The 71,514-nt window shown below is 45.6% G+C and overlaps 3 protein-coding genes across 4 annotated transcripts in view; 2 read left to right on the top strand and 1 right to left on the bottom strand.

The window, feature by feature from the left end:
- The window catches only part of LYSMD3 (LysM domain containing 3), a 13,841-nt gene extending 4,887 nt beyond the window's left edge, over nt 1-8,954 (top strand). Inside the window, exons 2-3 of the mRNA XM_038765717.1 lie at nt 4,663-4,934; nt 5,565-8,954. Of these exons, the coding sequence (XP_038621645.1) occupies nt 4,671-4,934; nt 5,565-6,221 (921 nt within the window). The 5' untranslated portion in view covers nt 4,663-4,670 and the 3' untranslated portion in view covers nt 6,222-8,954. The remainder of the gene's footprint in view (nt 1-4,662; nt 4,935-5,564) is intronic.
- Nucleotides 8,955-16,970: 8,016 nt separating this feature from the next.
- POLR3G (RNA polymerase III subunit G) lies at nt 16,971-42,772 on the bottom strand. 2 transcript variants are annotated; one of them, XM_038765925.1, is made up of 8 exons: nt 42,711-42,772; nt 34,741-34,871; nt 32,763-32,889; nt 28,747-28,812; nt 27,830-27,880; nt 23,655-23,737; nt 20,629-20,766; nt 16,971-18,924 (listed from the first exon to the last, which is right to left on the bottom strand). In XM_038765925.1, exons 2-8 carry the CDS (start codon nt 34,855-34,857, stop codon nt 18,838-18,840), a joined length of 669 nt encoding a protein of 222 aa, XP_038621853.1. In that variant the 5' UTR covers nt 34,858-34,871; nt 42,711-42,772; the 3' UTR covers nt 16,971-18,837. The 2 variants fall into 2 exon arrangements, with proteins under 2 accessions (XP_038621853.1, XP_038621854.1); XM_038765926.1 differs by having other exon boundaries at nt 23,655-23,734.
- A 1,307-nt stretch (nt 42,773-44,079) lies between these two features.
- Nucleotides 44,080-61,334, top strand: MBLAC2 (metallo-beta-lactamase domain containing 2). Its single transcript, XM_038765940.1, has 2 exons — nt 44,080-44,620; nt 58,289-61,334. The coding sequence occupies exons 1-2, from the start codon at nt 44,149-44,151 to the stop codon at nt 58,672-58,674; spliced, it is 858 nt and encodes a 285-aa protein (XP_038621868.1). The 5' UTR covers nt 44,080-44,148; the 3' UTR covers nt 58,675-61,334.
- The last annotated feature ends 10,180 nt before the right edge of the window (nt 61,335-71,514 follow it).

Genomic DNA, 71,514 nt, shown 5'->3' with positions numbered 1-71,514 from the left:
AGCGTTTAGTACTGTGCTTACCGTCTAGTAACGTTGTTATCATCAGTGCATCAGTGGTGTTTATCGGGAGCTTACTATGTGCAGAGCATTCATTCATTTAATCTGTTTATTGGGCACTTACCGTGTGCAGAGCACTGTACGAAGCGCTTGGGAAAGTACAGTACAGCAATAGAGATAATTCCTGCCCTCAATGAGCTCACGAGCGCTTGGGAGAGGACAAGGCAGCAGAGAAGCAGCGTGGCTCAGTGGAAATCAGTCAATCAATCAATCGTATTTATTGAGCGCTTACTGTGTGCAGAGCACTGTACTAAGCGCTTGGGAAGTACAAGTTGGCCACATATAGAGACAGTCCCTACCCAACAGCGGGCTCACAGTCTAAAAGGGGGAGACAGAGAACAAAACCAAACATACTAACAAAATAAAATAAATAGAATAGATATGTACAAGTAAAATAAATAAATAAATAGAGTAATAAATATGTACAAACATATATACATATATACAGGTGCTGTGGGGAGGGGAAGGAGGTAAGATGGGGGGGATGGAGAGGGGGACGAGGGGGAGACACATAGTAAGCGCTTAACAAATGCTATCATCATTATTATTATTAAATGAGAGAGACCGAGAGAAAAGAGCACGGGCTTTGGAGTCCGAGGTCATGGGTTCGAATCCCGGCTCCGCCACATGTCTGCCGTGTGACCTTGGGCAAGTCACTTAACTTCTCTGAGCCTCAGTTCCCTCATCTGTAAAATGGGGATTAAGACTGTGAGCCCCACGTGGGACAACCTGATGGCTCTGTATCCCCCCAAGCACTTAGAACAGCGCTTAATAAATGCCAACATTATTATTATTATTCCCTGCCCATAAGGAGTTAACCGTGTGTTGTTCCCATCGGGTAGGTGGCCTTGCCCCAAGAGTCACTGAGCAGGAGCGTTAATCATCGAGGCAGGGAATTCCCAAGGCCGGGCTCCAACATTGTCAACCAGCCCCAGGTGATCTCATCCAAGCATATTATCCCTCTGGTGAGTTACTCGGGCCCTGGAGTCTCCCTCCTGTTGCCTCCTCCTCCCACCCCAGACCAGTAATTTGGGGGCTTCTCTGCCAGAGGGTGAGAAAGACAGGGGAGAGGTGAACTCCAGACCCCGCAGTGTCCCTCTTGGTCGTAGCTGGATCCGTATCTGGCGGAAAAGGAAGTTTGTAGTAGCGTGGGTGACTGTCGATCTCCCCTGGTATTCCCGTCCTTCCTTAACATTGCGGAGCATCCGTGTACCTACTTGTAGAAGACATTGTGACATTCAGGGGCTGCCCGGTAAACATAGCTGGTTTGGTTTTGTCATTGCTGACTAATTCACCCCAGTTTAGAGGGACGTAATTACCCAATGGAACACGGTGGAACAGACATAATTGAGACTGGAACACTACGTCTGAGCTGTTTAAACCATGAGACTAAAATACAATGCGTAAACTTTCTATAATGGCATTTATTAAGCGCTTACTACGTGCAATGCACTGTTCTAAGCGCTGGGGAGGTTACAAGGTGATCAGGTTGTCCCACGGGGGGCTCACAGTCTTCATCCCCATTTTCCAGATGAGGGAACTGAGGCCCAGAGAAGTTAAGCGGCTTGCCCAAAGTCACACAGCTGACAGTTGGCGGAGCCGGGATTTGAACCCACGACCTCTGACTCCAAAGCCCGGGCTCTTTCCACTGAGCCACGCTGCTTTTCTAAAGACCTGAATTCTTGTTATGGAGACAAGAATCCTGGAAGGTGGTGTTGGAAACATTTTTTTTTGTTGTTTTTTAGTCACATCCTTCTTTCCAGCTAGGTTTCCTGTCTGTCTCCTTTAGATAATAATGTCCAAAAATGCAGATTGTCAGCCCTTTACCTCTTGCACTCTCTCACGTGCTTGATACAGCATTCTGCACAGTAAGCACTCCATAAATGATGATTACAGCAAGGAGGGAATGAATCCCCCAGGTCCTCGAGGCTCCAGGCGGAGCCACCGTTGGTCCAAACTGTCATGCCCAGCTCTATACTTTGAATGTTGCTAAGTTGTGCCTCTTTCTGCCTGATCTGCCCCAGCAACCTGGCGGGCAGGCGTCTAATCACTGCCTTTGAACCACTTTTTGGAAGACTAAATGACTCTAGAAAACTAAAAAGAGCATAGAGGTATGTTCTCCACGCTCTTCTGATTTTTGTTATTTGTTACTTTCGGCTTTCTAGATACTGACCTACATTTCATTTAGTTCCTTGTTTTGAGGTGAGGCTATTATGAGTTGTTACACAAAACTGTGAAAAGGACCCTGCAAAGAAGTCCCATATTTTCAAGCCTCGATATTTAGTGAAACTGTATTAGAATTATTATTAGAATTTCATCTTGGGAGAATTAAGCATTCTGTAGATACCATCGAGTACGAGTTTACCGTTAAGAGAACGGTGATCCTCGGATAGGTCCATCACTGGTATTTGTTGAGCGCTGACTTTGTGCAGGCTGTAAGCTCCTTGTGGGCAGGGAACGTGTCTACCAAGCTCTTTTGTAGCTTAGAAGAAAGCTACGTACAGTACAGTTTAGAGGGGGAGGCAGACATTAAAGTAAATCGCAGGTGGGGGGAAAATGCAAACAGTTGATACAGAACTTAAGTTGTTTCAATCTGGAAGGGTCTACCATTATGAAGTTGGTTCTGCATCAAATTTCAAGATGTCTTAATCATTTCAAGTAGCCTAGTGGAACAGAAAAGAAGACTGAGTTGGATTCTAGACCCTAATCTGCCACTGGCCTGCTGTGCAATAGGCATATCACTTGACCTCTCTGGGCCTGTTTCCTCATCTGTAAAATAGATATTTGATCTGCCAACCTCTTCGGTTGTAAACCCCTTTCGAGAGAGATACACTGTCCGATCTGATTATCTTATCTATCCCAATAGTTAACAGAATGCTTGGCACATGCATGATTAATAAATACCATATTATTACGTTGGTATCCCTATACCTTGGATTGATTTTAAGAATTGAAATAAGGACTTGAATATACCTTGAAGAAGATGATCCCTTCCTGGTTTTTTCCCTAACCGTATTGCGCTCTTTTACTCATTTAGGGAGCGTCACTGGGACCCTTCCTCCCTCCCGCCCCCACAGACACTTTAGCTACAGCATCGTGCTGGAACTCAAGCAAGGGGATCCAGGGGTCTTCCTCTAAGGAAATTGTGTTTTCTGTCTTCAGCTCTGCTACCACCCTTACCGTCTTATTCTGTAGTCGAGCCAAGCATCTTCCCCAGTTAACCTGTGGAAGCAGCCGGGGAGCCCTCGCTGGACAATGGGGCCCTGGGGTCCAAGCCAGTAGAATGGGATGGAAACCCATCCTCCATTTGGCTCAACATTCACGCCTTCAAGGTCCTGCTCACCAGATGAGTTGTGTACGTGTTGTGTTGGACCGTCAGAGCTTACCTACACCCCTGTGACTTAGCTGCTGGAGAGCTGACAGTGTGAGTCGGGATGGCGCATGCTCCCAGAGCCAGTTTGGAACTAGAACTGGGAGCTGGAAGCCAGTTTGAGAGATGAAGGTTGGGGGGTTCGTATGGACCCACCATTTGTCGTCTGAGGGCTCGTGTTCTGCCCCGTAGTCGGTGCTCAATAAATACCATTGATTGATGGACTTTGAACCGTACTGCACCGAGGAAACCGGGGTTAGCTCTGCATGCCCGTCACCTCCCGTCTTCCCCTCCCCGGCCAGTGCCAAATCAGTCGTGCAGTCCTAATGGTATTTTGAGATATTTATTTTATTTTGTTAGTATGTTTGGTTTTGTTCTCTGTCTCCCCCTTTTAGACTGTGAGCCCACTGTTGGGTAGGGACTGTCTCTAGATGTTGCCAATTTGTACTTCCCAAGCGCTTAGTACGGTGCTCTGCACATAGTAAGCGCTCAATAAATACGATTGATGATGATGATATGCGAGGGAACTATTTTTGTGTGAAACGAATGCCCAGGAGAACTAGTTTTGTATTCTTATAATGTTCTCACGGGTTACTGTTCAGAGGAACTAGTTTTGTGGAGAACTGATGTGGGCTACCAAGAGGTGGGCTATTTTAGAGAAGCAGCATGGCCCATTGGAAAGAGGAAAAAACTAGGAGTTTGAGGACCCGAGTTCTAATTCCAGCTCTGCCACCTGTCTGCTGGGTGATCTTGGGTAAGTCACCTGACTTCTCTGTGCTTCAGTTTCCTCACCCGTAAACACAGGGATAAGGTGTCATTTTTCCCTCCGTCCTTAGACAGTGAGCCCCATGTGGGACAGGGACTGTGTCCAGTTGACTCTACCAGAGTACTCAGCACATAGTAAACACATCACAAATACCATTATTTAAGTGCAGAAAAATGAAGCTTATTGATATGTCTGGGAGGAGAGTAAACCCATTAGTTTGTGGTGTAAAACACTATGTCAAGAAAACTCGTACTTTTTTTCCTCCCTAAACACACTATGGTGGGGGAATCATTTTGTTGCCAACTTGATTATCAGAATATTGGCAGACGGTCTTCACTTCACCAAACGTGAGTACGGATGAAAGCAGTTAATGATTGTTCTTTAAAGTGGTTACAAGTTAGGCCAAACCACAGCTTTTAAGTTGTGACTTTTGTGAACGTGTCAGACCCCACTTTTCTGCCTTTTGTAGAGTTTAAGATGATGGCTGGGAGGAGTCAGAGCCGGAGTTTTCATGGCGCGGCAGTCCAGCCTGTGGGGAACAGCCACATGTATCCGTTCGGGAATAACGCGGACCCGGATATCTCAGAAGAAGATGGCGAGGTGTATGAGCTGCGACCGAGGGGAAGAGAGAAAAACCGGAGGAGTTCATCAAGGGATAGATGCGATGATATCGTATTATTAACAAAGGATATTCAGGAGGGAGACACTCTAATTGCAATAGCCCTTCAGTATTGCTGCTCAGTAAGTTTGCTTTTTATTTTCTCTCTAGCTAATGCATTATAAAAAATATCCGGATTTCACCACGCTCCCTTAATCTCAGTCTCTTAAATTGTAAATGATTTATGTGCAGCATTGACACTTGCCAAATTATGCTTGCAATCCAGGTTAGTGTGTCCATTGTAAATCCATAGGAGCAGGAAATTCAACTCTGAACTCCTGTATCCTTTCCTAAGAGTTAGTACTCAATTTTAAAAGTTTACTTATTAATGATGCTGAAGTAGTTTTTCTTGTGCCCAGGAGATACATACTGGCCCTCCTCAGAGCACAAACAATTTTGGGGATACAGTAAGGACTCCACTCAAATATGGAATTTAAGCCCAAAGTTTTTACTAGAAAATCCCAATAAATTCCACTATTTAGTTTTCTACAGTTCGATGCCTAGACTGAGGAGGAAAATGTCCTTTTTTGCTTACTCTGAAGCAGTGGAAACAGAACAGTATTAAGGGGGAAATTGTTCCAAGATAAGGGGTACATTTCTTTTTCAACTTTTCAGAAAGATCGCTTTAGAGTACTTTTGTGAAGTGTCGTGTCGTGTGTTTCTGTAGATCTGGCCTGTAGTTGGTCCCGTCACTGAAGTTTATTGTTTTTCAGGTAGCAGATATCAAAAGGGTGAACAATCTTATCAGCGATCAGGACTTTTTCGCTCTGCGGTCCGTCAAGATTCCGGTGAAGAAGTTCAGCGTGTTGACTGAAACGCACTACTCTCCCAAAGGACGGCCGCCTTTACACCCTGCAGCTGCCCCCGGGCCGCAGGACGCCGCGCCAGCGTCCGACCCTCCCTCTCCTAATGAGACTGCCGGCGGCTTTCTCCAAGAAGTCGACCGGGACATCGAACAGATAGTCCGGTGCACGGACACCAAGAAGGAGAACCTCAACGAAGTGGTGTCCGCCTTGGCCACCCAACAGGTGTGTTTCGAACCTGAAGGCAAAAGCGTCCGGCGGAAAGACCCCTATTACGGCGCAGACTGGGGGATAGGCTGGTGGACGGCGGTGGTGATAATGTTGATAGTGGGCATCGTCACGCCGGTTTTCTACCTGCTCTACTATGAGGTCTTGGTGAAAGTGGACGTTAGCCACCATTCAACAGTTGAATCTTCGCCGTCGCATTCGGGAGTCACCCCGCCATCGCCACAGAGAGAAGCGGGAAATGGACCCGCAGTGACCCGAGGGTCGCACGCTGGCCGGCCGGACCCTAAGCCCCCGGCTCGAAATGCCCAAGCCCCTGCTGCAAGCCAGCATGTAACGTAGCATTTGGTTGCGTGCATCTGGAGTGCAGCAAATTGGCCTGACACGTGCAACCGTTTTGTCACTCTAAGGACAGTATTTCTGTTTGTTAAGGATGCAGACGTTAATTTTTAGTCTCTTTGTTTGTTTGAGCCATTTACCCGTGGATCATATGTGAGGCTGGCTAGGTTTTCTGTTAATTGTAGTCCGTGGACAGATCGCCTAGCCGGCGTTTTGGCTAACAGTACTGTTTTGCCCCCCAAAAGGATTTAAATAGACATAGAAAGTTCTCAATTTGCACCCTTTTTCTTATTTAATGATAGCTGGCTTCTGTGAATCTTTATTTTCCTAAGTAGTTTTTTTTTTTAATTTAAGGCATTGACGTTCAGGTTATTAAATGGTAGTATTCGATGTACGCACCGAGAACAGCTCACTGATTACCGTGGAGAGCACTGAAATTCATTATCCTGGAATCTATTCTTTGTGATGGTTGGTTGATTTAAAAAAATGAACGTAGTTCTAGTCTAGAAGCGTTTGGTGATATTGCACTCTGATTAGGATCTGAAAATATCTAATTTTTTGAAATCACAATTGACATGTGTAACCTAATAGATTGGGGGAGAAAACTGAAATGTTTGCTAAGTCGCCCGTGAACGTCATATTTCGTGACAGAGGAGTTCTTTTACTAAAAGAAGTTGCTGTGGTGTAGAGGTTAGAGCCCTGGGTTGAGTTGGGAGGTGTGAAATCTTTGCAGCCCAGACAAGGTCGCAACTTTTATGCTTCAGTGTCTCCGACTGTAAAGCGATTCTTCTCGCTTCGGATCTGTAAGCGCTTCGAGGTTTTGAGCAGACAGGTGCTTCATCTATATAAGGTGCTATTGCACGGGAAATATTTTGCAACAGACCATGATAAATCGTCGTTGCACCACATGTGGTAACAAGCCTTAATGAAATGTGATGCCTCAATTAAATATTACTCAGTAGTGACGTGTTGATTTTATTTTTATTTTTTGAATCAGAAATATCCCTTTAGAGGGTCTTAGGTTTCCCAAGCGTTAAAAACTGACCCCTCCCCACCCCCCACCAGATTTCAGCCAGTGTTGGTTTTATTGTGTAGTATCGTGTGTTGCCCAAGATTGTTGACTAAGCGGAATCAGGTTAAACAGGGTGATTTGTGCTTGTATCAGCAGGCCGAATAGAGATCCAGAGGGTGGGGATCTCATTGGTCTTTATTGATTTTTTTTTTTTAAACCAAGGGACTCTCACACCCTTGGGTGAGTAAGCTTGAGGAGTGAGTAGTTGTAGAGAGTAGTCTGTTAGAGTAGTAGCGTGTCCTGGGAGTTGGTGAGCAGAGAGCTGTGCAAGACCTGCTTGGGTTGATGCTTCCTGTGATCAGGTCTGAGGAGCTTGCTTGCCTTTAAATGTTCCTAGACCAGCTGCAATCTGCCTCTGGGTTGCAGGCGGATGAAACGAAACGCCTTGATCTCTCCTTTTTGTGAGGAAACCGAAACAGAAGGGGTGCTGCAATAGGAGGTAGCTGTTGTGGAGTTTGGGGTTTGCTTTTTTAACGTGTCATTACGGTTGGTGTGTTTTAACGCAAGGTGTAAATCATCGACTCAGTCTGCACGTTATTTCCCACACGGTGGTAAAGCTTGGGGTTTGCTTTTTTAACGTGTCATTACGGTTGGTGTGTTTTAACGCGAGGTGTAAATCATCGACTCAGTCTGCACGTTATTTCCCACACGGTGGTAAAGCGAGTGGAGGATTTCAGCTCCACTCCGTCTGTAATGTGACAGGTGAGTAAACTTGCCCAGCAGAGATTAGATGATGTATTTTTAGGAACAAAACCAGCCCTTTCGTAAATGGAAGGGAGGGGAGGAAACTCCTATCCCTTGATGATCTTTGACAGGTTACCAGAAAGTGTTAATAGTTAATGTTTTGACTGATAAAAATCAGAGAAATGAGCAACTGTCCATTTAGTCTAGCTGAATGCCTGTGTAATTATAAATGGCACTTTCTAGTTTCTGAATCCTGACTGATGTTTGTGCTAAGGAGAGCTTGAAGAGAAGGCAATCTATTATTGAGCCTACTTCTAATGCCTAGATTTCCTTTTTAGCTCTGCTTTGTAGATCTGTACGGTATCTTTGGCAGAAACACTAAGGCGGCTGTCGAACGCATTGCTGCTGCAAACGCCCCAGGCAGAGTCTGAAAGACTTCAGTCCCCAGCTGGCCTCCCGGGCAGATCCCAGGTAGCAATTTTAGGCACTGGGAGAATCGAGCACAGTATTAAACTAGTCCTAAATTATGGAGTATTGACCTGCTGCAGAAGTTAGAGTTGTAAACTAGGAGGGGGAAATCATTTGATGAAGAAGGCTTGAGTCAGGCTCATCCTTAATTTGGTAGTTGGGCGGGGGGGGGTGGCAGTCATGTGAAGAAGTGGCTCTGCCGAAACATTTGTGAGATTCTAGAAGAAGCGATCATTGCTTTTTGCCAGTGGGAAGTGGTACCAGGAAATTAGAATCTGCGCAATCTCTGATAGGAAAGCTTTTCGACGTCCTCTTCATTTGGCCGTTTGAAACATACTTGAAAGGAAGGACAGTTTAGCCCTTTTTTGCAGAACTTGTTAGTTTCTGAGGAAGGTAAATTGAGCACAAATTTGAAGTGCTAGACATTTTTCATGTATGCCTTATATATCATCATCATCATCAATCGTATTTATTGAGCGCTTACTATGTGCAGAGCACTGTACTAAGCGCTTGGGAAGTACAAATTGGCAACATATAGAGACAGTCCCTACCCAACAGTGGGCTCACAGTCTAAAAGAGGGACCAAGCATTCTAATCTGGAAATGGAGCTTCCTTAACATAATTGTTTAAAGCACTGATAAAATGATAGTTAATAGTGGGTCCAAAATACTAAGAGAATTGGCGGTGATGAGGGGGCTTTTTTTTTTATCATTCTAATATACGCATACAGCCTAAACATTTTAGGTTGGACGGATTCTGGTTTGGAGACTTTGTTTTCTTAGATCAATTGTAAATTTAACACAGCAATGATAATATTTTTGGTGAAGAGCAAAGGAAAGAAAATGTATTTTTTTATGGTAAGATTATTTTCATTGAATTTTAGTCAGTGACCTCAAAGGTGATATGTGTGTGTGTGTGTGTGTGTGTGTGTGTGTGTGTGTGTGTGTGTGTGTGTGTTTTGGCGATCAACATTCTGATCCAAATAATCAGAAGTGTAATTATGTAGATTGTTTTTTTCCCATGTGAAAAGCAGTGCTACGTTTTGAGTCTTCATTTGTCACAGTGCAATAGCATGAAACGAAGTTCCCTTGGGGACCATTCTGTTCTTTCTGGTGTCTTTTTTTAAGTATGGTCTGACAGTGTCAGTACTTGCATGGACTGAACCACTATTTCGATGTTTGCTAAATTACTTTCAAAGGCGGATCTTTGTCGGATGAACTGAATTAGGGGGAAAAAAGTCAAAGCAAGGGTAGAGTGAAAATGTTTTGCAGGATTCGGCTGCACATAGAAAAGCAAATGTATAAATGGTGCACTATGGTGGGAATCGTGCTTAATGTTTGGAATTTCAACATAATGTTGCTCAGGAAATCAGTATTTCTCTTCCAAGTATGTGCATATTGCACCTTTAGATGATAAGTAGAAATAAGTAGTTAAATAAAATGCTTTATTTAAACATATTTTTATGCACACTAATGCTGTAAATGTTATTGTATAATGTATTTTCTATAAATTCAAAATGTATCTATTACAGAAAAGTTTGTCAGCGTGTACACCTTTAAAAAGAGAAGCTTTAAAGTTTTTGCTGCTTCAACTTTTCACATTTTAAGAGGTCTGAATGCAAAACATAATAAAGTTTCTATTTTATTATGTTGTCCGAACAACTGGTCTGTTCAGTTGAATACTTCCCAAATTGCCTTTGCTCCTTTTCATAACACCATATTTTGGTAAACACCATTGTTTTAGGAAGGTCTATTGAAGGAAACTTAAATTCTAGATGGATTGCTTGTTGTACACCACATAAGGCCAGGCCTTGCTTCATAAAAAGACTGTTTTCCCACCCAAACCCTGTCCTCTCCCTGACTTTCCCATCGCTGAAGACGGCACCACCATCCTTCCCCTCTCACAAGCCTGTAACCTTGCGTTATCCTTGACTCCTGTCTCATTCAACCCACATGTTCAATCCATCACCAAATTCTGTCAGTCTTCCTGTCACAGCATCACTAAAATCCGCCCTCTCCTCTCTATCCAAGCTGCTACCACGTTAATGCAATCACTCATCTTATTCTGCCTTGGATTACTGCATCAGCCTCCTTGCTGACCTCCCAACCTCCTGTCTCTCCACACTCCAGTCCAAACTTCACTGTGCCGCCTGGATCATCTTTCTACAAAATCGTTCACGTGTCACACCCCTCAGAAATCTCCAGTGTTGCCTATCCACCTCTGTAACAAACAATTCCATCACCTTGCCCCCTCTTACCTCACCTCGCTTGCCTCCTTCTACAACCCAGCAAGCATACCTCGCTCCTCTAGTGCTAACCTTCTCACTGTGCCCCGATCTCACCTGTCTTGCCCCCAACCACTGGCCCACGTCCTACCACTGGCCTGGAATGCCCTCCTTTCTCTAATTTGACAGACAATTACTCTCCCCCGTGTCCTCCCAAAGCCTTATTGAAGGCATATCTCCTCCAAGAGGCCTTCCCTAATTCCCACTTTTCCTCATCTCCCACTCCCTTGTCGCCCTGATTTGCTACCTTTGCTCTTCCCCCCAGTTCCCAGCCCCACACTTATGTACATATCTGTAATTTATTTGTATTGATGTCTGTCTCCCCCCCTCTGGACTGTGAGCACGTTGTGGGCAGGGAATGTCACTGTTTATTGTTGTTCTGTACTTTCCCAAGTGCTTAGTACAATGCTCTGCACATAGCCCTTAATAAATACGATTGAACGAATGACTTTCCAGGAGCCAAGTGACGAATCACAAATGGAAGCATGGTCACAGTATGCATATAGGCCTGATGGTCCCCCCTGCAACATTGGAAGTCACAGCTTTGGGTTCCAGAATGTACCAGCGATAAGAAGGGAATGAGACATAGAATAATAATTATGGTATTTAAGCACTTTCTCTTTGCCGGGCACTGTACTAAGCACTGGGGTAGTTAGAAGGCAATCGTGTTGGACATAATCCTTATAAATAATAATGATGGTATTTGTGAAGCACTGTGTGCCAAGCACTGTTCTAAGCACTACGGGAGATACAAGGTAATCAGGTTGCCCCATGTGGGGCCCACAGTCTTAATTCCTATTTTACAAATGGGCCAACTGAGGCCCAGAGAAGTTAAGTGACTTGCCCAAAGTCACACTGCTGACAAGTGACGGAGCCAGAATGAGAACCCATGACCTCTGACTCCCAAGCCTCAAGGGCTCTCCACTGAGCCACGCTGGAGCTCACAGTCTCAATCCCCATTTTACAGAGGAGAGAACTGAGGCCCAGAGAAGTGAAGGGACTGAGGCAGGAAACCTGAAGAGAGCAAGCAGTTGGGTGTTCAGCCTCTAGTTCTGTTTTAAAATCTTTCTCTGGCTCTTCCCCACCCCAGGGAAGCAGCAGTGGTATGTATGCTAATAAGTAACAACCGATACACAATTAGGGTCCAGACACTGGCCATGTGATTAGGCCCTAATGTCACTTGGCTGCATCTTCTGGTCTATTTTCTTCCACTGCCTTTGGATTTCCTATTGGTGCCCTTTCCTCTGAGCACTGGTTCCATTAGTTTTTGCTTGGTTTTTCTCGTGCATGTCTTTTCCATCCTCCCATCTTTGAGGGGTGTACCGGGGGGCTCCGCAGCAGCTTTGAGCTTTACCAGGTCAGGGGGTTCAGGGTGCGGGAGGATGGAGAAGGTCCTCAGGGAGGAGAGGCTTCCAGCGTGAAGCCCCACAGGAAAGAGATATTGTTCCCGGAGAAAGAAATCAAGGCAGCAGGGCCAGACTTTTAAAAATAGCATTAAGTTAAGCACTTACTGTGTTTCAGGTGCTATACTAAGAGCTAGAATAGATGTAAGCTAATCAAGTTGTCCCACACAGGGTTCACTGTCTCATTCAAGTTAAGTGACTTGTCCAAGGTCACACCGCAGGTAGGTGGCAGAGCTGTGATTAGAACCCAGGCCCACGCTCTATCCACTGGGCCACGCAGCTCCTCTTGGGGTGTGTTCTCTAAACTGCATAAAGAAATGAGCTCACTTTTCAAATTCAAACAGATGTGTGGGGGCTCCCTTCACTTAAATTATAGACGTGTCATGGACACCCATAGATGTTTTCAGTTGAGAGTATTTCATGGTCTGAAGTAGGGAAGTCAGCGGCTAAATCAAGAGCTCCCCAGAGGATACGGTTTCCTAGAAAACACCCTACCTGCTGATTTGTTTTCACAGCTAGAGCAGCTGTCCCTAAATTCTGCATTTGTGGTGTTAAACCTGAGGCTGAAAATGTTTCAAACGGGTATTTTTCTTTTTTTTTTCTCTGGATAGACATAGCCATTTCCCTCTCAGGGTCACACCTGGAGAGTTTCCAGTCCTCTACAAGTCTCGACTACAGGAAGGAGAGTCAAGCAGAGGCCTGTCCATTCCGCTGCTAGCTTGGGCAATGGCTAGCGAGTGGAAGGCAATTTGATGATGATGATGATGCTACAACTCAAAACTCACCATTGCTGGGCAGCAGCGGCACGGGAGAGAGTCGAGGGTAGACTCAAGTTTACTGCGTGGAAGGGGGCAACAGTAAACCACTTCCATATTTTTCCTAAGAAGACTCTGTGGATACACTACCGGAACAATTACAGAAGGAGGTGGGATGTTCTGGGAGAGATGTGTCCATGGCGTTGCTATGGATAGTTGACGACTCGACGGCAAAAGCCAAGACATAGCCACTGGCAACAATTAATGAAGTTTTGCCCTAGATATTTCTTACTGCAGCAGGACATGCCAGTTGGTGAACTTTTATATAGAGCAATAAATAGTCCTTCCTTCAAATCCACCAGATGAGAGCTTCAAAACCCTTCTGAACTCACCACCCCTCTAGGAGAATTTTTCCTATTAATTTTTCTTCTCCTCAGCTCATATTCTCTGTCGGCTCCTCCCGATACAGCATAAACCCTTTGAGGGCAGGGATCGTATCTCCTTACTTTACTCACTCAGGTGCTTCCTACAGTGCTCTGCACACAGTATAATAATAGCAATGATGGCACTTGTTAAGCGCTTACTATGTGCCAAGCATTGTTTTAAGCACTGGGGTAGATACAAGGTAATGACTTGGGGCTCAAAGTCTTAATCCCCATTTTACAGATGAGGGAACTGGCCCAGAGAAGTGAAGAGACTTAACCAAAGTCACACAGCTGACAAGCAGTGGAGCCGGGATTAGAACCCATGACCTCTGACTCTCAAGCCCGGGCTCTTTCCACTGAGCCACACTGCTTCCCATATGCATTCAGTACTACTGATCGATCCCTTAGGCAATTGTGCCAACTCTGCTCTCCCACCCATCTGTAGCACTTCTGAACATTATCAACATACACCCCGTACTCTTTAAGCGCTTACTCATCTAGATTTTTTTTTTAATGGTATTTGTTAAGCACTTACTATGTGACAGGCACTGTACTAAGCACTGGGGTAGATACAAGCTAATCAGGTTGGACAGTCCCTGTCCCACATGGGGCTCTGAGTCTTAATCCCCATTTTGCAAAGGAGGCAACAGGCACAGAGAAGTTAAATGACTTGCCCAAGGTCATAAACCAGACAACCCAAGCTTTGAACCCAGGTCCTTCTGACTCCCAAGTCTGTGCTCTGTCCATCAAGCCATTCTGCTTCTCTACACATCCATTTTCTTCCCTCTCAGTTATTCTGTGGGGCTTTTGCTATGGGTTGGAGACAACTTGACAGCATAAGACAAGTTATTCTGTGTCGGTCTTACCTGCTAGCCTGTAAAATTCAAACAGCGTGGCTCAATGGCAAGAGCCCCACCTTGGGAGTCAGAGGTCGTGGCTCTAATCCCTGCTCCGCCACTTGTCAGCTGTGTGACTTTGGGCAAGTCACTTTACTTCTCTGTGCCTCAGTTCCCTCATCTGTAAAATGGGGATGAAGACTGTGAGCCCCACATGGGACAACCTTGATTACCTCGTATCCCCCCCAGCACTTAGAACAGTGCTTGGCACATAGTAAGCGCTTAAGCGCTTGCCCCTTTCTTCCTCTCCCCCTCGTCCCCCTCTCCATCCCCCCCATCTTACCTCCTTCCCTTCCCCACAGCACCTGTATATGTGTATATGTTTGTACATATTTATTACTCTATTTATTTTACTTGTACATATCTATTCTATTTATTTTATTTTGTTAGTATGTTTGGTTTTGTCTCCCCCTTTTAGACTGTGAGCCCACTGTTGGGTAGGGACTGTCTCTATACGTTGCCAATTTGTACTTCCCAAGCGCTTAGTACAGTGCTCTGCACACAGTAAGCGCTCAATAAATACGATTGATGATAACGAATATCAACATTATTATTTCTTCTAATTCCTGGATTCTTCCAAGTGCTCAGTACACAGTGCTGTGCACACTTTAGGTGCTCAATAGATACTACGACTGATTAATTGAGAAGATGCTGCCCACATGCAGCATCTTTTTCAAGTTATTTTCTTGGGATCAGGTATTAGAGGAGGCTGTGGAGTTTCCATCCCTGGGGGGCCTTATAAAAACACAGTCCGCATACTTCGCTCCTCTAGTGCTAACCTTCTCTCTGTGCCCCGATCTCATCTGTCTCACCACTGACCCCCAGCCCACATCCTGCCTCTGGCCTGGAACGCCCTCCCTCCACAAATTCATTCATCATCATCATCAAACGTATTTATTGAGCGCTTACTGTGTGCAGAGCACTGTACTAAGTGCTTGGGAAGTACAAGTTGGCCACATATAGAGACGGTCCCTACCCAACAGTGGGCTCACAGTCTAGAAGGGGGAGACGGACAACAAAACATATTAACAAAATAAATAGAATAGTAAATATGTGCAAGTAAAATAGAGTAATAAATATGTACAAACATATATGCAGGTGCTGTGGGGAGGGAAAGGAGGTAAGGCGGGGGGGGATGGTGAGGGGGAGGAGGGACAGCGGAAGGAGGGGGCTCATTCTGGGAAGGCCTGATATAATCCTTACATAATCCCAACAAGGCAGTGAAGGTGTGAAATGCTTAAAGAGTATTTTGGAAGATAAAACAGCATCTAAATTGAGGTTATTTTCAAAAAATTTTTAGTAAAATTTTTAGTAGTTATTTTTAGTAACCTTCTATTCTTTGAGTCAAATCCCACAGACAATTACTCTCCCTCACTTCAAAACCTTATTGAAGGCACAGCTGCTTCAAGAGGCCTTCCGGGACTAAGCCCCCCTTTTCCTCATCTCCCTTTCCCATCTGCTCTCCCCCTTCACCCTAGCCCCACAGCACTTATGTATATTGTCTGGTCTTATGGCATCTATATGTTGCCAACTTGTACTTCCCAAGCACTTAGTACAGTGCTCTGCACACAGTAAGCGCTCAATAAATATGATTGATTGATTGATCAAGTCGTCTGTGACCCATAGCGATGTCATAGACACATCTCTCCCAGAACGCCCCACCTCCATCTGCAATCGTTCAGGTAGTGTATCCATAGAGTTTTCTTGGTAAAAATACGGTAGTGGTTTACCATTGCCTTTTTCCACACAGTAAACTTCAGTCTCTGCCCTTGTGTCTCTCCCATGCTGCTGCTCCAGCACAGCTAGGGATAGTAATTGGTCCACTGACATCTTCCAAGATGAGGGATTCAGGAAAACAGCCATCCACAGGATTCCCAAAAGATCCTGATGCCACTGCAGAGTCCTGCACACAGTAAGCACTTAATAAATACGATGAATAACAATAATAACTTTGGTATTTGTTAGGCACTTACTATGTGCCAAGCACTGTTCTAAGCGCTGGGGGAGAGACAAGGTAATCAGGTTGTCCCACATGGGGCTCACAGTCTTAATCCCCATTGTCCAGATGAGGTAACTGAGGCACAGAGTAGTTAAGTGACTTACCCAAAGTCACCCAGCTGATAAGCAGCGTGGCTCAGTGGAAAGAGCCCGGGCTTTGGAGCCAGAGGTCATGGGTTCGAATCCCAGCTCCGCCACATGTCTGCTGTGTGACCTTGGGCAAGTCACTTAACTTCTCTGAGCCTCAGTTCCCTCATCTGTAAAACGGGGATTAAGACTGTGAGCCCCCCGTGGGACAACCTGATCACCTTGTATCCCCCCAGCGCTTAGAACAGTGCTTTGCACATAGTAAGTGCTTAACAAATGCCATCATTATTATTATTATTATTATTATAAGTGGCGGAGCGGGATTAGAACCCATGACCAACCTCTGACTCCCAAGCCTGCACTCTTTCCACCGAGCCACGCTGCTTCTCTAAGATTAATGAATGAAGAATGAAATAGACTTGTTGTGTTCTGTTCTGGATGGTCTAAGTCATTTTCCTGCCTAGAAGCAGCGCTTTTTCAAAGTTTCTTTCAGCACGGTGATTCTGTAACTCTGATTTTCTGCCGGGTGGAGATATAAGGTTTTTCCCTGAGTTGAAGAACTTCCTTCCGTGACCCTCGTCTCTCAGTCTACTACCAGATCCCCAGGTTGCATTTATGAAAATCTTATTTCCGTTTCTTAGACATTCAGCATTATATCTTGAAAATAAAGACAGACAGTGTGCTTATCAGAAAATTTAATCTGACAGAAAAATAGCAAATACTTTTTCGAAATACACAAAAATACAGCCAAATCAAGGTATTCGATTTAGTCTCCAATACACGATAGCAATTAAGACGTAGACACTCCGAAAAGTTTGCATTTCAAGCACACTCCTCAGTGTGACTATCCCACAGCATTTCATAATCATTCTGTCATAATTTCATACTTTGTCTTGAATTCACAAAACTTACAGCCATGCCAAGAAGTAGCAATACAGCTCACAGCCAAATAGACCCTTTTGCTTCATCGGCCTGGCACTACCCAAACCCAGGGCAGAAGAGGTTTTAAAGCCAGAGAACAGTGAAAGCACTGCATAACTGGCACACTAGCAGAACAGCCACCACAGAAAAACAGCCCAAGGGAAAAGCACAGATCAGGTAGAGCTTTGCTTGGCCCAGGCTCAAGCTGAGCCTCTAGGATCCAATGAGGGATCCATGGATCAAAGGTTACTTTGCACAATATGTGAGTTAAGATCGCAAAGAGTTAATTGGCATAGGTGTATCCCAGAAATACAGAAAACAGATTTGAAAACAGATTCTGATCCCATAGAATTCCCTCCCTTACCAAATTACCCCAAGTATTCTTCACGTACTACAAACAAGTCAACATATTTTGTGCTCAGCCACATTCACCATGCCGCATTTGGCTTCCAATCACTCCACCATGAGAAAAGGGACTGAGGAGAGCATCTCCATTTGCCTTTATAGTTCACTCCCACATAAAGTGTTTCTTAAAATAACCATACTGACTTTCCAAACCTCCCTGTGCAAGGCTGACTGCTTTCTGAGTCACAACAGACTAGCAGGATAAGGCAAAATTTTCCCACGGTTCCTCTGCATTCAGAGACTAGTCTCCGGCATTTTCTTCTGTAGAACATAAAGGAATTCTCAGGCATTTCTAAAAGTCACCTTAACGGTTCCTTCATCCATGCTCAAATATGCCCGCTATTGATCGGAGGTCCAGAAGGAATCACAATTCCACGTAGGCTGAATTCCTATTCACCGTTCAATAAATCTTCCTTAACATATAAAGTTTCTACTGAATTCAACACCTTTCTAATTGGAAGATTTACAAGAAGCAACCTGGTACACATTCACACACATATAATTATACATCTGTAACAGAATCTTTACACCATTCAATAGAACAAACGCAAGAGAATCAATATCAATACATTTCTCCCTGATCTGATAATTTACTCAAGTAATAATTCGTTTCAAGTTCCTTGGTTTTTAAAGTGCTACATGTGCTGTGGAATACCAGTTTCCAGGTTACAGAAACCTTCCACAGCAAATGAAAAAGAGCAACTCGTGTTCAAGTAGTAATGCATAGGCTGAGAGAGAAGTGCAAATCTTGCTTAGGCACATTTTAATCAACGTGGACTTATAAAATCTCTTTGAACGGAGCAGAGGATAGGAAGGGAGATTTCTGCGGAGTAATTTGTAAACTAAATTGTAAACTGTTACCGTAACCTATACTCAAAACAACTCTGGTTCCTCTGCATCCAAAGTCAGTTTTTCAAGACGGCATAGAGAAAGTGGGAGGACCCGGATTTAGGGAAAACCTATGTTATGTTTCCTATGTCTTGACTGTTGCCACCAAAATGCCAACAACCACTTCTTCCAACACTGCACTCCGTTCTAACGAGCCGAGTGCAGTTGAAAGAACGTGCCTTAATTCCTTACTACTGTTCTAGCCAAAACACCTGGTGAAAACTTGTTACTGAAGGACTGAGAGTACCTACTCATTCTTCATTAGAAAGAAAACGGAAGGGATTGGCTCAAATAGGAGTCGTGTAATAAATAAAATAACGTAAACACACAGAACTAGTAGGTGGCTTCATCCATGTTACCATCACTCTCTGCCCCAAAATCGTCTCCATCTTCAAAATAGGATGCAATGTAGTCATTTTCCTAAATGAAAGCATAATGGACGGATCTCGGTAAGAACTCAATTACTATATACGTAGCAGCAAAACAGCGCAGGAATATATTGAATCATTTTTTCCTACTTTGGAAATCTGCCTTGGCCCCATCTACTTTTGCCAACACCTTCTCCCCCCTGCTCTGCAAAGACCACCTTATCCTATTACTGCTCCTGCTCCTAAAAGAGGCAGAGAAAGACATGTCTATAAATAAATAAAAAAACCCAAACTCCAAGGAACACTGATCTCAAACAAACAGAAGGAGCCAGGTTGATGAAATTCATCGTTAGGTTTCCTACTAATTTTTGCCGGCCTGATCGTGTTCTCTTAGGTCATGAACACCTGCTGTTGACAGACCTGGGAGAGACTATTCAAGGAAATGGAAGGAACTCCCAGAAGGTGTGGATCATGGCTGCTTACTCTGTTGTACTCTCCTGATGTGACTGTCTGCAGTCTCCCCTCTTTTTTAATTTTTTAAAATGGTATGAAGTGCTTGCTACTTGCCATACACTGAACTAAGTGCTGGGCTAGTACACGCTAATCAGGCTGGACACAGTCCATGTCCCACATGGGGCTCACAGCTTTAATCCCCATTTTACTGATGGCAAAGCAGGCACAGAGAAGTTAAGTGACTTTCCCAAGGCCACACAGCAGACAGGTAGCGGAGCTGGGATTAAAACCCATGCCCTCGACTCCCAGGCCCACAGTCTTTCCACTAGAACAAGCTGTTTGTCTTTTCCTAATATTCTTAGACTGCAAGCACCTAGAGGGGTCATTAGACAGGAGTGACCATGTAACAAGACAGTTCCCACTTCTCTCCAGACCCGAGTGACCTCAGTTACATCGCCATTAGGGGCCTAAACACTTCATATATGTATATATGTTTGTACGTATTTATTACTCTATTTTACTTGTACATATCTATTCTATTTATTTTATTTTGTTAGTATGTTTGGTTTTGTTCTCTGTCTCCCCCTTCTAGACTGTGAGCCCACTGTTGGGTAGGAACTGTCTCTATATGTTGCCAACTTGTACTTCCCAAGCGCTTAGTACAGTGCTCTGCACACAGTAAGCGCTCAATAAATATGATTGATTGATTGATTAGACCATGTCTAATTCCCCAGGATTCAGTCCAAGGCTCGGCACACAATAAGCACTCAAATACCACCAACTGACTGATTGGAATCCCAATGAGGCTAGATTCCCCGCTCCAGCTCACAATGGCAGGAGCCACCCAGAACCTCAATTTTTATTATTTATATATAATTTATTATTATTGCATTTATTTTGCAGTTACTACATACTAAGCACTGGACTATATACCCCAACCCCCACGGGGCCCACAAACTAACCCCATTTTACAGATGGGGAAACCTCAGTGGCTTTAGGGGGCTCTTCGAGAGAGGCCAGGATTCCCCTGAAGCTCTTTTCCGTGACACGGGATTCATGGATTACATGACTAGAGACGCTCTGATGGACAGGGATCTCAACTCGAACCACTAACGACTTGCCCATCATCAAGTCCCAGGATCTTGCTGTCTGACAGACCTCGTCGGGGAAAGTCTTACCCCACTCCTCAATCATCCCCGGTACAGATGAGTCCAAAAAACCAACCCAGCCCGATCTCTTTACTCCTGAACTTGTGGATCCACTCAGACCTGGTGCTGTGTGTAATTCAAGGGAGCCAGCCTACCTCTTCATATTCTTCCTCATCGTACTCTTCTGGTTCAGCACCGTCTTCATCATCGTCGTCTTCTTTCCTTTTCTCTTTGACTCCTCTCTCTTCGGTTTCTTCATCAGATTTTTCCCCATCACCTTTCTTTTCCAGCTCCTAAAACCAGAACTGTATGAACGAATTTACCAAAAACACTGGCCCTGAGTACCCCACCCCAACCTTAGGACACAGAAGGGCCAATACTTTCCAAGCGCTTAGTACAGTGCTCTACACACAGTAAGTGCTCAATGAATATGATTGAATGGATGAATGAATGAATGAATGAACAAGCCAACCCAAATCTAGCCTAGTGGCTAGAACACAGGACTGGGAGTCAGAAGGTCACGGGTTCTAATCCCAGCTCCACCACTTGTCTGCTGGGTCACCTTGGACAAGTCACTTCACTTCTCTGTGCCTCAGTTACCTCATCTGACAAATGGAGAATGAGACTTTGAGCCCCACATGGACTGTGTCCAACTAGACTTTCTTGTATCCACCCCAGCGCTTAGTACAGTGCCTGGCACATAATAAGTGCTTAACAAATACCACATCATCATATGTATGTTTGTACATATTTTTTTACTCTATTTATCTAATTTATTTGTACATATCTATTCTATTTATTTTATTTCGTTAGTATGTTTGGTTTTGTTCTCTGTCTCCCCGTTTTAGACTGTGAGCCCACTGTTGGGTAGGGACTGTCTCTATATGTTTCCAATTTGTACTTCCCAAGCGCTCAGTACAGTGCTCTGCACATAGTAAGCGCTCAATAAATACGATTGATGATGATGATAAGCCACTCTAGGACTTCCTCACAAGGAGGGCAATACCTTGGATTTTCTTTCCACAAGAAATTCTTCAGGCCAAAGGGAGGAATAGGTTAGCGACAGGCGTGTTCAAATTCTTGAGCAAGGAGGCCGCACATTAAAGCTAGGGATTTTCACGGGAAAAGTTAGGGATGTTAGAATCGTTTCAAGGTGAATAGGACCAGAGTGAGTAATCGGAAGGAAAATTTAAGAACTGTAGGAAGTAATGGGCGTAATGTAGAAACGGGAGTCACCTAGAGCCTCTGGTGTGATGGACAGGTTCAGCAGACTCCCGATAACAGACGGCTAATTGGGGCAGGCATAGACCACGGTGGCTACCCAGGGGGATGACACTAGCTACCCATCCTGGGGGCTATGGTGCTGAGACACAGCATAGACTCTGATGTTCCAGACAACCTGCGGCCCAATCAATCAATCAATCAATCGTATTTATTGAGCGCTTACTATGTGCAGAGCACTGTACTAAGCGCTTGGGAAGTACAAATTGGCAACACATAGAGACAGTCCCTACCCAACAGTGGGCTCACAGTCTAAAAGGGGGAGACAGAGAACAGAACCAAACATACCAACAAAATAAAATAAATAGGATAGAAATGTACAAGTAAAATAAATAAATAAATAGAGTAATAAATATGTACAACCATATATACATATATACAGGTGCTGTGGGGAAGGGAAGGAGGTAAGATGGGGGGATGGAGAGAGGGACGAGGGGGAGAGGAAGGAAGGGGCTCAGTCTGGGAAGGCCTCCTGGAGGAGGTGAGCTCTCAGCAGGGCCTTGAAGGGAGGAAGAGAGCTAGTTTGGCGGAGGGGCAGAGGGAGGGCATTCCAGGCCCGGGGGATGACGTGGGCCGGGGGTCGACGGCGGGACAGGCGAGAATGAGGTACAGTGAGGAGATTAGCGGTGGAGGAGCGGAGGTTGCGGGCTGGGCAGTAGAAGGAGAGAAGGGAGGTGAGGTAGGAGGGGGCGAGGTGATGGACAGCCTTGAAGCCCAGGGTGAGGAGTTTCTGCCTGATGCGCAGATTGATTGGTAGCCACACAGCAAGCAATTGAGCGCTTACTGTGTGCAGAGCACCGTACTAAGTGCTTGGGAAGTACAAGTTGGCAACATATAGAAACAGTCCCTATTCAATATATATAGACAATACTGTCTATATATAGCCACTGGCCCACTGTTGCCACCATCAGTGCTGTGAGACTTTGTCAGTGACTCATCACTACGGTGACCACAAAAGGGTGTACGTAAAAATTCTTGTGTGCACTTGGCAACGTGCTGCATCTTGGCTGACCTAGTCAGTTGCGGCACCTGCCTCGAAGCTAGAACACCACCGGCAGGGATCATCATCATCGATCGTATTTATTGAGCGCTTCCTGTGTGCAGAGCACTGTACTAGGCGCTTGGGAAGTACAAGTTGGCAACATATAAAGACAGTCCCTACCCAACAGTAGGCTCACAGTCTAGAAGGGGGAGACAGAGAACAAAACCAAACATATTGACAAAATAAAATGAATAGATGAGATGAGAGAGCGTGGCTGCTATTGCACAAACCACTAATGCTATAGTAGACCCCCTTGCATGGGTTTTAAAAGGAAACCTCCAACAATGAGACTGAGACCCAGACTGAGCCCCCTTTTTCCTCTCCTCCTCCCCATCCCCCCTGCCCTACCTCCTTCCCCTCCCCACAGCACCTGTATATATGTTTTTACAGATTTATTCTCTATTTAGTTTACTTGTACATATTTACTATTCTATTTACTTTGTTAAGGATGTGCATCGAATCTGACCTGATTATTTTATTTCTAGACTGTGAGCCCGCTGTTGGGTAGGGACCGTCTCTATATGTTGCCAACTTGTATTTCCCAAGCGCTTAGTACAGTGCTCTGCACACAGTAAGCGCTCAATAAATACAATTGAATGAATGAATCTAGCTTTATTTCTATTTATTCTGATGACTTGACACCTGTCCACATGTTTCGTTTTGTTGTCTGTCTCCCCCTTCTAGACTGTGAGCCCGTTGTTGGGTAGGGACCATCTTTATATGTTACCAACTTGTACTTCCCAAGCGCTTGGTACAGTGCTCTGCACACAGTAAGTGCTCAATAAATACAATTGAATGAATTAATGAATGAATGAGATTGACAATCCACAGGGATCGTCAGGGAAGTATCAAACTCACCTCAATTTTTTTCAGCACATCCGTAGTACCAGTGAGTGCAGTGACTTCTCTTGAAGCTTTTGCCTTTTTGGGTTTTGGCCCTGCTAAGGTAAAAGTAGTTTGACTACCTTCATATAGCTTCCAAAATACAAACAATCATGGTTTTAGTAGTAGACTGTATACAGGGTGCTAACAAAATATATCCTCAAAACCCATTTGAGCAAATTGGTGAATACACAGCAATTGCCTCCTACATAATTAATTGGCTGAATCATATGCAATTACAAAAAAAGGGAAAGTACCTTAAACAGCATTGGCTTTACTTCGATATACTACATCCCCTTACTGCCTAGGCCAATCCACTCCACCAAACTATGAGATATTAAAATAACTTTGAAATCTGGGTACTAAATCACAGGATTTTAAGCTTTTCTCTATTACAACAATGAACTAAATGACTTCACAAAAGGCATGTTTAGGGAGTGGGACTTCAAGCTGTCAGAAGCATCACTGTTCCCCGCATCAAGTGAATATAATCAATGTTAGTTTGTTGCAGACCTCAAATTCTCTAGTGTATCTGAACATCACCCCCCAAAATCCCAAATCACTTATGTATTATAGTCATCTAGGACCCAGAGGTCAATCAATGGCCAACATAGCTTAATTCATGCCAGGGCATATCAGTCAAAAAGCAGAACTTTGCCAGGAACAGAATGTGAGCAGGACGGGGAGACAGGTTGCAGTTTTGCCCTTTACTTTATTCAAAAAATATTTCCAGAAACATAGTTAAAAAACGATGAAACTGAACACGCCCATCATTAACCCTATCCTGATAAAGTCATTTCAATCTCTACTACCTCATGAACAAAAGTATATTCACTAATTTGGTTCATTCTTTTCTTCAGTTTGGGTTCTTGTTCAGAAGCTATTCAGCTTGGAATTGGAATACAGCATTTTTCAATTCCAAACCTTGGCTGAATCATTCATGGAAATGCAGGGCCAATTCATGGAGAAAACAAAGTGATCTGGAAGCCAAGTCCTTAGACCAGGACACAAGAGAATTGAGCTCTATTAGCTACTCGGCCACTGAATTGTGGAATGAATTTAACAAGATTTATGAAACTTATTTCCTCACCTGCACCATAGGGGCAGATAGAGGGAGATTTTGTGAGTTATGAAGTGAGGTACCATTGTTAGAGGGTCCTTGGAGAAAAATGAAATAAAACCAAAGTTATTACTACCACCATTAGCCTGATCATTAAATAGAATTAAACATCTGCCCAAACACAGAACTACATGCAAATTCCAACTACTTATCCTTCCTTTCAAAGCTAGCCCTGATTCTGATCTTGCTTTTGTTTCATCTTCCACTTATTTCATAATTTTTTTTGTATTTCTCTCAATCCTTTTTCCTGATACTTTCAAGGGCACCTCTTCCTCTTACTTTCCCTTTGTAGCTGACAATCAATTGTATTTATTGAAACCTTACTGCCAGTCAGTCAGTCAATTGCATTTATTGAGCGCTTACTGTGTGCAGAGCACTGTACTAAGTGCTTGGGAGAGTAAAATAGAATAATAAACAGATACATTGTACACAGCACTGTACTACGCGCTTGGGAGAGTACAACACAACAACATAACAGACACACTCCCTGCCCACAAGTCTAGACCGACCCATGCTTCATATCAATTCAATTTTTATTTATTTTGAGAGGTTGATCTTCTATTCTACAGTGAAAAGTGGATAACCTGGCAATTTAAAGAAAGCACTTAACTAAATTTTATCTATCCTTTCTTTTTCTCACTGGGTCGGGCAGCAAGAGAAGTTCATTCATTGTTAGCAAAAAGCATCTCTAGAAGCTTTGCGAGCATCTTCAAATTACAGACATTTTAATAGTATACATTCTATTCTTCGTCTGCCTGGGTTTTATGCCTGTTACCTTTTCGTCTCAAGGATAAAAGCAATTGAGAAAATTGAGTGCTGAAGCAGTAGCCATGGAGATTGGTTCAGTTTAATCTTTTCCCTTCAGGACTCTTGTTGGAGAGCAGGATATCAAAGGTGAATAACTTGGTGACAATTAAAATTTCATTTTCAGAGCCTCAAAAATAGAAACAGGTACAGCTTTTAAACGTTATTAGTTTTGTACTTTGAAAACCCTAAATGATTCAGAGCTACAGATTCCTACGCTAATTGTTGGAGCAATTGCTATTCTATTTCTAAATCAACCAGTCAGTAGTATTTATGGGCTGCGGAGACCTGTATTAGGATATGGGAGCGTACAAGAGAATTAGCAGACACGAACCATGTCCTCAAGAAGCTTAAAATCTAAAAGGAGAGACAAAAAGTGCAATAATTTACAGATAGGAGGAAGTAATCAAGTACATACACATACACACAAGCACACACACGTGCACGCATGTGTTGTATGGAGGTGTGGGTACTCATAAATAGTGGTAACATGGAAGTGCTGAGGTGGCAACTGGGGAGGAGAGACAAGAGTAACCAAGGAAGGCCCCTGGGAGGAGGTGTGATTTCAGAAGCATTTTGAAAATGGGGAGAGCAGTGGTTTGCCAGATACGAGAGAGGGAGTCCAGGGAGAAGAGAGGGTGTAGTAGTAATAATATTTAGTAGGTTCTCGTATGTTGCAAAGCACTGTACTAAATGCAAGTGGGAATCACTCACTCAATTATATTTATTGAGCGCTTATTGTGTGCAGAGCACTGTACTAGATCAGTACGAGCAAAGGTCAATGGAAGGAGAGATGACAATGAGGCACAGTAGCAGGGTAGCTTGACAGGAATGAAGGCAAGCTAGGGTATAACAGGAGGAGAAAGAGGATAAGTAGGGGTGGGTGGAGAACTGACGGAATGCCTTTAAGCTAAGGGTTAAAAGTTTCTGCTTGATGTGGAATGAGCAACCACTGGAAGTTTTTGAGGAGTGGGGTGGTGTGCGCTAAACTATTTAGAGAAAATAATAATAATAATAATGACGGTATTTGCCGAGCACTTACTATGTGCCAAGAACTGTTCTAAGCGCTGGGGCAGATACAAGGTAATCAGGTTGGGCACAGTCCCTGTCCCATGTGGGGCTCACAGTCATAGCCCCCATTTTACAGATGAGATAACTGAGGCACAGAGAAGTGAAGTGACTTGCCCAAGGTCACACAGCAGACAAGTGGAGGAGCCAGGCCCAGGTTCTATCCACTGTACCACGCTGCTTCTCAATGATCTGGGCAGCAGAGCGAAGTATGTCCTGGGGAGGGGTGGGAGAGGGAAGCAGATATGGAGCAGATTCTGGAAATATACAGAAAAAAACCACAGAATTTAGTAACGGATGGAATATGAGAGGAAGGACCCTAAAACAGTGCCAAGGTCATGGACTCGGTAGACCCAGGGAGGATGGTAATATTTCCAACTGTATGGGAAAGACAGGTGGAGGTGTGCATTTGAGAGGGAGGATGAGAAATTCATTTTTGAACCATGTTGATCTTGAGGGGTCTGCCAGTGGGACATCCATGTGGAGATTTCCTGGAGGCAGGAGGAAATGCAAGAGTGCAGAAGAGGCGCGATGTCAAGTGTAGCGAAGGAGGTTTGAGAGTCACCCGTGGAGAGGCGGTAGTCTCTCACTAATGTCTTTAACTTAATTCTATTTATGTTCCAATTCTTGCTCATCCATTTGTACATGTTGCTTTAATTCTGTTTTGAGTATAAATTTAGATCTTGTTTCTTAAACATCTGAGAATTAAAAGTAACTTAATACTGCTGACAGGACAATAGTCTGATCAGATTAGAAAGGAACTCTTTTGGGCCACCTGGTAATCTGCTGAAATCTGAAAGAGTTCCTCCATTTTCAAAGAGGAAGCCATTTTCTCTTTTCATTTGCAGGATTAGCCTCATCATTATCGTAAAATCAATTTACCTAAGGAAAAAATCCATCACCAGTTCTTTGTACGGCATAACATAAATTTCTTTGTTCTCCAACTGGCAAAAGTGCTTTCTAAAAGGCCTGCAAAAGCGACTAAACAACCAAAGGAATCCTAGCAAGACACCTAGCAGTAGAAATACCCAAATAAAAAGATGTTATAGAACTTCAAAATGATTGCATTTTAAGATAAACATAAAAGAGAAATTCCAAAGATTTGCTGGACATGTGTTTTCTTCTCCATATTTAAAGAGTACACTATCATACTCGTTACCTTTTTGGGGTCTTCTCCTTGGCATCATCTCTCGTGGGAGCCTTCTCCAATCTGCACAGGAGAAATAAGAACAAGAAATGGAAAAGCTGGAATTTCTTCTAAGGATGAATCAAGACAGGGAGAGAATCTTAATTCCTATTTTTGGTCAGGTCTACTCTTCCAGCAAGGACCTGAGTAAATTCAGGCTAAGCATCTGAATAATTATAACTGGGCAGACATGGCTTGTGAGTTCAAACCTAGATGAGAGCAGAGTGGATCCTTGCAGAACTATTAAAGTCAATTCTCCATTAAAATAGCCTTAAGGATGGAAATTAAAATGCCCTAAACAATGCCCTAAACAAAGTCTCTGGGATTGACTGTGAACTCACTGTGGGCAGGGAATGCGTCTACCAAGTCTTGTTACACAGTACTTTTCCCAGCGCTTAGAACAGTGCTCTGCACACAGAAAGCCCTCAATAAATATGACTGACTGATTATAAGCTTTCGAGCCCCACACAAGGGTGACAAAACAAAGATGTATTAAAGATGGTACAGACTTCCAAACCTTACTTGAACGTGGAACCCAATTAAGATCATTGTGGGGTGTATTTAAATCTCACCTTCGTATTGTGTTACCTTAATGTTTCTTCACTGAATGTATTTGCATTTTACAAATAGATAGGCTGCTTCACAAAAGATGAAGGGAAGAAAAAGAGATGAGATGATGATATGGGGAGGTGGTAATGTTAGCAATGGAAGAGAAAGGAAATATGTGATAAAATCGAAATCAGTCTCCAGGGGAGAGTAGACACAGTCCCTATCACACACTGCCTTTGCCTGACTCTACAAAACACAAAAGAAGCAATCTACAATCTTACAAACACGAACACAGGAAAGCCCCTTGCTTTTAAAGCAATTTCAATAGGATATGTATTTACCTGGTACCCATTCTATACCCTCTTGCTTGAAATCCTTCTGATACCTTCTACTGTATCTTTCAATTTCTAAAAAACAGGGAAAGGCAGAGTTACCAAAAGATTAAGTCATACTAAACTCTGAACTGTCGGTCTTACGCAGTTGTTTTTAACCAAATGTATGCAAAAGACAAGACTTCACTTAAGTCATCTTTATGAGTGGGATGAATAGAATATAAATCAATGCTATTTTTAGAAAAACAAGAAATTTTTGACGGAGGTAAATCAAGTCAAATTTTATCTTTTTGAATTTCAGTCATCTGGGAGGCCAACCGGTTGGGAATCGGATAGCTGACTGAATTTGACCATATTTAGTTTCGTTCTCTGCACAGAATAAGCACTCAATAAATACTATTGACTGATTCTGTCTTGCCTCTCCGATCCAATCCAATACCAGCTCCTTGACTTAGAGCTTGTTAATGCAGTGAGTGCTCCTTCTCCCCGCAGCTGACTCTGCTCTGAGCACCCTACTGGCATCCACCCACTTAAGAACTGTAAATTCCGATTTTCAAGAGATCATGCTTTACCTTAGTAAATCGCTGGTGGCTCTCATTAAACACGAAGCCTGTTATGGAAGACACTGTCCTCCAACATCTGAGAAACCATGTGCCCTGGCACAAAGGTGTATAAACCTTCTCCAGGTATCTTGAGAGACCTCCATGCTGGGTGCTATGCTGGGTGATGGGGAAGGGAATCCATACCGCAAAGTATTCACGGCCCCCCTTAGCTGTGAATAGGTCCCCAGTCCTTATTTCAGCCAGCTATCTTATCTCAAATCTCTTTATCTACTACCTCCAGAAAAACAAGGACACCACACATTCTACCAGCACCAGGTTCTCCACCCCGGCTTTGCCCCTTTAAAATTCCGAAAGAATCAAATCAACGTTCAAGGATTCAAACGGTATTCAATACAATATATGCAGCCGTTCAAAAAACCTCAATGGAATGAGTCCATTTCAGATGCTTTGTCTTTTGTTTGAAAAGAATTCATATCATAATACGGAGAGCTTTTAGATTACCTTTAAACCTTCTAACGATCATTTAAAAACACTTTTCCTCTAAAGAACTAAGCTACACAGGGTCTGTTGTTAATAATCATTTTTCAACTTAGACCTATATCCGTAGCTCACACAGATCCAAATTCATGTGATAAATACATTTTCACAAGGACAAACATTTGAAAAAAATGCATCATTATAATTAGTAATACCCGCAAAGCACTATGTTTTTAATAATTTAATGGAACTGGTCCCAACATTTCCCATGTATGTTAAGCACAACTAACTTTAAGCTTCACTGTCTCCTCTTTTGATGCTTGGTATTTTCTAAGCATTTTTCCTTTAGGGCTTGCCCTGAAGTGAAAGTGAATGCATTTTTAATACTAATGGAATTCAATGGTACTACATCCATTCATCCTTCGCTGGCTTTAATGATACTAGGTTTGATAGTCTACTAAAGAGATTGATTTCCAACAGAAACTCCTTACCATTGGCTTTAAGACACTCAATCAACTCTCTCCCTCCTACCTAACCTTGGCTGATCTCCTGGTATAACCCACCCAGCTCACTCCATCTCTGCCCCGGTAATTCTTCTACAAAAACGCTCAGGAAGCATCACCCTGCTCCTCAAAAAACTCCAGTGGCTGCCCATCCACCTCCGCATCAAACAAAAACTCCTCACCAGTGGCTTTAAAGCAGTCCACCACCTTTCCCTCTCCTACCTCATCTCGCTACTCTCATTCTACAAACCAGCCCTCGCACCTCGCTCTTCTAGTGCTAACCATCCTGCCTCTGACCTGGAACGCCCTCCCTCCTCAAATCCGACAATTATTCTCCCCCCTTCAAGGTCCTACTGAAAGCTCATCTCCTCCAAGAGGCCTTCCCGGACTACGCTCCACTTTTCCTCATCTCCCACTCCCTTCTCCGTCGCCCTGACTTGCTCCCTTTGCTCTTCCCTCCTCCCGGCCCCACAGCACTTATGTATACATCTGTAATTTCTTTATTTGGATTGATGTCTGTCTTCCTGCCCTAGATTGTAAACTCGTTGCAGGCAGGGAATGTGTCTGTTAGAATGTTGTACTGTACTCTCCCAGGAGCTTAGTACAGTGCTCTGTGCGCAGTAAACACTCAATAAACTCGACTGACTGACTGAATGAATAACACCAACCTACTCCCCATGCCTCGATCTTGTCTCTCCAGTCTGCCCCTTTGTCCAAATCCTAGACTCTAGGCTGTAAGCTCGTTGGGGGCTGGGAATGTGACTTTTTATTCTTGTATTGTACTCTCCCAAGCGCTTAGTATAGTGCTAAGCGCTTGGGAAGTACAAGTCGGCAACATATAGAGACGGTCCCTACCCAACGATGGGCTCACAGATGAATGACTATCCTCCCTCAGGCCTGGAATTCCCTCCCCCTTCATATCCTATATACCACCACTCTCCCCACGGTCAAAGCCTTCCTAAAATCACACCTCCTCCAATAGACCTTCCCAGACTGAGCTCCTTATTTCTCCTATCCGCCCTCCCCTCTGCATCGACGACGCTCTCGGCTGTGCACTCCGGCCCCACAGCGCAGATATAAATATTCTTATATTCTACTATTTTCCTTATCCTTAATCTATTTTAACGTCTGACTCGCCCTATAAACTCCTTGTGGGCAAGGATCGCCTCTCCCAATTCTGTTGTATTGCACGTTCCCAAGCACATATTACAGCGCTGTTCTGCACAAATAAATACCACTGATTGACTGATTGATCAATCAATCAATCGTATTTATTGAGCGCTTACTGTGTGCAGAGCACTGTACTAAGCGCTTGGGAAGTACAAGTTGGCAACATATAGAGACGGTCCCTACCCAACAGTGGGCTCACAGTCTAGACTGATGGACTCGGATCAATTTTGGGTCCATTATACAAAACTTTCAAAGCTACACAAGGCAAGCATGAATTTCTATTTCATTCAGGGCTTCAAAGAAATCCTGGTAGGCGCAAGTTAGAATTTTACCGTAACTGCATGAGAAAGTTCTTCTTCTAAGAGTAACTTGATTTATTAAAGCACTAGTTTTCCACCATTTTTTATGAAGGTACAGATCACCTTGAATTTTAAGTTACAAAGGGAATTGGGACACATATTTGGCCCAATTTCATTTTAGGGAAAATCTGGTTTTGAAATCAACAGGATCCTTTAGCTCGATTTCCCTCTTTGGTGAGCACTTTTGAGTAGGTGAGAGAAGCCTTCTACACCATAGGCTCGCGGCCTTGGGGCCCAGTGTTACTTCAGAAGCTGATCAGTGTTATTATTTCTAATGTCTTCAGGGACTACTCAGCCACCATACGTGGCCCCGGGCGCCTGATCCTATTTTCTCTTCTTCTTCAAGGTTAGCTGGTTTCTTGGGGGTGATGGCAGCCAGGCCCTCTTCAGTGCAAAGAAAGGAAATGGAATTTTCCAACTTGGAAACCAAGACTGTGAACTGTGTGAGAAAGGGAGAGACCCTAGAGAAGCAGCGTGGCTTAGTGGAAAGAGCCCAGGCTCGGGAGTCTGAGGTCATGGGTTCTAATCCCGGCTCTGCCACTTGTCAGCTGTGTGACTTTGGGCTAGTCACTTCACTTCTCTGTGCCTCAGTTACCTCATCTGGAAAATGGGGCTTAAGACTGTGAGCCCCACGTGAGACAACCTAATTACCTTGTATCTACCCCAGCGCTTAGAACAGTGCTTGGCGCATAGTAAGCACTTAACAAATGCCATTATTATTTTTATTATTATTACCTGAGAAATAAATACATTTATATTCCTGAAGCGATGAAGTAATCAAATCAGATGGGAAGCAGTGATCTTTGATTCACCCTCACTAATACACGATTGAAAATTTACTCATCAGAAGAACAAGATCGCAGCAATAATGAAAAATATTCAATATGCTCAAAAGAAGTCACGCTATTGTTTTGCAAATGCATGATAAACTTAGCTGTTCCTAAATGTCATACCTTGATTTTTTTCTTTTTCAATAAAATAAGGCATTCTTCTCATAGTTTCTCTAAACTCCTGCTTTAAGGCCAACATGTAGTCTTCATCGTCTCCTGTTTTTAGAGGCGCTGCCTTGTAATCGGTGTCCTGCGTGATCATGCAAGGGGAAAAAAATGATTTTTCCTTCCAAAAAATTAGCATAGGAAGGTTAAAACTCCACTGATCTGGCATCCACAAAAATCATTTCAGTTGAAGAAATTCCACAGTTCTGTTAGAGTTGTACATCTCACGCATTTTAAAGACTTTGAGCTTACACTTTGTCTCCCCATTCATTCCTTTGCCACTGCGGGGGAAAGGCAAAGGCCTGGAGGGGCACCATGTCAAGAAAAGGACAAATACTATACCACTCTGCCGGCTTTGCTTCTATGTCTAGAGGGGTTAATTGGGCATCAGTGGCCTGCAGAGATGGGGTGGCTTGATAGCCCTACCAAGGGCAATGCTAGCCCAACTAGCCAGTGGGGCAGAGGCTCAGAGAAGGCTCAACTAGTTGCACAGAGCAGCCACCATTGTTGTTTAAGTATAGGGACAAGTGCTTAGTATAGTGCTCGGCACATAGTAAACCATCAACAAATACCACTGATGGATTAAACGGGCATATTCATTCATTCAAACGTATTTATTGAGCACTTGCTGCGTGCAGAGCACCGCACTAAGCGCTTGGCCAGAAGGTGATCAAGAAGCATTTGAGGCTCACAAAACAGCATCACCTCCACAGGCAGCAGAACAGGCTTCTACTGCCATCGCTTCTTGCAAATACTCAATAAAGAAGATTACAACTCATTTTTTTACGGTATTTATGTGCTCACTATGTGTCAAACATTGTTCTAAGTACTGGGGTAGACACAAGTTAATCGGGCTGGACACGGTTATTTGTTTAACATTGTGATGTCATACTTTGAATTACTTTAATAAATGTCACACGATAGTTTTAAAACATTTATCATTACAATATGTGGCATCGTGACACACTGGATAGAGGACGGGCTTGGGAGTCCAGAGACCCGGGGTTTTATTTTCTGCCACTTGCCTGCTATGTAACCTTGGGCAAGTCACTTAACTTCCCCAAGTCTAACTGTAAAATGGAGATTCAATACCAGCTCCCTCAGAGGGTGAGCCCCATGTCAGACAGGCACTGTGTTCAACAGGATCGTCCTGTATCTACCCCATGCTCAGTACAGTGCTTGGCATATATCAATCGTATTTACTGAGCGCTTACTGTGTGCAGGACACTGTACTAAGAGCTTGGGAGAGTACGACACAACAATAAAACAGACACATTCCCTGCTCACCACGAGTGGACCGTCATATAATAAAAGCGTAACAAGATACCACAATTCTTAAAACTCACCTGGGCTGGGCAGCAGCAGCATGGGAGAGAGTCGAGGGCGGAGACTCAAGTTTACCGTGCGGAAGGAGGCAATGGTAAACCACTTCTGTGTTTTTACCAACAAATCTCTACGGACACACTATCAGAACAATTGTAGACGGAGGTGGGGTGTTCTGGGAGAGATGCGCCCGTGGCATCGCCGTGGGTTGGAGACGACTCGACAGCATAAGACAATAAGACAAGTCTATGGGAAAACCTTACCACAGTACAACCATTTACAATACGACACATTTTTCAAAGAACATAGCCTAGTTGTATTATGAGGGTATGATGGCAACTCATGACCTGGTTCTGTTTGTGTACAAATGCAATTGGAATATGAAAAAGTAGCTTGGGCAACTTCAAAACTGAAATCTCTTCCATCCTGGATCCAGGGATTATGTTCTATTTTACCATTAAAATGTTGGTCCATGAGATTCTCTGTGTCTGTGATATAGTGTACTCTCCCCAGCACTTAGTACAATGTTCTGCACGGAGTACGCGCTCAATAGATACCATTGACTGAGTGAATCACGAACCAATCTAAAACATAAAGTGGCCATGGCACTTACAGGAAATGGTGGTGGTGGTTTCAAGACAACTTCAGGCAACCTTTCCCCTTTAGAGAAACCAATAGCCTCGATGTTAAAGGTCAAAGCAGCGCGTCCTCTCCCTTTATTCCTAGACATTGCGATGAATCTCACTATAAAAACAGACACATAAAACTATTGGAATACAAATATTATACTCTTGCTTCTGAGCCAAACCAACGGTCTAAATCCATTCTCGGTCAGTGGTACCAAATGATGCCTGGGGAAAAGTCAAATGGTTGCCCTCGTTCATATCCATTCTCATAGTTAGGAATATATTAATTAACCTTCAGAATGCCTTCCTTCAAGCACTTATCATGGACTGGCTGTCCTAAACCTTTTAACATCCCTACACTGTTTAGCTACGCCCATATGTACCCCTTTGCCCGTGAGGTTATATAGATTCCCTCCGAAATTATGCACTTGGATCCGTACCCAGCCCCATAGCACTTACAGACAGTTTTAATCCCCGTTTTACAGATGAGGGAACTGAGGCCCAGAGAAGTGAAGTGACTTGCCCAGAGTCACACAGCTGACAGCTGGCGGAGCCGCAGTACCTGTATGCATGTATGTATATATGTTTGTACATATTTATTAATCTATTTATTTATTTATTTTACTTGTACATATTTATTCTATTTATTTTATTTTGTTAATATGTTTTGTTTTGTTGTCTGTCTCCCCCTTCTAGACCGTGAGCCCGCTGATGGGTAGGGACCGTCTCTATGTGTTGCCAACTTGGACTTCCCAAGCGCTTAGTACAGTGCTCTGCACACAGTAAGCGCCCAATAAATACGACTGAATGAATGAATGAATACATGTACGTCACTTATTTATATTACTCAGATCGTGAGCCCTTGTGGAAGAGGGCCATCGTCCGACCTGATTCTGTTGTATCTACCTCAGAGCGTAGTACAGACTTTTTTTAGGATTGTGAGCCCCTTGAGGGTCAGGGATGGTGTCCAATTTTTGCCCGTGCATTTTTTCCCCAGGGCTTAGTACACTGCCGTACACAAAGTTCACACTTAATAAATATCATTATAAATCATTTATGTCTGTCTCCCCCTCTAGACCGGAGGCTCACTGTGTGCTGGGAATGCAGCTACCAATTCTATTGTAGTGTAGTTGACCTCTCCCAAGTGCTGAGTACAGTGCTCTGCACTCAGCAAGCGCTCAGTAAATACTGTCGATTAACTGACTGATAAGTTAGGGATAATTCTGGCCACTCGATTTCCGGTTGTCAGAAATCCCCCGTGTTTACCATCCACTGAGTGAAAATGATTTTCCTTTCTTTCTTGTTTTGGACCACTTTCACATTCCAAGGGTTGCCCTGATATTGTGGGATTCGGTGAAGAGTAATTTTGGGTTTGCTCCATCTCCATTCTGTACGATTTTATAAAATTCAATCTTCTCACCCCCTGTCTTTCAACCAGTCAATCCCACTGAAGAATTCCCATCATTCATTCATTCATTCAATCGTATTGACTGAGCGCTTACTGTGTGCAGAGCACTGTACTAAGCACTTGAGAAGTACAAGTTGGCCACATATAGAGACGGTCCCTACCCAACAACGGGCTCACCATCGTTCAGTCTGCCCTCGGGGGGTTAGAACGAATGGTCCAAGCGGACTGGAACAAGGGACCTAAACTGGTTAAGGGTGAACACGGAGGCCAGGCTGATGGTGCATGCGGGGCTTCTTACCACTAGTCTTCCACAGCCATAAGGGGAAAAGTGTCGGCAGAACCTGATTCGTTGAATCAATCAATCAATCGTATTTACTGAGCGCTTACTGTGTGCAGAGCACTGTACTAAGCGCTTGGGGAGTACAAGTTGGCAACATCTAGAGACAGTTCCTACCCAACAGAGGGCTCACAGTCTAGAAGGGGGAGACAGAGAACAAGGCCAAACATACTAACAAAATAAAATAGAATAGATATGTACAAGTAAAATAGAGTCATAAATATGTACAAACATATATACATATATACATCATCATCATCAATCGCATTTATTGAGCGCTTACTATGTGCAGAGCACTGTACTAAGCGCTTGGGAAGTACAAGCTGGCAACATATAGAGACAGTCCCTACCCAGTGGGCTCACAGTCTAAAAGGGGGAGACAGACAACAAAACCAAACATACTAACAAAATAAAATAAATAGAATAGATAGGTACAAGTAAAATAAATAAATAAATACAGTGTATATATATGAAGTGTTTAGGCCCCTAATGGCGATGTAACTGAGGTCACCCGGGTCTGGAGGAAAGTGGGAACCGTCTTGTTATATGGTCACTCCTGCCCTGGGAACTGTTACATTTCCCAGAGGCCAGAAGCCTGCACTTCCCAGATTTCTCAGGAAACATCATCGGACGGCCTTTAAATGTAGGAGGAGAGGCGCTTCAGGCTCACTCTTCCTATCCCTGTCTCCCAGCTGACTCATCCTCTGGCAGCATCAGTCATGTTGAAAGACTCGATGCCTAGAGTGAAGAAATAACTCGTACTTGGGCCTGAGCAAGCTGGTCTAGTCCATAGTCAGGCCGAGAAAAGAGTCGCAAGATCGTCCCCTTCTTTGAAGCCGCATGCCAATGGTACTTGAGGTGATGCTCTGCGCTCTTGCCACGCTTAGCGAAATCGAGACTAAAGGAAAGGAGAGAATAAGGACTTTCCAGTTGTAAGATGTTCTGCATGTTATTTTCCTCTACTCGGTATTTCCAGTCACGGCTCTCTGGACGAGCAGCTTGAAGCCCTGCGCCATTAAGGATTTATTGATCCCACGGCCATTTTAACTACACATCTATTTCTTGGAGGGCTTTGCTCCACCCAGACTCAAGGTAATCCGGACATAATTTTTCTCTCCTGAAAAAACTGGTCTACCGGCAGTACCTCGGCGTAGAATCGGAGTGGTTTTTTTTTTCATCTTTCCAGAATACGAACAGAATAGGTGATATCCAGTGCAATATCACGGTTCAGAGAATGAGTCACGGGTAAGAAAGCGAGTCAGTTCTTTGCCGCTGCTTTACAGTAAGGGAGCCTGGGCCTTAATCCTTTTTTGTCTAAATTCAGCATTACGGAATACTCATTTTGCTGACACCGTTCGAGATAAAGCGAGTCAGTTCTTTGCCGCTGCTTTACACTAAGGGAGCCTGGGGCTTAATCCTTTTATGTCTAAATTCAGCATTACGGAATACTCATTTTGCTGACACCGTTGGAGATTTACGAACACATGTCATCTCGTTCAAACGTTCCTTTTACCCTGACTTTATAAATGACTGAGTTTTCTACCGGAACCATTTCTACGCCACTACCACTGGGCCACCCTGCTTCTCTTTAAATATTTCAACATTGCAGACTTGAGTATCTGGATCGTTATTGGCGCCTAGTTGAGATACACCCTCTCGGGGTCGCCCCTCGAGACTTCCCAGTACTCTACCAGTCTCTGCTAAGGGAGGGAGAGTCAAGCAGAGGCCTACCCATTCCATTCCTAGTTTGGCTAGCGAGTGGAAGGCAATCGAGTCAAAGTTCACCCGTGCTGGGCAGTAGCGGCACGGGAGAGAGTCGAGGGCAGAGACTCGGGTTTATCGCCCAGAACGGGGCAATGGTAAACCACGTCTGTATTTTTACCAAGAAATTTCTAGGGATCCACTACCAGAACGATTGCAGATGGAGGTGGGAGTGTTCTGGGAGAGATGTGTCCACGGCGTCGCGATGGGTCGGAGACGACCCGACAGCCTAGACAAAGACAAGGGTCTGATCAGCCCGAGAGGGGGCACATAAATAAATAACGATGGCATTTATTAAGCACTTACTATGTGCAAACCACCGTTCAAAGCGTTGGGGAGGTTACCAAGTGATCGGGTTGTCCCACGTGAGGCTCACAGTCTTCATCCCCATTTTACTGATGAGGGAACTGAGGCACAGAGAAGTTAAGTGACTTGCCCAAAGTCACACGGCAGACAAGCGGCGGAGCCGGGATCTGAACCCATGACTTCCGACTCCAAAGCCCGTGCTCTTTAAGAAACCCCGTTTCAATTGCCTGTACTCCGCCTGACGGTTCCCAAATAGGAGGGCAACGATGCAACACGTTATTTAGCGGGGAAAACACAGTACTCAGGTTGAGAATTGAATCTACTCATTGGGTGACATCAAGAAATACCCACTCACCCACTCAGTGTTCCTGGTGTTTCTCTCTCAAACACAAACCCTTTTTCTACGTCTCTCTTTCCTCTTCTCCTTCCCGCCATGGTTTGTCCCTCCGCAAGCTAGGTTTTTGGATTGACCCCACCCCTTCTCTTACTGCCTCAACTGAATGGATGCGATGACCCTTCACGTTCTGTGAGCAGACCTGGGCCTGTTCAGATTTAGGCCCCAAACTACGGAGCCTGCAGCTCCTCGTTTGGGATATCACCATTTCACCCGTTCTCACAAATCCTAGGTCACCGACGAACTGCCTCAAGCTTCCGGCCCAAGTGCTCTTGGCAGTATGTTACCAAGCGCTTAGTACAGAGCTCTGCACACAGTAAGCGCTCAATAAATACGATCGAATGAAAGCACTCTGTAGGGACTCGACTAAAACCCAAGAGCGGTGCTCCTCGTAAAGAAGGAAGAGGGACCAAATTAATAATTCCCGATGGACCACCGGGCATCTTTGGACAAAGATTAGCAAAAACTCAACCAAGCTCACAGATTCGGCTGTGCCGTCTAATGGCACTCTTGGGCGGAAAAGGGCATGTTAGTAGTTGCCTCCGTAAAAAAAGAAACAAACCAAAGCAAGGCTTTGTGATGATGTTTTATGACACTCAAAAGTAGCCTCGTAGAAAAACTCTGACACCACCAGGACGCTGTAGATTTTGACTCTGGTAAGTGCCCGGGGGGGAAGGTGAGCAGGGTAAACCAGCCCTGGGTCCTTCCCCCACTGACATTTATATGATTTATACGCCTTCTCCCACTCCTTTCCCACCTTTCTTCAGCCTAGGGCTCACCTGACATCCCACTTTTCTCATCCACCTCTTTCTCTCTTTTCCCTTCCCTCTCTTCTTCACCCCAAAAATGTTAAAAAAAAAAAAAGTGGGGAAACGAGCAATTAAAAAAAAAAAAGTCGCCCGTCCCACCCTTCTAAACCCTTGAGCTCGGTCTAGAAGAGGAAGAAACTTGAAGCAGCGGGGCTCAGTGCAAAGCACCCGGGCTTGGGAGTCAGAGGTCACGGGTTCTAATCCCGGCTCCGCCACCTGTCAGCTGTGTGACTTTGGGAAAGACCCTTCACTTCTCTGGGCCTCAGTTCCCTCATCTGTAAAATGGGGATGAAGACTGTGAGCCCCACGTGGGACAACCTGATCACCTTGCATCCCCCCAGCGCTGAAAACAGTGCTTTGCACATAGTAGGCGCTTCACAAACACCACCATTAGTATACGTTTGGGCCTCTAAGGTGCAGGGCTGCAGTTGCAACGCCCGAGGCGGGTGTGTCGGGCTTTGCAGGACGCTCCGAAGAGTAGTGAAATGACTTGCCGATTTCTACAATCCCAAGCAGTTAGGATAGTGCTCTGCACACAGGAAGCGCTCAATAAATACGATTGAATGAATGAATGAATGAGGGGTAGTGGTGAGCCCCCGGTTGGGTATGGACCGTCTCTATCTATCCCCGACTTGTACTTGCCAAGCGCTTAGCACGGTGCTCTGCACACTGTCAGCACTCAACAGCGCTTAGAACAGTGCTTTGCACATAGTAAGCGCTTAATAAATGTTATTATTATTAATCAATATGATTGAATGAAGGAATGCTGGTGGAGAGGGGGAATTCGGGGAAAGCCCGTTGGAGACGGTCAGCCAGTTCAGGGTCATTCATTCATTCATTCAATCGTATTGACTGAGCGCTTACTGTGTGCAGAGCGCTGCACTAAGCGCTTGGGAAGTCCAAGTCGGCAACATATACAGACGGTCCCTACCCAACAACGGGCTCACAGTCTAGAACGGTGCTTTGCACGTAGTAAGCGCTCCCGGCTCCGCCAGTTGTCAGCTGTGTGACTTTGGGCAAGTCACTTCACTTCTCCGTGCCACGGTTACCTCATCTGTAAAATGGGGATTAAGACTGTGAGCCCCAAGTGGGACAACCTGATCACCCTGTAAACTCCCCGGCGCTTAGAACAGTGCTTTGCACATAGTAAGCGCTTAATAAATGTCATTATTATCATTATCAATAAATGCCATTATTGTTATTATTATTATTAGAAGGGGAGACGGACAACAAAACAAAATATGGAGACAGGTGTCAAAGCGGTCAGAACAAATAAAATTAAAGCTATATGCACATCGTTAACAAATAGAATTGTAGATATGTACAAGTTAAATAGAGTAATAAATAGGTAGAAATACATGTACTGTGAGCCTGCTGTTGGGTAGGGACTGTCTCTATATGTTGCCAACTTGGACTTCCCAAGGGCTTAGTACAGTGCTCTGCGCACAGTAAGCGCTCAGTATATACGATTGAATGAATGAATATATACAAGTGCCGAGGGGAGGGGAAGGAGGAAGGGCCGGGGAAGGGGGGGGGGGGGATTCATTCATTCATTCAATCGTATTTACTGAGCGCTTACCGTGTGCAGAGCACTGCACTAAGCGCTTGGGAAGTCCAAGTCGGCAACATCTAGAGACCGCCCCTACCCAACAGTGGGCTCACAGTCTAGAAGGGGGAGACAGGCAACAAAACAAAACATATTAACAAAATAAAATAAATAGAGTAGTAAACCTGTACAAGTAAAATGAATAAATAAACAGAGTGCTAAATACGTACAAACACATATACATACATACAGGTACTGCGGCTCCGCCAACTGTCGGCTGTGTGATTTTAGGCAAGTCACTCAACTTCTCTGGGCCTCAGTTCCCTCATCTGTAAAACGGGGATTAAAACTGTGAGCCCACCGTGGGACAACCTGATAGCCTTGTAATAACAATAATAATAATAATAATAATAATAATAATAATGGGATTTATTAAGCGCTCACTATGTGCAAAGCACCGTTCTAAGCGCTGGGGAGGTTACAAGGCGATCAGGCTGTCCCACGGGGGGCTCACCGTCTTCATCCCTATTTTCCGGATGAGGGAACTGAGGCCCAGAGAATAATAATAATAATAATAATAATTAATAATAGGATTTATTAAGCGCTCACTATGTGCAAAGCACTGTTCTAAGCGCTGGGGAGGTTACCGGGTGATCAGGCTGTCCCACGGGGGGCTCACAGTCTTCATCTCCATTTCCAGATGAGGGAACTGAGGCCCAGAGAATAATAATAATAATGATAATAATAATAATAGTGGAATTTACTAAGCGCTTACTATGTGCAAAGCACTGTTCTAAGCGCTGGGGAGGTTACAAGGCGATCAGGCTGTCCCACGGGGGGCTCACCGTCTTCATCCCTATTTTCCAGATGAGGGAACTGAGGCCCAGAGAATAATAATAATAATAACAATAATAACCATAATAACAGTGGCATTTATTAAGCGCTTACTCTGTGCAAAGCACTGTTCTAAGCGCTGGGGCGGTTACAAGGTGATCAGGTTGCCGCACGGGGGGCTCCCAGTCTTAATCCCCATTTTCCAGACGAGGTCACTGAGGCCCGGAGAAGTGCAGTGACTTGCCCAAGGTCACCCAGCTGCCGATCGGCGGAGGCGGGACTCGAACCCACGACCTCCGACTGACTCCAAAGGCCGGGCTCTTTCCACCGCGCCACGCCGCTTCCGTCCCCAGCGCTTAGGACGGTGCTTCGCGCCTGGTAAGCGCTTACCTAAAAGCCACCATCATCCTCGAGGAGGCGAGGCGGGGAGGGAGAGGGGGGAGGAGGAGGAGGGGGCGGGGGCGGGGGCTCAGTTTGGAGGGGGCGCTAGGCGCGGCCGGGGTTCGACCCGCGGGGCTGCGGGCCGGGGGGACGGGGCGGGGCGCACCTCCGGGGGCCCTACCTGCCCTCCCAGGGCCCGCCACCGGCTCCTGCTGCTCCTGCTGCTCCTGCTGCTGCTATTGCCGCTGCTGCTGGAGCCGCTCCCGGCAACGAGGGCCGCCGCCTCCGCCTCCGCCGCCTGCAGCCCGCCCGCCCCCTGCCCGCCCCCTGCCCGCCCGCCGGGCATCCTTGTGCCAGCCGGCCGGCCGTCCGTCCGTCCGTCCGGCCCGCCGGCCCCCGTAGCCGGCCCCGCCCCGGAGCGGGCCCCCACCCCCACCCCCGCCAGCCGGCCGCCGCCCCCGGCTCGCCCCCGCCCAGCTCGGGGCCGGGGCCGCCTGAGTTTGTGGAGGCGGTTTGGGTCGGGCTCCTCCCGCAGCGCTCTCCCTCCCTCCCTCCCTCTCTCTCTCCCTCTCTCTCTCTCTCTCCCTCCCCCTCCCTCCCCCCCCCGTGGTGTCTCCGCGGGACCCCGCCTCCGCCAGCCCAGTCCTCCCTCTCCCCGCCCCTCTCCCCCTCTCCCTTCTCTCTCCCCCCCCCCCCCCCGGGTGGTGTCCCCGCGGGACTCCGCCCCCGCCGTCCCCGTCCTCTCCCCCTCCCTCTCCCCCCTCCTCTCTCTCCCTCCCTCCCTCCCTCCCAGCCGTGGTGTCCCCGCGGGGCTCCGCCTCCGCCAGCCCCGTCCTCTCTCTCTCTCTCTCTCTCTCTCTCCCTCTCTCCCCTTCTCCGTCCCTCTCCCTCTCCCTCCGTCGGCCCGTCCGCCCCGCCCCGCCCGCTGCCCCCGCCGGCCCCACACCGATTCCGCGCCCCTTCGCTCGGCGCCCCCCGGCTCGGCGCCCGCCTGCTCCGCGCTGCTTCCCCCCCGTGCCCACCTACTCCGCGCTCCTCGGTCCCAGAACCGCCACCTCCGTGCCCACCTGCTCCGCGCCCCCCAGCTCCGCGCCCCCCGGCTCCAGGCTCCTTAACTCCGCGCCCCCCGGCTCCGCACCCGACCGCTCCGCGCTCCTTAACTCGGTGCCCACCAGATCCACGGTCCTCGGTTCCGCGCCCCTCAGCTCCTCGCCCCTAAGCCCCGCACCCACCGGCTCCACACTCCTCCACCCCGTGCCCACCGGCAGCCCCGCACCCACCGGCTCCACACTCCTCCACCCCGTGCCCACCGGCTCCACGCCCCTCAGCTCCTCGCCCCTAAGCCCCGCGCCCACCTGCTCCGCACTCCTCCACCCCGTGCCCACCGGCTCCACGCCCCTCAGCTCCTCGCTCCTAAGCTCCGCGCCCACCTGCTCCACACTCCTCCACTCCGTGCCCACCGGCTCCGCACCCCTCAGCTCCTCGCCCCTAAGCTCCGCGCCCACCTGCTCCACACTCCTCCACTCCGTGCCCACCAGCTCCGCGCCCCTGAGCTCCTCACACCTAAGCTCCGCACCCACCGGGTCCGCACGTGCCCGGCGTCGTCGTCGCCGTCGGGGATGTCGGCGCTGGAGTGGTACGCCCACAAGGCCCTGGGCGACGGCATCTTCTGGATCCAGGAGCGCTTCTACGAGTCCGGCCACCGCGCCAACATCTGGCTGGTGCGCGGCTCCCGGCAGGACGTGCTCATCGACGCGGGGCTGGGCCTCAGGAGCCTCCCCGACTACCTGCGGGACGCCGGCCTCCTCGGGGACCCCGCCGGGGACCCGGCCGGGGACGGCGGCGAGGCCCGGGCCCGGCGGCCGCTGCTGGCCGTGGCCACCCACGTGCACTTCGACCACGCCGGCGGGCTCCACCAGTTCGAGCGGGTGGCCGTGCACGGCGCCGAGGCCCAGGCGCTGGCCCGGGGGGACAACTTCGAGGCGGTCACTTGGCTGCCCGGCCGCCACGTGGGCCGCGCGCCCGGCCCCGGCTGGACGGCCCGAGCCTTCCGAGTCCGGCCCGTCCGGCCCACCCACATCCTGCACGACGGTGAGCCCGCCGGACCCCCGGGGGCCCGCCCGGACGGCCGCCCCAGCCCGGCCGTTGATCGAGGAGTGCGTCTTCCTGTGGCCAAACCAATCAGTCAATCAATCAATCGAGCGCTTACTGTGTGCAGAGCACTGGACTGAGCCACTGTGAGCCCACTGTTGGGTAGGGACCGTCTCTATATGTTGCCAATTTGTACTTCCCGAGCGCTTAGTACAGTGCTCTGCACATAGGAAGCGCTCAATAAATACGATTGATGATGATGATCACGATGATGATGAGCGCTTGGGAAGTCCAAGTTGGCAGCATGGAGAGACGGTCCCTACCCAACAGTGGGTTCACAGTCTAGGAGGGGGAGACAGAGAACAAAATCAATCAATCAATCGTATTGATTGAGCGCTTACTCTGTGCAGAGCACTGGACTGAGCGCTTGGGAAGGACAAGTTGGCAGCAGGTTGAGACGGTCCCTACCCAACAGTGGGTTCACGTTCTAGGAGGGGGAGACAGAGAACAAAATCAATCAATCAATCAATCATATTTATTGAGCGCTTACTGTGTGCGGAGCACTGGACTGAGCGCTTGGGAAGGACAAGTTGGCAGCATGTTGAGACGGTCCCTACCCAACAGTGGGTTCACGTTCTAGGAGGGGGAGACAGAGAACAAAATCAATCAATCAATCAATCATATTTATTGAGCGCTTACTGTGTGCGGAGCACTGGACTGAGCGCTTGGGAAGGACAAGTTGGCAGCATGTTGAGACGGTCCCTACCCAACAGTGGGTTCACGTTCTAGGAGGGGGAGACAGAGAACAAAATCAATCAATCAATCAATCATATTTATTGAGCGCTTACTGTGTGCGGAGCACTGGACTGAGCGCTTGGGAAGGACAAGTTGGCAGCATGTTGAGACGGTCCCTACCCAACAGTGGGTTCACGTTCTAGGAGGGGGAGACAGAGAACAAAATCAATCAATCAATCAATCATATTTATTGAGCGCTTACTGTGTGCGGAGCACTGGACTGAGCGCTTGGGAAGTCCAAGTTGGCAGCATGTAGAGACGGTCTCTACCCAACAGTGGGTTCATGGTCTAGGAGGGGGAGACAGAGAACAAAATCAATCGATCAATCAATCGTATTGAGCGCTTACTGTGTGCAGAGCACTGGACTGAGCGCTTGGGAAGTCCAAGTTGGCAGCATGTAGAGACGGTCCCTACCCAACAGTGGGCTCACAGTCTAGGAGGGGGAGACAAAGAACAAAATCAATCAATCAATCGTATTTATTGAGCATTTACTGTGTGCAGAGCACGCCAAGCTAGCTCTCTTCCTCCCTTCAAGGCCCTACTGAGAGCTCACCTCCTCCAGGAGGCCTTCCCAGACTGAGCCCCTTCCTTCCTCTCCCCCTCGTCCCCCTCTCCACCCCCCCATCTTACCTCCTTCCCTTCCCCACAGCACCTGTATATATGTATATATGTTTGTACATGTTTATTACTCTATTTATTTTACTTGTACATATCTATTCTATTTATTTTATTTTGTTAGTATGTTTGGTTTTGTCTCCCCCTTTTAGACTGTGAGCCCACTGTTGGGTAGGGACTGTCTCTGTATGTTGCCAATTTGTACTTCCCAAGCGCTTAGTACAGTGCTCTGCACATAGTAAGCGCTCAATAAATACGATCGATGATGATGATGATGATGACTAAGCGCTTGGGAAGTCCAAGTTGGCAGCATGTAGAGACGGTCCCTACCCAACAGTGGGTTCACAGTCTACGAGGGGGAGACAGAGAACCAAACCAAACAAAGCACTGTTCTAGGCACTGGGGAGTTTACAAGGTGATCGGGTTGTCCCACGGTCTTCATCCCCATCTTGCAGATGAGGTCACTGAGGCCCAGAGAAGCGAAGTGACTTGCCCAGAGTCACACAGCTGACAAGTGGCGGAGCTGGGATTTGAACCCATGACCTCTGACTCTAAATCAATCAATCAATCGTATTTATTGAGCACTTACTGTGTGCAGAGCACTGGACTAAGCGCTTGGGAAGGACAAGTTGGCAACATGTAGAGACGGTCCCTACCCAACAGTGGGTTCACAGTCTAGGAGGGGGAGACAGACAACAAAATCAATCAACGAATCATACTTATTGAGCGCTTACTGTGTGCAGAGCACTGTACTAACCACTTGGGAAGTCCAAGTTGGCAACATATAGAGACGGTCCCTACCCAACAGTGGGCTCACAGTTTAAAAGGGGGAGAAAAGGGGGGGGGAAACAAAACAAAGCACTGTTCTAGGCACTGGGGAGTTTACAAGGTGATCGGGTTGTCCCACGGGGGGCTCATATGAGGTCACTGAGGCCCAGAGAAGTTAAGTGACTTGCCCAGAGTCACACAGCTGACAAGTGGCGGAGCTGGGATTTGAACCCATGACCTCTGACTCTAAATCAATCAATCGTATTGATTGAGCGCTTACTGTGTGCAGAGCACTGGACTAAGTGCTTGGGAAGGACAAGTTGGCAACATGTAGAGACGGTCCCTACCCAACAGTGGGCTCACACTCTAAAGCCCGGACTCTTTCCACTGAGCCAAAACCCTGGGTGGAAAGGGCAGGGTGGCAAGACTAGACTAGCTCTAGACTGTGAGCCCGTTGTTGGGTAGGGACCGTCTCTATATGTTGCCAACTTGTACTTCCCAAGCGCTTAGTACAGTGCCCTGCACACAGGTAAGCGCTCAACTAATACGACTGGAAATGACCCCACGGGCCCCGCAGTCCCAATTCGTTCAATCATATTTATTGAGCGCTTACCGTGTGGAGAGCACTGTACTGAGCGCTTGGGAAGTACAAGTTGGCAACACATAGAGACGGTCCCTACGCAGCAGCGGGCCCACAGTCTAGAAGGGGGAGACAGAGAACAAAACATATTAACAAAATACAATCAATAGAATAGTAAATCCGCACAAACATATATACAGGTGCTGTGGGGAGGGGAAGGAGGGGGCTCAGTGTGGGAAGGCCTCCTGGAGGAGGTGAGCTCCCAGTAGGGCTTTGAAGGGAGGAAGAGAGCTAGCTTGGCGGATGGGCAGAGGGAGGGCATTCCAGGCCAGGGGGAGGCTGTTGCCCACTTGTACTTCTTCCCAAGCGCTTAGTACAGTGCTCTGCACGCAGTAAGCGCTCAATAAATACGATGGATTGATTGACGTGGGCCGGGGGTCGACGGCGGGACAGGCGAGAACGAGGCCCAGTGAGGAGGTTAGCGGCAGAGGAGCGGTGGGTGCGGGCTGGGCTGGAGAAGGCGCCTTGGCTTCAGACAAGCAGCCTGGTTTAGCGGAAAGAGCCCAGGCTGGGGAGTCGGAGGTCGTGGGTTCTAATCCCGACCCCGCTGCTTGTCGGCTCTGTGACTTTGGGCGAGTCACTTCACTTCTCAGTGCCTCAGTTCCCTCATCTGTAAATTGGGGGTGAAGACTGGGAGCCCCATGGGGGACAACCTGATCACCTCGTCCGTCCCCCAGTGCTTAGAAAAGTGCTTGGCCCATAACAAGGAGAAGCAGCGTGGCTCCGTGGAAAGAGCACGGGCTTTGGAGTCAGAGGTCATGGGTTCAAATGCCGACTCTGTCACGTCTGCTGTGTGACCTCGGGCAAGTCACTTAACTTCTCCGAGCCTCAGTTACCTCATCTGTAAATTGGGGATTAAGACCGTGAGCCCCACGTGGGACAGCCTGATCACCTTGTATCCCCCCAGCACTTAGAACAGTGCTTTGCAAATAGTAAGCGCTTAACAAATGCCATCATTATTTATTATTATTTATTTATTTATGACAAGCGCTTAACAAATGCCATCATCATCATCATTATTATTATTGTTATTGTAATCCCACCTCCCCCATTTCAATAACAGTAGTGGTAGTGGTATTTGTTAAGCGCTCACTATGTGCCAGGCACCTGAGCACTGGGGTAGATACTACCCCATAAGCACTAAACGGATGGGATAGAAGCAGCTTGGTTTAGCGGAAAAAGCCCGGGCTGGGGAGTCGGAGGTCGTGGGTTCTAATCCCGACCCCGCTGCTTGTCGGCTCTGTGACTTTGGGCGAGTCACTTCATTCATTCATTCAATTGTATTTATTGAGCACTTACTGGGTGCAGAGCACTGTACTAAGCACTTGGGAAGTACAACTTCACTTCTCAGAGCCTCAGTTCCCTCATCTATAAATTGGGGATGAAGACTGGGAGCCCCATGGGGGACAACCTTGTACCTCCCCCAGCACTTAGAACAGTGCTTGGCACATAACAAGCACTTAACAAGTGCCATCATCATCATTATTATTATTTTTCATTCATTCAATCATATTTATTGAGCACTTACTGTGTGCAGAGCACTGGACTAAGCGCTTGGGAAGTACAAGCTGGCATTGTTATTATTGTTATTGTAATCCCACCTCCCCCAGTTCAATAATAGTAGTGGTAGTGGGATTTGTTCAGCGCTCACTATGTGCTGGGCACCTAAGCACTGGGGTAGATACTCCATGAGCACTAAACTGTTGGGATAGAAGCAGTGTGGTTTAGCGGAAAGAGCCCGGGCTGGGGAGTCGGAGGTCGTGGGTTCTAATCCCTGATCCTCCAGGTGCCATACTAAGAGCTGGGGTGGATACAAGCAAGCGAGGTTGGACACCGTCCCCGTCCTACGTGGGGCTCGCAATCTCAATCCCCATTTTCCAGACGAGATAGCTGAGGCCCGGAAAAGTGAAGTGACTCGCCCAAGGGCACCCAGAGGACGAGTGAGAAGCAGCATGGCGTAGCGGATAGAGCACGGGCCTGGGAATCGGAAGGTCGTGGGTTCTGATCCGTCCCCGATCCGCCACCTGTCAGCTGTGTGACTTCGGGCGAGTCATTTCGCTTCTCTGGGCCTCAGCGACCTCATCTGTCAAATGGGGATGAAGACGGGGAGCCCCACGGGGGTGGACAACCTGATCACCATTCATTCATTCATTGTCGTATTTATTGAGCGCTTACTGTGTGCAGAGCACTGTACTAAGTGCCTGGGAAGTACAAGTCGGCAACATATAGAGACGGCCCCTACCCAACAACCGGCTCACAGTCTTCATCCCCATTTGACAGATGAGGTAACTGAGGCCCAGAGAAGTGAAGTGACTTGCCCAAAGTCACCCAGCTGACAAGCGGCAGAGCCGGGATTCAAACCCAAGACCCCTGACTCCCAAGTCCGGGATCTTTCCACTAAGCCAGGCTGCTGCATCCATCCCAGTGCTCGGCAGGTAGCAAGCGCGTATCAGAAGCCATCATTATTATTATTATTATTATTATTAACGGGGCACAGCAGTGTTGACCCCAAGGATCCGGGGGAGGCCCCAGCACTTTGAACAGTGCTTGGCACAGAGTAAGCGCTTAACAAATGCCATCATTATTATCATTATTATAGATACAGGCCGATTGGGTGGGACACAGTCCCTGTCCCCCATGGGGCTCACAGTCTCAATCCCCATTTCGCAGACGAGGGAACTGAGGCTCGGAGAAGTGAAGTGACGCGCCCAAGGACACACAGCAGGCAAGTGGCGGTGCCGGGATTAGAACCCCTGACTTGACTCCCATGCCCGTGCTCTAGCCGCCACGCTGTGCTGTTTCTCACCCGTCTGCTGGGAGCCCTTGGGTGAGTCATTTCCCTTCTCTGGGCCTCAGCTACCTCGTCTGGAAAATGGGGATTGAGATTGCAAGCCCCACGTAGGACGGGGACGGTGTCCAACCTCGTTCGCTTGTATCCTCCCCAGCGCTTAGTACGGTGCCTGGCACCTAGTAAGCGCTTAACAGATGCCGTAATTATTATCATTATTACCACCCACCCCGTCTCCCTAGATTTGCCCCCTCCTTCCTCTCCCCCTCCCCACAGCACCTGTATATATGTTTGTACGTATTTATTACTCTTATTTATTATTTATTTATTTACTTTGTTTATTTTTATTTATTTATTTATTTGTCTTATTTATTTATTTTATTTGTACATATTTATTCTATTTATTTTATCTTGTTGATATGTTTTGTTTTGTTGTCTGTCTCCCCCTTCTAGACTTTGAGCCCGTTGTTGGGTAGGGACCGTCTCTATATGTTTCCAACTTGTACTTTCCAAGCGCTTAGGGCAGTGCTCTGCACACAGTAAGCGCTCAATAAATACGATTGAATGAATGAATGGATGAATTTGCTGTTTCCTCTGTAGATCTAGCAGGAGATTCAAGGTCGTGGCGTTTCGGATTTGTATCCCACATTAATTTTGCTAGTTGAGGTCATTTTTTAAATTTTGTTTTATTCCGCCTATAGTGAATTGGAAGAAGGATGCTGAACCATGTGCTAGTTAGGAGAGGAAGCGCTGAAAATGGCTCGACTCTGTAATGATGCTAATTCTGGTATTTGTCAAGTGCTTACTATGTGCCAGGCGCTGTAATAAGCACTGGGGTGGATACAAGCAGATCAGGATAGACACGGCCCCCTTCCCGCCTAGGGCTCACAGTCTTTTTATTGCAGCGCTTTGAACAGTGCTCGGCCCATAGTAAGCGCTTAACGAATACCGTCATTATGGTCCCCATTTTATAGATGAGGGAGCTGAGGCACAGAGAAGTGGAGTGACTTGCCCGAGGCCACAGAGCAGACAAGTGGCGGAGTCAGGATCAGAACTCAATCAATCAATCAATCGTATTTATTGAGCGCTTACTATGTGCAGAGCACTGTACTAAGCGCTTGGGAAGTACAAATTGGCAACACATAGAGACAGTCCCTACCCAACAGTGGGCTCACAGTCTAAAAGGGGGAGACAGAGAACAGAACCAAACATACCAACAAAATAAAATAAATAGGATAGAAATGTACAAGTAAAATAAATAAATAAATAAATAAATAAATAAATAGAGTAATAAATATGTACAACCATATATACATATATACAGGTGCTGTGGTGAAGGGAAGGAGGTAAGATGGGGGGATGGAGAGGGGGACGAGGGGAACTCGGGTCCTTCTGACTCCCCAAGCCCATGCTCTATCCACTACGTCACGCTGCTTCCCAAACTTAAGCACCTGGGCATCCCCCCACCAATATCCCAAGCACAGCACCTGTATATATGTATATATGTTTGTACATATTTATTACTCTATTTATCTTGTACATATCTATTCTATTTAATTTATTTTGTTAGTATGTTTGGTTTTGTTGTCTGTCTCCCCCTTCTAGACTGTGAGCCCGCTGTTGGGTAGGGACCATCTCCGTGTGATGCTGACTTGTACTTCCCAAACGCTTAGTACAGTGCTCTGCTCACAGTAAGCACTCAATAAATACGATTGATTGATTGATTCTCGATGTGCCAGCCTCCAGAGCTTCGTGCAGGGTGTTTGCCGGACAAGCCGGCATCCTTCCTGGAGGCCAGGGGAGGAGGAGGAGGAGGAGGGCTTTTATCCTGCCACCACAGTGGGCACAGCTCAGTAGCTAAAAGCTTGACATGTGAGTGTGGATGCTGTTCCCTGTTGATGCTCATTTCCCTTCTTCCCTTTTCCCTTTCCCTTCATCCCTTTTCCCTTTCCCTTCTTCCCTTTTCCCTTCGTCCCTTTTCCCTTTCCCTTCTTCCCTTTTCCCTTTCCCTTCTCCCTCATCGAGCCCCAGCACGGCTGACCTGGCTGCTCAGGACCTTCTGGCTGCTGCCTCCCGCCCAGCCCAGTGGAAGGGAATAGGTACCATCATCATCATCATCAATCGTATTTATTGAGCGCTTACTGTGTGCAGAGCACTGGACTAAGCGCTTGGGAAGTACAAGTTGGTAACAGATAGAGACAGTCTCTACCCAGCAGTGGGCTCACAGTCTAAAAGAAGCACTCCTAAAAGAAGAAGGTACCAGAAATGTTCATTGGGGTCTTCTAGACCACAGGAGCCCCTCGGCCCTTCATGGCTTGCAGGGAGCTCTGGGGGACCCAGCAGGCCCGGAAGCAAGTGGTAGGAGTTGCCAATTGCCAATTGGAGAAGCCGTGGCGTGGAAACTCCTCAGGCAGAAACTCCTCACCCTGGGCTTCAAGGCTGTCCATCCCCTCGCCCCCTCCTACCTCACCTCCCTTCTCTCCTTCTACTGCCCAGCCCGCACCCTCCGCTCCTCCACCGCTAATCTCCTCACTGTACCTCGTTCTCGCCTGTCCCACCATCGACCCCCGGCCCACGTCATCCCCCGGGCCTGGAATGCCCTCCCTCTGCCCATCCGCCAAGCTAGCTCCCTTCAAGGCCCTGCTGAGAGCTCACCTCCTCCAGGAGGCCTTCCCAGACTGAGCCCCTTCCTTCCTCTCCCCCTCGTCCCCCTCTCCATCCCACCATCTTACCTCCTTCCCTTCCCCACAGCACCTGTATATATGTATATGTGGTTGTACATATTTATTACTCTATTTATTTGTTTATTTATTTATTTTACTTGTACATTTCTATCCTATTTATTTTATTTTGTTGGTATGTTTGGTTTTGTTCTCTGTCTCCCCCTTTTAGACTGTGAGCCCACTGTTGGGTAGGGACTGTCTCTATGTGTTGCCAATCTGTACTTCCCAAGCGCTTAGTACAGTGCTCTGCACATAGTAAGCGTTCAATAAATACGATTGATTGATTGATTGATTGATTGAAACCCCCTCAACGGCCGGGCTCCACCCCAGCCCTGGGAGTGAGTGGGGCTGACCGCCCAAAACAGCGCGGGAAAAATCAGGGAAAGATTTCTGGCCTGTCGAGGAGGGAGCGAATGATTGCAGAATTATTTCATTAGAGGTCTGTGATTGCCTGTCTGCGACATTGCCTCTGGGTTAGTCTTTTGCTGACACGCGGTGGTTTTTGCCTGCGTTTCCTATTGCTATGACAACCAGGCAACCCTGCGTGCCCATAGGAACAGCAGAAAGGCAAAGAGTGGGGAGTATAGGGTGGAGAGCTATCTTTGGTGGCAGACAGAACCGGCGCAGAGCAGAGCATTCACTATCAATGTGGATCCGTCTGAGTCACAGAAAAAGAAGGATGGTGTTGATATCCTGAAACCTATTCAACCGCTTGATTCCTTCACGGTACTAGATCGTGAATCGTTTTACCTCCCCTTGCGAGACGAGGAGGGCCTGTCTTGCGATGGGAGTAAAATACATGACAGAACTCAATTTCACCTAAATTGGAAACGGCAAATATTGAAATATTTTCTAAACCTAGTGTCCAGTGGGACGGATTTTTTTTTCTTTTCTAGGCTTGAGACGGGAGTTTTCTCAGTGGAATAGTGCCGTCAGCAAATATGCTGGGAAGGACCATCTAGATAGGGCGGGGGTGGGGGGTGGGGGAGAGGGTCTCTTATTTTTCCCTTTATAAATACTAAAGAAAATAACATTTGAATAAGATTAAAGTGTAATTATTTCCGCTCGCGTATTCCTCTGTATTTTCAATATTTTGTAAGGAGTAAAATGAAGATATCCCCTCCCCCATGTCCAGTTTTAAATAATTGGCAATTTACGTAATTATCAATAGGCTAGAATGGAATCTTAAGAAGGAAGTTTGCTTTAAAAGCACGAAAAGGGAATTTAGTATTTCCTAAGTACCTAAAAGATGTACCACTAAGTGTTGGTAGAAGGCGTTTGTCAATATGATTTGAAAGCTTCAATCCCCAGAGTAGCAGCTGATTTCCTTTTCCCGGGACTACGCATTTCCTGTCTTGCTTAGAAATTGCCGTCCGCCGTCTGATCCTGCAAGGCAGTCCTGTAGACCAGCACTTTACACACTAGGAGGGATCAGGTGCACCAAAAATGGTACAATAGTAAGAGTTGTACGGTGTTTCCATATAATCTTACTTATTCCCAATCCCTAGGATGTGGGGGCAGAGATCACATAGGTAATAGTTTCAGAGTAGTTTATTTGCAGCCCAAATTGGAGCATAATCTTTTCAGGAAAAATAAAACCAAATTGACCGTTCCTTCTTGATGCCCTGACAGCAAAGTTGACTTTCAGGGATCTATGAGATTAATTTGCATGTGTTAGTCCACTCCCTAGTCGTTTTGTGAAGGTAAAATAAAGCCCTCCAAAAAAAAAAAAAGACAATTTTTAGGATTTTGACAAGACACCTTTCTTTAGGAAGGGAGTCATTCCATTTGAAATGCAAGTGGCTATTGGGTACTTAGCTTCTTTTCAACAGAAACTTCCTGGCCTAAAAGGTTGAATGAAATGGAAATGAACCCGTATGTATTTCTCAGAGTTTGAAGGCAAGGTGGGAATCGTAGCTGTTCATTTAGTGCCATTGTTTGAGGGTTCAAATTCCAGGGTCAACAGTAGTTCTCTTTAACTCAAAACTGAGTCAGAGAACCTGGGTTCTAATCCAGGCTCCTCCATTGTCTGCTGTTTGACCTTGGGTAAGTCACTTTTGTTGTCTGTGCCTCAGCTACTTCATTGGGGAATTAAAACTGAGCTCTATGCGGGGCAGGGGCTGTGGCCAATCCGAGTAGCTTGGCTCTACCCCAGCGCTTAGTACAGTGCCTGGCACACAGTAAGCCTTTATCAAATACCTTTAAAAAAGCCAAACAATAACTTCCTCATTAAGAGAAGCAGCGTGGCTCAGTGAAAGAGTACGGGCTTGGGAGTCAAACGTCATCGGTTCTGATCTCAGCTCTGCCAGTTGTCTGCTGTGTGACTTTGGGCAAGTCGCATAACTTCTCTGTTCCTCAGTTACCTCATCTGTAAAATGGGGATGAAGACTGAGCCCCACGTGGGACAACCTGATCACCTTGTATCCCCCCCAGCGCTTAGAACGGTGATTTACACATAGTAAGCCTTAACAGATACCATCATTATTATTATTAAGCTGCAACTCCTTACCTTAACACACAACCCCTGTGCTCCCCCCCGACTTTCCCATCACTATAGACAGCACCACCATCCTTCCTTCCTGTCTCCTGAGCCCATAACCTTGGCGTTAGCCTTGATTTAGCTCTCTCATTCGACCCACACATTCCATCTCACAATCCTTGTCAGTTCAACCTTCACAGCATCACTAAAATCTTCCCTTTCCTCTCCATTCAAACCGCTACCACATTAATACAATCTCTCACCCTATCCCCTTGAATACTGCATCGGCGTCCTTGCTGACCTCCCTGCCTCCTTTCTCTCGGCACTCCAGCTTCATACTTCACTCTGCTGCCAGGATTCATTTCTCTTTGAAAACACTCAGTCTGTATCTTCCCACTCCTCAAGAACCTCCAGTGGTTTCCCGTCCACCTCCGCATCAAACAGAAACTCCTTACCATCGGCTTTAAAATGCTCAATCACTATACCCCCTCCTACCTCACTCGATTCCCATGTACCACACAGATAGATCGCATATCGCTCCTATAACGCCAACTTACGCACCTCGATCTCATCTTTCTCCCCGCCAACCTCTTGCCCGGGTCCTACCTCTGGCCTGCAACGTCCTCCCTCTTCATATCTGACAGACAGTTACTCTCTCCACCTGCAAAGCTTAATTGAAATCGTATCTCCAAGAAGCCTTCCCTGACTAAGCCCTCATCTTGTAAACTGTAAGCCCGGTGTGGGCAGGGATTGGCTCTCCTTATTACTGAATTGTACTTCCCAAGCATTTAGTACAGTGCTCTGCACACAGTAAGCGTGCTTAATAAATATGATGGAATTTCTTTTTCTCCCATTCCCTTCTATGTCATCCTGATTTGCCCCTTTTACACCCCCCACCTCAGTCCCATAGCACTTATGTATATAGCCATAATTTATTTATATTAATCTCTGTCTTCCCTTCTAGACTGTAAGCTCGTTGTCATCAGGGAGTTTTGTTGTACTCTCCCAAGCGCTTATTACAGTGGTCTGCCCACAGTACGTGCTCAATAAATACAATCGATTGAGTCCTTTTTGCAGTCAGTCAGTGGTATTTACTGAATGCATAGTATGTGCAGAGTCCTTGGGAGAGTACAGTACTGTAGAAGCTGGTAGACTTGACCCCTGCCCTCGGGCAGTTTACAGGCTAGTGGGAGAGACAGACCTTAAAAGAAATTACAGACCGGGAGAGGGAGAGAGTGTAAGGATGTGTACATAAATGCTGTAGTGAGGGGAGTGTCAAGGTTCTCGAAGGTGACAGACCCAAGCCTATAGGCCGTATAGAAGGGAGGGTGAGTAGGGTGGGGAAAAGAGGTCAGTCAGGGACGACTTCTTGGCAGAGATGTCGAAAGTAGGGAATGCGTTGCTTTTCCTACAAAGCTCAAGAATGATGTTGCATTATCTTGGGATGGATATGATTACTGAGTCACCGGGAGAGAGTTGTTTTCCATTCCATTGGAAGGAAATGCAGTCAGCTGAAGTATTTGGAAGTAGATTAGCCAGAGCAGACATGTAAGGCTAAACAGCAGCCTGGCTTCTCTCTGCCCTTGTAATGCTGGCTGACTTCAAGCTCTCTTAACCCAGGATTGGTCCCAGAGCCCTGCAGTGAACCACCTCCAGGTGAGACCAGGCAGGGAGAACCACAGCATCTGGCAAACAGGGCAGACGTACCACTAATGATAATGGTGGCATTTGTGAAGTGCTTACTATGTGACAGGCACTGTACTAAGCACTGGGGTAGTTACCAGGTAATTGGGTTGGACAAAGTCCCTAACCCACATGGGGCTCACAGCCATTTTACAGATAGGAAATAAACCAAGATCCCTCTGTGCCCACTGGGTCCATGAAGCCCAACAGCAAGCAGGGACAACCGAATGTGTCAGGACTGTGTGTGTGTGGCCTCCGGCCTTGTGAAGGTCAGCTCCAGCCTAGTCAGGTTGGGAAACTTGGCTCGGGCAGGAAATCCAAGTTTCCTTCGTGGGTAGATTGACTCTTCCACCTCTCTCCATTGCCCAGAGGCCCCAGTCTGTTTCTCTTCTTCTCCCCCAGTCAGCTACTCAGTCAACTGATAGTACTCATGGAGTGCTTTTTGTGTGCAGAACACTGTACTAAGCCCTTGGGAGAGTTAACACAGCAGGCAGTCAGTGGCCCTACCAAAGTGCAGAGAAATTGTCTCCAAAGGGGAGGAAAAGAATTAAAATGAGACCCTGAGGGCTTTCCCCCAGCGTGGAGAGCTGAAAGAAGCCTCTGAATTCGGGTGTTGAAATGGAACATCCCAGCTTGAGCTGACCCTTTTCGGGGGTGGGGGTTTATTTATTTATTTATTTTACTTGTACATATCTATTCTATTTATTTTATTTTGTTAGTATGTTTGGTTTTGTTCTCTGTCTCCCCCTTTTAGACTGTGAGCCCACCGTTGGGTAGGGCCTGTCTCTATATGTTGCCAATTTGTACTTCCCAAGCGCTTAGTACAGCGCTCTGCACACAGTAAGCGCTCAATAAATGCGATTGATGGTGGGTGGGCCGTCTTGGCTTTTGAGACTGTTTCCTCAGTGACTGCTTGAGGAAATGACTGGGGATTAGGACCGAACCCAGGTGGGACGTGGACCGTGTCCAAGCTGATTAGCTTGTATCTACCCGGCATGTAGAACAGCGCCCGGCACAGAGTAAGCATTTAACAAAGACCGTGGGGAAAAAGAGAAAAGCTTGCAGTCACACATTTAATAAGCGTTCTTCAGAGAACTCCGCCTTTCCCACTTGACAGTAAGGGTCGATGTTGTGACAGCTTCCTGATTTTTATCTTCCAACGCGTCTTTCCGCGTAGGTGATGTCATCAGCCTCGGTGACAGACAGCTCACGGTTATGCACATGCCTGGTCACTCCAGGGGGAGTATTTGCTTGCACGACAAAGACCGGAAGATACTGTTCAGCGGAGACGTGGTCTACGACGGCTCGATGATCGACTGGCTCCCGTATAGCAAAATCAGCGACTACGTCAGAAGCTGCGAGCGTCTTCTAGAGTTAGTGGACCGGGGTCTCGTAGAAAAGGTTCTTCCCGGGCACTTCAACACTTTTGGGGCTGAGAGGCTTTTTCGATTAGCCTCCAACTACATTTCCAAAGCCGGAATATGTCACAGAGTCTCTACTTGTGCTATGAGGTCCCTGGCGAGTTTAGCCCTCCGCGTGACAAACTCCCGACACACTCCTTAAGTGGAGTACCCCTGCTTCACTAAATGGTCAGTGGTTGAGTCTCTTCAATGGCTTCTGATAAGCAAGTTGGAAAAATTGCTCTTATGGTGTTAAAAAGTCCGAGACTCAACAGGCCCCACAAAAGTATTTATTTATTTTTCCATGAGACAAGAAACCACTAAAATAAGCTAGTATCTTGCCAGAGCTCCTGCCTTTCGATACTTTTTAGTTGGGGGCAGGAGAAAGTTGGAAAGGGAAGATCAGAATTGTACCACGTTTACTGGTCAAAGATTCATTTATTCCCCCTAAGGTTCAAGATGCCTCAGTTGAAACACAAGGTTTATGTTTGAACTCCAAACTTAACATCCTTACTGTGTCAAGAAGCTGAATTTGGTTTCTTCACTCTCTAATATTTTCACTATCTAGAAATGCCATCCAACTCTCAGTGTTCAGTTTAAAGCAACAGCAGTACCATTCCATGGCTATTCCTAGTATTGGATTCATGTATGCTGCACTTTATTCTTCATGCAATTCTGTGAAGTGTATGTGCGTCACATTTTTGAAAAACAAAGCACATTGATGTTTAATGCAAAGCTTTAAAAACAGCAGAAGTGCTTGAGTCAAATGGTGGAATGTAGTGTTCACTTCAGCTTTAGTATTTTTCAAACAAAGTAAGATTTCAAGTGCATAATTAACCTGCAATCTAGGTTCTTTGAAAGGATACTGTCAGGCAAGCTTCAAAATATAGGTGCAATATTTGAGTAATTATTTTCAAAGCTACAATCAAGATTACTCTATCAATAACAACCTCACTGGTTATGTAACATTTCACACTGCCAAAGCAACTCTTTTAGGTGCCCCAGAAGAAAATTGCATCTTGTCTTCTTGACCTCCTAGAGTATCCTACAAAGAAAGAAACCCAAGACTTGCAATGATTGCCTTGTTCTCTCAAGGCCCAAACAACAGAAACTCACATTTTGAAGTGGAAGCTGGGTATTGGCACGGAGTCCTTTATCTCTCTTCCATTCCTTCTTTGTTCTGGGTAGTCAGTTCTGCCATTACATGTGCTTTCACTCCCTGTGTCGGTTAGAACACGATGGTGGAAATTAAGGAATTTGTGTGTGTGTGTATATCTGGAAAGAATGGGATGTGGTGTCGGAAGAAACTTGTGCACATGTATCTGAACACGGGGTGAGGGCTAAAAACTGGATTTCCTTTAACGGGAATTCTTCAAGAATGCATATCCTTGATATGTAGAACTGACTTACTTGGAAAATCGTACAGGGGAAAAGGAAGCCATTCTGTATCCTTCAGAACTGTTTCCTAGAAGACCCTTTTCCTTGGAACCCAGAACACTGCTCAGCTACAGACTGGAATTGTATCTTTCCTAAGGTGGCTTTTCCACTGGGTGAGCCTTAAATTTTTAACCTATGTCATTGAGAGTGTAGCGTTGTGGAAGCGGCATTCCAATTTATTTAAACTGGGTCTTAAACAGTTCTGCCATTACACGTGCTTTCACTCCCTGTGTCGGTTAGAACACGATGGTGGAAATTAAGGAATGTGTGTGTGTGTTTATCTGGAAAGAATGGGATGTGGTGTCAGAAGAAACTTGTGCACATGTATCTGAACACGGGGTGAGGGCTAAAACCTGGATTTCCTTTAACGGGAATTCTTCAAGAATGCATATCCTTGATATGTAGAACTGACTTACTTGGAAAATCGTACAGGGGAAAAGGAAGCCATTCTGTATCCTTCAGAACTGTTTCCTAGAAGACCCTTTTCCTTGGAATCCAGAACCCTGCTCAGCTACAGACTGGAATTGTATCTTTCCTAAGGTGGCTTTTCCATTGGGTGAGCCTTACATTTTTAACCTATGTCACTGAGAGTGTAGCGTTGTGGAAGCGGCATTCCAATTTATTTAAACTGGGTCTTAAACAGGCAATTTTATAATATCAGAAAATGGATAACCTCGATATTCAAGTCCTTTTCAGATTAGAGGCCATTCTGAGGAACACTTGGCGTTTGCCTCTAGCCTTAAGTAGGAGCTGCACTAAATTTCAGTGCCTGGGGAGAGAGGGAGAATGTTTTTTTGAAAATCACAAGAAATATTTTTATGATTTAAAAAATGAGTCACGAAGCTAGCTTGTCTGCATTTACACCATATAAACAGTGGCATCCCACACTTAAATATACGGATTGTAGCATTTTTGCTCCTGGTTTAACCTAAACTATGGAAAAGCTAATTCATCATGAACTTGATGTAAACTGTCCTGTTTGTCTTTACAGGTCAAGCTGAGTTGTGCCTAAAGTAAAATATGTTGATTATAAAACCGAAGTGTTTTTAAAATACAGATGAGAAAGTTAAAATATACATATTTTTTACCCTGACAGTGACCCTTTAACTCTGATGATGCAGTTTATTTTCCGTAAAGTGTTAAATTGAGGTTGAGTTCTAAGTTGCCTAACTTGAAGCTATCTAGGATGTGTTTTTAGTGTGTATATGGCCAGTGCTTCACCTTTGGTCGTTTAAGTTTCTTAATTGCTGCTTTTCATTAAGAGGTAAAAAGAATACCTAAGTATTTATATGTTTTATCTATTAACTGTGAACAAAACGTCCCTGATGTTTAAGTAAAATTGTACATCATCTTTGTTCTTACTTGGATGGTAATAAATGTGTAATACATCTTGGTGGTCTAAATGTAATGTTTTATAATGAGTGTAATAAATACTAAACAGAATCTTTTGTTGGAATGAGCAATTCTACGCTTTGCATCTTTATAAAATTTCCCCCCTTTGCGGTTAGAATTTTAATTTTGTAGAAACAGAAATTGCAGTAGATTTAATTTTAAATTGTATGACGAATGTGATTTGAGGTTTTGTAGCATACTTAAGATTAAGTATGTAAAATAGGACTTCTACACCAACCAGGTATTTCCTATTTTCAAATTCCGAGTAATTCTATTTTTACACCTGTATCTTGCGGCACAACCACCCCTAATTACTTCCCTTCGGAAACTGTCTCTCTGCTCTGGTGTCGGCTTAAATAGGATTGTCAGCGTCTCCCTCGAGTCCACACTTAATCCTGTTCTCCGTGGGCTGGTTTTAAAAAAACAAATTCACAAGCCTCTACCGGGTAAATCACAAGCTGGGTTTCATGGAATCGCAACACTGAATATGCCAAGAGAAATAATAGAGCGACTGAGGAGGGTAACATCATCATCATCATCATCAATCGTATTTATTGAGCGCTTACTATGTGCAGAGCACTGTACTAAGCGCTTGGGAAGTACAAACTGGCAACATACAGAGACAGTCCCTACCCAACAGTGGGCTCACAGTCTAAAAGGGGGAGACAGAGAACAAAACCAAACATACTAACAAAATAAAATAACAGTTTGAGCGGGTTAAAAAAGAAGTGAAGCTAAACAAATTGCCAGACTTTAAAAATTACATTTGATGATGATACTCTTTATGGATACATACATTTATATAGACATTTCAGCGATACTATATTATGGTATTTAAGCCCTTACTACGTGCCAAGGACTGTCGCCGTATACTCTCTCTCACTCTCTCTGAACGCAAACTATATATACACACATATATATGTATATATACACTACATGCGTCCACAGCTTGGTTGATTTATCAGTGAAAGCTTCTTAAAGGCTGTGGTTTTCAGTGCTGAGAGCTAGAAGTGTACTTTTCTTGCTCAGGGGGAAATATGTGTGTTGAACATTATCATTTCAAGCTGTGGGATTCCCAAAGTGAATCAAGGTGGGGTTAGCCCCCGAAACTGCAGGAGAGCATCCCGGGGCCGAAAGAGAGATGGCAGAGGCCGAGACCGACGCCGTTAACAAGACGCTGGCCGAGGGAGCTCACGGCTCCCCGAATTGACCCTCGACCTTTGGAGATGTAGTTTGCCTCTCAGAGGGGCAGAACTGTGACCTTGCAAGCGAAGCCTAGCGTTCTCTAATGCTGACAGCGCTAGCTTTTGAGGAAATTTAGCTGGACCCATGCACTTTCGAAAAGCTGATCCTGAGGAAAAGTTTCCGCATTTTGCTGAGGTTGTGTTAGTAAACACTCTTTAACTAATACTCCTGGAACAAATGATTTGAGTGGTCAGTGAGAAGTGAGAAGCTAATTAACAGTGGAGGATGGACGGTGCAACAGGAAACATGGATTGTTTTCCAGATTAATAAGAACAAAGAAAAGTACAAACTTCTCAAGCACTTAGTACAGTGCTCTGCACACAGTAAGCACTCAATAAATATGATTGATGATGATGATGATGAACAAAGAAGCTTTTAAAATGTAAGCACTTGCGTGTTCACACCTCCTGTTGCATTTATGTATATATCTTTATACTCTATTGCTTCACCCCCCCCCACCCCCCATAATTTATTGTAGCCTCCCTTGCTAGATTTGAGGACAGGGATCATGTCAACTAACTCAGCTGTACTCTCCCAAGGGTTTAGCGCAGTTCCCTGCACAGAGTAAATGCTGAAACATTCTGTTGATTGAGAATTTTAGCAAAAGGAGAGATGAAGGACTAGAAAACAGGGAAGGCAGTCAAACAGGAGTTGAGAAAAGGAAGAATAAAAACAGCAAGGGAAGGGAAGAGAAAGATGAGGTGAATAGATGAGAGGAAACAGGTTCAGGTAACCAAGCATTTTACAAGGGATTGTCTTCCACTTTGATCTCCACTCCCTGTGACTTGAGCTGGGAAAGCGGTTACAGTTTGGGTTGGATTTCTGTGGGCATTTGGAGGACCCGGAGCTTGGATTCCTGGAAAACATCAGGGATAACTAAGGTGATAGCTAGGTGTCTCTGAAGCTGTTGAACGGAGGGCAAGTTCTGAGATAGCGGTGTCTTATAGGCCATTGCTGGAAAACATCTAGGCTTTAGTTCAAAAGTTTCAAAGGGAAAGTTCTAGTGGATAGTACACCGAACTGGAGGTTAGAGGACCCAAGTTCTAGCCCCAGGTCTGTCACTTACCTGTTGTGGAGACTTGGGCAAGCCACTTTACTGTGCCTCAGTTTCCTCTTGTGTAAAATGAAGTGTAAATCCCTGTTTTTTCTCTCCCTCTTAGACCATGAGCCCTGTATGGGACAGGAACTGTAAGCTCCTTGTAGTCAGGGAACATGTCTACCAACTCTGTTTTACTATCATCTCCCATGTGCTTAGTAAAGTGCTCGACACATAGTAAGTGCTCAATAAATATGATTGACTGATTACTGTTTGAATTGATTACCTGGTATCTCTCACAGTACGTGGCCCAGTACTTGGCTGGGATTAGAACCCAGGTCCCACTGAATCCCAGGCCTGTGGTCTATCTACTGGGCCATGCTGCTTTCTGTATTATCACAGATGTAAAAGTCACTTGGGGCAAATCATATATCATAAGGTCATGGGTTTGAGATGTCCTCCAATTGCTAGACTTTTTGACTTGTGGCAGAAATTATAAAGCTGGCATTAAGCATTTACTATAAGCCAAGCATTTTTGTAAACCCTGGAGCAGGTGTAACAAAATCAGGGTGCATGCAGTCCCAGTTCCACACGGAATTCACAGCGTAAGAGGGAAGGGGAAGAGGTATGCCCATTTTACAGACGAGGAGTCAGAGGCCCAGAGAAGCTAAGTGACTTGTCCAAGGTCACACAACAAGCAGTGGTGGAGCCGGGACTAGAAACTGGGTCTTCTGGCTCCCATGTCTCTGTAGATTGGGATCAAGGCTTACTGTACCTGAGGGATTTTAAAGAACATTCATCAGGGAAGCAAGTATTACTGTTATGATTATTATTATTACTACTACCACTACTAATAATCATTTATTGAGCACGTACTGTGTGCAAAGCACTGTACTAAGTGCTAGGGAGAGTACAATATAACATCAAACATATTCCCTGTCCACAGTGAGCTCACAGTCTAGAGGGGGAGACATACATTAATATAAATAGATAAATAAATTACAGATAGATACATATGTGCCGTGGGGAAGGGAGAGAGGATGAATGAAGGAGCAAGTATGAGTGGCGCAGAAGGGAGTGGGAGAAGAGAGGAGGGCTCAGTCAGGGAAGGCTTCCTGGAGGAGGCGTGCTTTCAATAAGACTTGGAAGTCGGGGAGAGCAATTATCTGTCCGATAAGAGGAGGGAGGGCATTCCAGATCAGAGGTAGGATGTGGGCGAGAGGTCAGCAGCGAGATAGATGTGATCGAGGTACAGTGAGAATCAATCAATCAATCAATCAATCAATCGTATTTATTGAGCGCTTACTGTGTGCAGAGCACTGGACTAAGCGCTTGGGAAGTACAAGTCGGCAACACATAGAGACAGTCCCTACCCAGCAGTGGGCTCACAGTCTAACAAGGGGGAGACAGAGAACAAAACCAAACGTACTAACAAAATAAAATAAATAGAAAAGATATGTACAAGTAAAATATATAAATAAAAGTAAAATAAATAAAGGATAGCACCGGAGGAATGAAGTGTGTGACCTGGATTGGAGGAGAGTAGTGAGGTGAGGGAGGAGGGGGCGTGGGGTTTAAGTGCTTTAAAGCCAATGTTGGGGAGTTTTTGCTTGATGCGGAGGTGGATGGGCAAACACTGGATTTTCTTGAGTGGGGAAACATGGTCTGAACGTTTTTGAACGAAAATAATTCAGGCAGTAGAAGTAGCGTGCGCTGAACAGCCCACTATTGGGTAGGGACCGTCTCTATCTGTTGCCAACTTGTACTTCCCAAGTGCTTAGTACAGTGCTCTGCACACAGTAAGCACTCAATAAATACGACTGATTGATTGATTGATTAGCTCTAATGGGTTTGATTGGACTCTCACCTTACTCAGAAAGTGCTGCTTCACTCCTCATGGACAAGATTATAAGTAATAGCTCATTCAGTCCAGGTGTCTGTCAGTTTTTGGAGGATCAGTGCAATCGATGGCCATTCTCCTTCAACCATCCTAACGTTTAGGGGATGCAAAACGTGTTTCAGAAATCTAATCCGGAAGCTTCAAAGACACGGACAACGTTTTGGCAATAAGAATCTCAGATTTACTTTGAACAGATGTATGGGACATAATTAAAATTCTAAAGAACGCATACTAATAGAGAAGCAGCGTGGCTCAGTGGAAAGAGCCCGGGCTTTGGAGTCAGAGGTCATGGGTTCAAATTCCGCCTCCACCAGTTGTCAGCTGTGTGACTTTGGGCAAGTCACAACTTCTCTGGGCCTCAGTTCCCTCATCTGTAAAATGGGGATTAAGACTGTGAGCCCCCCGTGGGACAACCTGATCACTTTGTAACCTCCCCAGCGCTTGAACAGTGCTTTGCACATAGTAAGTGCTTAATAAATACCATTAATAAAGCACCAACAGTACACATGCAATGAATTAATTACCTAAACTCTGTGGTCTGCTAGAGTTGAATAAACCAAATTTTATAATGGTTCAATAAACGAAGGTATCCTATTACGTTCAATAACATTTTACCAAGTGAAGATCATCACGGATTTTCAGTTGAAGCTATCTAAAAAAAACAGCAATTGGTGGATAAGAACAGGGAAGCCATTTAGGTAAAGAATGGATTGGAATGAAGAAAAAGGTCACCTCTGAACATTTTTGTTTCTCAATCTTTAGTTATTCCTACACAGTAACGCCATCAATCAGTAAAGTCTACAGTAAATTGTGTCAGTTTTCCACATTACTCTCCTTGAAAATCCTGGTTTTAGATTTAAATTGTTTTCAAAATATTGAAAGCCTTTGTTTCCTTCGTTCCTGTTTCTGAATTGGTGTTTAGTTTTCAATAAGTTAATTTGATCTGATCAGTTACTTCTATTTTCTTGGACCTAGATCAAATATCTTGGATAGTATTCTTTATTCGTTCATCTGTGACAGTGAGACTACTTTTCATCTACATGCAATTTAAAAGGTGAGTGGTGAGTAATTTTCTTACCAGTTCAGTTCTTTGAATATGGATGAGTTCTGGAAAATATTAATACTGTGTTGAAAATACTGTTTCAGTGATTTTCCTTGCAGCTAACTGCAAGGGAATTTAAACCTTGTTTATATCCTTTTTTTTAACACAAAGAAGCAGCCCATTGTTTCCTCTGGATTTATCTCCTTTTGTCGAATTTAGAACACCTTATCTTTTCTAATTGCAATGTTTAATGTATTAAGTTAGAAAACCTGATAATTTGGGGCGGAAGGATTCTGTAATGCTTGGCAGATCAATCAATCAATCATATTTATTGAGCGCTTACTGTGTGCAGAGCACTGTACTAAGCGCTTGGGAAGTTGGCAACATATAGAGATGGTCCCTACCCAACAGTGGGCTCGCAGTCTAGAAGGGGGAGACAGAGAACAAAGCAAAACATATTAACAAAATAAAATAAATAGAATATGTACAAGTAAAATAAATAAATAAATAGAGTAATAAATATGTGCAAACATATATACACAGCATCCATTTCTGCCCTAATTTAATCTCAGCCTTAGAATTTGGTAGATCCTGAAATGCCTTGAGAAAAGCAAACTCTTCTCATAATCTTCCTGCATTTGCTTCTGAAAGCAGCTTTATTTGAGGCAGAGAAAACCTGAATTTGAACATCTCGCTTATGAAAATGTATTGCCTAACGAGCAAGAAGGAAACCGGAACCATTAACTGAAGGTGAGGGAATCATTGGTTAATAATAACAGAGACTCAGCAGCCCTGTCTTCCCTAAGTTAGAAGAAATAATGGTACAGGAAAAAAAAAAAATCAATACCCTGCATATAATTGCCCACATTGTAGGTGGTGTTTGATGCAGAGATCCAGTAATGAATCAAAAGAGGCTTGCCAAGTAATACATTTATTTTCCTCCCCTTGCAAGTAATTGATACCAGACCCCGTGGCTGCGAAATAGCAGTTTACCAATTCTAATCCTACCCATTTGAAATTCACAGGAATTTCGTTCCCTGCCCTCAGTGAGCACTCAATAAATAACTGATGGATTGGGTGGGAGAGAGGGGCAGGTTAGGTAGGAGGGCAGAAAAGTGATTGGGTTTTGGGGTTCAACATGGGCTTCCATATGGCATGATTACTAGCATGGGCCTGCAGCGGAGGTAATGATGTTATGTGGAAGCCCGATGCAACAATGGAAGGGAGTAGCAATCCTTCCCGGCGAAATATCGGCCGCCAGCCCTCAGTGCCAAGAACACAGGCCTAGAAGTCGGACACCCTGGATTCTTAAATCCGGTTCTGCCATGTATTTGCTGTGTATCCTTGCACAAGTCAGTTTAGCTTCTCCCCACCTCGGTTTCCTCTTCTGTAAAATGGAGGTTAAATACCCGGCCCCCCCTTCCCGATTGTAAGCTCTTTGTGGGCAGGAAATGTCACTGTTTATTGTTGTGTTGTACTTTAGAATTGCCACAGTCCTTGCCCTCAAGGAACGTACAGCACAGTGGAGAATCCCACTTTTCCTCCTGATGGTGCATCTGGAAAAAGTATGGCCCATCATCATCATCAATTGTATTTATTGAGCGCTTACTGTGTGCAGAGCACTGTACTAAGCGCTTGGGAAGTACAAGTTGGCAACATATAGAGACAGTCATCATCATCATCATCATCAATCGTATTTATTGAGCGCTTACTGTGTGCAGAGCACTGTACTAAGCGCTTGGAAAGTACAAGTTGGCAACATATAGAGACAGTCCCTACCCAACAGTGGGCTCACAGTCTAAAAGGGGGAGACAGAGAACAAAACCAAACGTACTAACAAAATAAAATAAATAGAATAGATATGTACAAGTAAAATAAATAGAGTAATAAATATGTACAAACATATATACATATATACAGGTGCTGTGGGGAAGGGAAGGAGGTAAGATGGGGGGGGATGGAGAGAGGGACGAGGGGGAGAGGAAGGAAGGGGCTCAGTCTGGGAAGGCCTCCTGGAGTAGTGGAAAGAGCGTGGGCCCGAGAGTCAGAGGACATGGACGTGGGTTCTAATTCCGACCCTGCCGCTTGTCTGCTGTGTGACCTTGGGCAAGTCACTTAACTTCTCTGTGCCTCAGTTCCCTCAGCTGTGAAATGGGGATGGAGACTGTGAACCTCACGTGGGACAACCTGGTTACCTTGCATTTACCCCAGCGCTTAGAACAGTGCTTGGCACATAGTAAGCGCTTAATAAATACCATTATTATTATTAATAAATGTTCTCCTTGCCACTGGTTTTTATTTTTATAATGAGGTTTGTCGTTTCTGATGTAACAGCAGGGCTTTTGCTGCTACCTAGTGGGAGGATCTGAGAAGGACAGTCGCCGACGGGCCCGACTTTGTCCTAGGCATTCACTCAATCACTCATGCAATCGTATTTATTGAGCGCTTACTGTGTTTAGAGTACTGTACTAAGCGCTTGGTAGAGCACACTATAAAAATAAACAGTCACATTCCCTGCCCACAACGAGCTTACAGTCCAGAGGGCATTAAAGCACCTTTTAAAAAATGGTATTTGTTAAGCACTATTTGATAATAATAATAATAATTATTATAGTCTTTAAGCACTTACTCTGTGCCAAGCACTGTTCTAAGCGCTGTGGTAAATTCAAGGTAATCAGGTTGTCCCACGTGGGGCTTACAGACTCAATCCCCATTTTACAGCTGAGGTAACTGAGGCCCAGAGAACTCCATCCCCCCCATCTTACCTCCTTCTCTTCCCCGCAGCACCTGTATATATGTATATATGTTTGTACATATTTATTACTCTATTTATTTATTTATTTTACCTGTACATATCTATTCTATTTATTTTATTTTGTTAGTATGTTCGGTTTTGTTCTCTGTCTCCCCCTTTTAGACTGTGAGCCCACTGTAGGGTAGGGACTGCCTCTATATGTTGCCAACTTGTACTCTGCACATAGTAAGTGCTTAATAAATGCCATTATTATATTGTGTTTTGTCATTTCATCTATCCTTATGTGTCGCTCACCAGTCTCCTGTTCTCACTTTAATCCTTGGATTGTGAGTCGAGCACCTAGTACAGTGCTTTGCACACAGCAAGCGCTCAGTGAATTGAATGAATGAATTGTGTGCCATTTGGGGGCCAGAGACCATGTCTAATTCCCACCTTGCCCTCTTTCTCAGTGCTTATTACAGTGCCTTGCACACAATAGGTACTTACTACTACTGCCATTTTGTGACAGCTGGCCCGAATCAAGAAGAGAAACAGACATTTAAAATGGTGATCTGGCCATTTGGAAGCTTTAAAGAATAACCAGTTTGCCTTTCAGACCATTTCAATAATTTTATCCAAACGCCGATGAAACCCAATTAACTGCCTTTTCTTCTTCCTGGGCCTTGTTTATAGGCACTCGCAGGAAGGAAGCAGTAATAGCTATTGCAGATGCAACAAAGCAATTTTTAAAATTTTAATTTTCAGTCCATTTACAAATAGCAAAGAGTGCGCCACCTGGTGGTTTAATTGTCGCCGTGCACTGTAGCTGCGCTACTCTCCCCAAACCATTTCATTTAGTCGAAGTCTGTGAAATTTAAGGTACGATTTATATCCTTTAAAAAATGCTCCACATCTTACACCTTCAAATGCAAAGTGCTCCATCGATGCATGCTATTCCTCTTCTTTCAGGAACCGTTTGACCCCATCGCAAAAATAAATTATTTGAAAATTTGGTTTATAATAAATGACGGCCTCTGAACACTTCACTAATTTTTTTAATGGTATTTGTTAAGCTCTCACTATGTGCCAGGCATTGTCCTAAGCTCTGGGGCAGATACAAGCTAATCAGGTTGGACGCAGTCCTTGTCCCACATGCGGCTCTCAATCTCAATCCCCATTTTACATATGAGGTGACTGAGGCACAGAGAAGTAAAGTGACTTGTCCAAGGTCACACAGCAAACCAGTGGTGGAGTCTAGATTAGAACCCAGGACCTTTTGACTCCCAGGTTCAGTGCTCTATCACCTAGGCAACACTGCTTCTCATCTGATAGCCACCTGATCACTGGGCACATAATTATTGTGCTGAATTGCCTCTCCTTCCTTAGTATGAATCAGTGGCACACTGGGAAAATCCTTTCCCACTGTGGTACAGTGGGATTGAGGATCAGGTGGGTTCACAGAGGCATACCTCGTAGGCGCACCCTTCAATACATGTAATCCAGGGATCCGCGTTACATCCTTTGCTGAGGTATTGTGGAATATATAAGCTCCATCCCACTACGGCCTTGTGTCCAAACACTCTGGCAGGAAAATAATTTTCCTCTCCAAGCTCTCCTATTCTCCCCTCTCTCTCCAGCTCTCCACTCTGGCACCCTGAACTCTTCCCATCATATGCAAGAGAAGCAGCGTGGCTCAGTGGAAAGAGCCTGGCCTTGGGAGTCAGAGATCGTGGGTTCAAATCCCGACTCCGCCGCTTGTCAGCTGTGTGACTTTGGGCAAGTCACTTAACTTCTCTGTGCCTCAGTTACCTCATCTGGAAAATGGGGATTAAGACTGTGAGCCCCACATTGGACAATCTGATCACCTTGTATCCACCCCAGTACTTAGAACAATGCTTTGCACACAGTAAGTGCTTAATCAATCAATCGTATTTATTGAGCGCTTACTGTGTGCAGAGCACCGTACTAAGTGCTTGGGAAGTACAAGTTGGCAACATATAGAGACGGTCCCTACCCAACAGTGGGCTCACACAAGTGCCATTATTATTATTAAATCCTTTATTTTGCCAATTCCAGTGACTTCCTCTATTTCTGGTATTCCTTATAACACACTCCTTGCATTTTAACTTTTTTCCATTTTGGGCCTTTCTTAATTCTTTTGTTTTCATGCTCCCCGAACTTACTGACATCATTTGTCATACAGTACTTAAATCAGGT

This window comes from Tachyglossus aculeatus, chromosome 23, assembly GCF_015852505.1.
Source record: "Tachyglossus aculeatus isolate mTacAcu1 chromosome 23, mTacAcu1.pri, whole genome shotgun sequence".
NCBI classification, from domain to species: Eukaryota; Metazoa; Chordata; class Mammalia; order Monotremata; family Tachyglossidae; genus Tachyglossus; species Tachyglossus aculeatus.
The sequence above is the reverse complement of the archived record's forward strand: the minus strand, read 5'-3'. Positions and strand labels throughout refer to the sequence as shown.

What these genes read in the sequence shown, in the direction of transcription:
- POLR3G (XM_038765925.1), bottom strand. Translation starts at nt 34,857, where the DNA reads ATGTCTAGGAATAAAGGGAGAGGACGCGCTGCTTTGACCTTTAACATC. An exon ending in TGAAAAAGAAAAAAATCAAG is followed by an intron (nt 28,813 to 32,762) that starts GTATGACATTTA and finishes CCTGTTTTTTAG; the next exon opens with AAATTGAAAGATACAGTAGA. An exon ending in ATGAGGAAGAATATGAAGAG is followed by an intron (nt 18,925 to 20,628) that starts GTAGGCTGGCTC and finishes GCTTTCATTTAG; the next exon opens with GAAAATGACTACATTGCATC.
- MBLAC2 (XM_038765940.1), top strand. Translation starts at nt 44,149, where the DNA reads ATGTCGGCGCTGGAGTGGTACGCCCACAAGGCCCTGGGCGACGGCATC. An exon ending in CACCCACATCCTGCACGACG is followed by an intron (nt 44,621 to 58,288) that starts GTGAGCCCGCCG and finishes CTTTCCGCGTAG; the next exon opens with GTGATGTCATCAGCCTCGGT.